Genomic DNA, 72,089 nt, shown 5'->3' on the forward strand with positions numbered 1-72,089 from the left:
GCCCTATAGACGAAGCTATCTGTATCCATATAAAGTAATTTATGGTCTGCAAAATGAGTTTTCGCAAACTCATAATGAAAGCGGTACATGTGGAGTTTGGATATGTCTACTATGCACATCCCCACATAAATAGGTTTCGTAAACTCTATTGCAATCTTTACCATCTCCACAGCAACAAAATTCTTATTGATTATGGTGACTCGCTTAGAATTTGGACTGGCAATGCATTTTCTTACGCCATTACGCCCATCCCATTCGGTTCTAATCAAATTCTCTATTGTTTGAACAAAAATTGAATTACTAATTTGTAAAACTCTTTCTCAAAGTAACATGTCATGGAAACTCTCTGTCTTGTATTCAAATCAATGTACTTCTTCAACCAGGAGGACTGCTTGAAGGAGATAGCCTGGGTGATTCTAACCAGCTGCTTGCCCAAGCTGAGACACTGCTGGAGATTACGATAATGAATAATGTATCTCCATTTATTCCCCAATGTTATTAGTTTTGTCATGGAGCCTCCTCGCAGAACTAGTTGCTCTGGACACAGCGGTAAATAGGTGTGTGCATCATGCAAAATAATAGTATATATGAGTTCTGCCTCCATCCCATACCCTACATCAGAATCAGCTGCCATACCCCTCATGATTTTTCCATGTATTCCCTTGCATTCGTCTTCAGGCACCCATCGAGACTCCCCAATCGCCAGCGATTGCTGCATGGCGTGCCCATATAAGTTATTTACGTCCAGGTACATTATGTAACTTGAACCAAGGGATGCGTTGAAGCTGCCACCCATCTGTGGGTTATATGCCTTTGCGTACCTATGGACACATTAGCAACGTCCCCCATGGATCCCTCGCTCAAAGGAAAGAAGCGTGTCAGCATCGGTCAATAATTCAATGCTGCACTTCGTTTTCTTGAGCACTGCGTCCCAAGACAACCCAGGCGCCGTGTAATAAAAGGCAGGCAGGATCCAGAGAATATGTGGCTATGCATAGACTCCAGAATTTCTCGAAAATGTCCGCAAGGAAGCGCACGTCTGTGTCCTTGTAAAGCCATGCGTACTCTCCTAAAGTGGAGATGATGAATTCCCGCCAGACATTCACAGCGTGCTCAATCTCTGCATCCATTATGGCGTCGCCTGTAAGGTAGCTGGAAAATGCAGTTATGTTGGGTAGCTTGGTTTCGTTGGGTTTCATCATACTATCCACATACTCGTATGGAAAAACCCCCTTCCTAGTGACGAGCTGAAATTTTCCTCGTGGGGAAATGCAGCTCGAGTGATATGCTTATCCTACCAAGGTAGAGTTTCAACGAGTTTCTGGAATGGTGTGTACATAAAACGTAGCGAATCAAGGAAGCGGAGCGTAATTCTTGGCGTCATTCGTTTGGAGAACGAAATGTATTTCTCGACGTTGTCAGGTAGGACACTGACCTGATATTTCTCCATGCCGAAATCAGCCAAGGGCTCAACTAGAGAGTGAGCGTCATTCCTGCTTAAATACGAATCTTCATACTTCACCTATCTGGTAATGGGAACATTCTCACTGTAAAGCTTATAAACCTCCCGTGAAAGTTTGTCGAGCTCAATGAGCAGCAAACTGCAGAATTATCCACAACATAATATTTGTAGTGGTTAAGAGTGGAATCATAGGACGATACAATTTGGTACACTGCCGCATATGGTACGCGTTTTTCTGTAAAGGTAGTGTGTGAGGCTGTAGGGACACATTCACAGCGGGTCACAGCAGCGAAGAGGCATTCACGTCGGCGTACACTACAAATGGACATCGCTCCTGGTGGTGAGCATTCATGAACTTGACGAATTTGTTTTCCTCAGTAGGCATAATTACATGTACCCGGTCATTGGAAGCGCAATCCACTAGATACACGGCTAGTAACTTGTCTGAGGAGAAGTAATTCAGGCACCTTAAGCAAATACGCTATTTTATGTTCTGTTCTGACAATTGACTGTAAAGGAGTTGGGACATGTTTTGATCCAAACATGGTGGTAATTATCACTTTCCGATAGGAGCAGCATGTTTACACGCAACTCACACTCACCATCAAATTTTGAGAAACGCAGGGTGCCGAAACAATGTGCTTGTTTGCTCATCTGACTTGCTTCTCTTCTCCAGGCCACTTACTATGTACCTACATGTTTGGTTTGACTTTGATGCTTCATCACAATATTTTATGATCTGAAGATGACAGTAGCCGAACCTGGTAATAGTGAAGTGTAAACCTTTGTGTGATCAAGACAGACCAGTAAAATAAAGATCCTGTTAGGACAAGAATTTCCATGCAGGCAAGCTGAGACATCACATAAGCTCCTACATCAACAGCAAAAGAGACTATTGACTATTTCTGAGACACTTTACGAATTTGGAGAAGGGACTCATAGGTATTGGACAGGTTGTCCTATTATAATCGCGATGAAGACTGCATCCTGTATTATTCTGGGAAGCACTGCAAAAGATTTCTATACTGCATCCAGAGGGCGACCTGGCTGTTATTTACATAGACATGAGACAACAGTGTAACAATGAGAACCTTTTAGCTGCACCTGCTTGGATGAGTCACAATGCAGACATCTCTCACTTGGCAATTAGGCCTGCACTGGACCAGCAGGTATGCGTGATGGCTCGGTAAACACATATGCGTCTGGAGGTGTTTCACTTGTGAGATGGCTATCCCGTTAGGATCGCTAGGGAGAATGCATCCTGTATTATTCTGGGAAGCATTGTAACAGATTTGTATGGCACAATTCCAGAGGGAGACTTGGCTGTTATTTACACAGACACATGACGTCAGTATCACATTGAGAACCTTTTATCTGCGGCTGCGAGGCTGAGCTGCTATGTAAACATCTCTCTCGGCACTGGACCCGCAGCTATGCATCAGCCATGGTGGCCAGGAAAACTCGTGTTTCGACCAGAATTTCTCAGGTGTCAAGTATGAAAGGGATACCGGCGCCTTAAGCTTGTGAGTCCCTAACAGACACCTGTGCATGGCCCCGTAGCTGACACTTGCTTTGCAGGGCTGACTGCACTAGTGTGTGTGTGCGTTGGACCTCTGTTGGGAACAGTTCCCCGATATGTCACGGTCGAATTTCTTAATGACAGTTCAAAAGCGATTTTACATGCAATTAGTGTTTGTGGACTGCATTATTTTCGGCAGTTAAGCGTTGTGAGTGTATTGGCAGAGCGTTATATATGCATTATTTTTTGACGATTTACGAGTTGTTACCATGTCTGTGCATCAGTGTATTGCATTATTTCGATAATTTAAGAGTAGTTTGCAGGTCTGTAGGTTCTGCAATGCATTCTTTCAACAGTTTACAATTAGTGAGCGTGTTTGCAGAGGATTTTGAATGCCTTTTTTTTGACAGTTTACGAGTTGTTTGCGTGTCTGTACATCAGTTTACTGCAATATTTCGGTGACTTAAGAGTAGCTTGCAAGTCTGTAGGCTGTGAATTGTGACGCCAAGCACGTCAGAGCTACGTGAAATCCGTCCCTAAATAAACTGTTCCAAAATAAATAAAGTACTCTCCTTCCTCTCTCCAGCAGCCCAGCACAGGCTGAGTCCTTTTCTGGCCATTTTTCCCAAGATCGCCATGGGATGATAGCGCCCTCTGGTGACAGTACTGTGTACTAGGTCAGTTGGACTCCGGACCTCATGGTGAACACACTGGATGGAGCTACTGCCTATGACAACTCAAATCATTTAAATAAATACTGACTGCAAAATAAAGACTTACGTCCATCCTATCCAGCAGCTCAGCACAGGCTGAGTCCTTTTCACGCCAATTCCAAGGGAGCTGTGATGGTTGGATGACTTAGGTTAGTGGAGGTAGCTCAAGTGACCTATTTCCCGCCATTTTCTTAGGTAAGTGGAGGTAACCCAAGTGGCCTTTTTTCCCTGCAAAAATTTGAACTTCCCACTATTTTCTAGCGGAGGGGAACGGGAGGGTGAGGGAAGGGGGTTAGGTTAGTGGAGGTAGCCCAGTTGACCTATTTTCCAGCCAAAATTTGAACTTCCCGCCATGACATCATTGCAACATTGCCACATCTAATGCCGCCATCTTCGATCCGCCACCTTGAATAAATTTGGCAACAATGCAAAATGGAGTGTTGCTCCCCTTGTCCTATTACTAAGGTAGAGATAAAGATGTGGGTGACAAAATGGAAAATTAAAGGTACAAACAAAACACCTTACATTTTCACTCACCAAATTTTACAACATTGTACAACAGAATGGCTTCAATTGGTATATTCCACAATCTGTCTAAGACATTTGACTGTGTCATGCTCAATATTCTCCTAGATAATCTGATGTTTTATGGGACTGATCTTATAAACTACAAATGGATAGTGTCCCATCTAACTGAAAGGTTGAAAAAAGTTGTGCTTAGTAATTCAACCAAAGGAAGGAGAGGAGATTCTTTTGACTTGCGAGGAATCATGTATGGAGTTATATGAGGCCCTCAGTTGTATGTTGTTTCTCATATATGTAATCTACATTCTGTCTAGCATTCAACAAACAGAATTCGTTCTTTTTGCACATGACATTAGTATTGTAATCGATCTAGACATACATAAAACAATAGAAGAAATAGTAAACATTATTCTGAAAGTATAATTGACTGGTTTTATGCGAATGGTCTCGCTTTCAATTTTAAAAACACACAAGATAGTCAGTTCTGACGCAATATATTCGGTTCCCGACATTTAGGGTTACTACACCAGTGATAAGTGTAACACATGCTGAGGAAATAATAAATAGGGTAGAAACTTCAAAATTCTTAGGTGTCCATAATGATGAGAATTTAAACTGGAAAAAACACATTTTGGGTCTCCTAAAACAACGTAGTTCAGCTACATTTGCACTTAGAATCATTGCAAATCTTGGAGAGAAACAAATCAGTAAGTTGACATGTTTTGCATATTTTCATTCATTAATATCATATGGAACAGTGTTCTGGGGTAACTCATCTTTAAGAAGGAAAGTCTCCAATACACAAAAATATGCTGCAAGAATAATATGTGGTGCTCACCCAAGAACATCTTGTAGACATCTATTTAAGGAGTGGGCATTCTGACTACTGCTTCACAATAGATTTATTCCTTCTTGATGTTTGTTGTAAATAACCCACTACAATTCAACAGAATGATGAACATAATTACAGTACCAGAAGGAATAATGGGATTCATTACTCCACATTAAGGCTGTCTTTAGAACAGAAAGGGGTGCACAATGCTGCAACAAAAATTTTTGATCACTTACCGAGTGATATAAAATGTCTGACAGACAGCAAAGTAAAATTTGAAAACGAATTAAGAAAGTTTCTCCTTGACAACTCCTTCTATTCTGCTTAAGAACTTGTATTACTGTAACGTGTAAAAAGTTGTATATCTTTTTTCGTTATGAAAAGAAACTTAGATAGCTTCAGCATATACCCAAATATACAAATTAATTTACGGTGTCAATGAAAAATGATTCACTCCACATCAGTGCGAAATAGGATGCGAAACGACCCATGTGACATGAAACTAACTAACTAACTGTAGAAGATTAGCCAATATCCAAGTAATAGCTCAAACAGTGCAAAATGTATTTAATCACTGTTGGCCAGCTTTGACTTTAATTTAAAGTACATAGAGCATAACAAGCTTTTGAAAACTTTGTTCCAAGGATTTTCATATAACAGTCCCATATTAAATTGTCTTGTAGAACTGAAATTTCAGTAACTGATTGCAATCGTCTACTGTCAAGACTTTGTATTATATCAAAGTCTTATTGAAATGGGGAAGAACAGAAATTCATGAAAATAGGTATTTCTTTACATATTTATGATTATCTTATTTTGTTGAAGTCATCTAGTATCCAGACATTAAAGCGTCTACTGGTGATCCAATAGTCAAATTATTTTCAGCCATAATTTCAACACTGTTCTCATCTGCAAATAAATAGCTTTTTAAATGCTTTTTTTCTGAAGCTCTTAAAATGAGTAGAATGATTTGAGTACTCATAGCACTTCAATTTGCCCCATAAATAAGAATCACAGAGAGAGAGATCAGGTGACTGAGTTGACCAAGAGATTGTGCTGCCTCTGCTGATTGTCGTCCCCTCACCTAATATCTATGCACTTCTGACAATGTTGTGCTGTCCTCCTTCTTGCTGAAACTATCTATTCATCTTGTGTGAGTATATCCATGTATGAGTTAGACAGGTCCTAGACAAACGAGTTAGCATTAACCAGTAAACTCCAGATTCTTGGAAAAATCGAACTGTATTGTATAAAACTCTATTTAACTTCTGAATACTTTACTAATGAGTTAATATGTTAAATATTTGACATTAAGCTTGTAAGATAGAAAAAGGTTAGAAAAGGTTTCAAATTACAGTTGAAGTTTGTAGGAAGTTGCTCTCATTATGAAGCTAAAGATGAACACAGTGTAGGTAATTTGCATTCCAAACTTTCAATGACATATGTAGATAATGTCTGCAAAGTGTTGTGAATAGACTTAGTAGTAAATAGGTAATAAATTAAAACGTTGTACCTAATGCTGAAGATTTACTGCAAGAACAGGAAAAATGCAGCCAGCGATAAACTATATTGCTTTCATTATTTTTTGAGGGGGGAGGAGGGTATGAGTGAGAAATTATTTTAAAGCTTGTTGGAAGTCGCTAATTGGTCTCATTCTCAGATGCTCGCGAATCTATTCAGAGTAGTTTGCAAATTGTGAGCTACACTGTCTCAGGATGTATATATATATATATATATATATATATATATATATATATATATATACATTTTCTAACTTTAAGACTTATGTTAAACTTTTAACTTAAGATTGTATCTCTAATGGGTACATTGTGGCAGCATTTAAAAATTTTAAATTCGATCAATAATCATACGAAATACTTAAAATAAAATATTTTGTCCCTGGAAGCCTTTAAATAAGCAACTTGCAACTGGGGCTGTGAACTATGTGCAACAAACTGAAAGCCAGGTTCTGTGGTTAGCCATATAGACAGCTCTTCAAAGAACTGATGGGGTTTTTCTGGTGTATAATGTCATATGTTCTGTGAATTCACATACCGCGACAGGCTGAACCAGGCATCATCTGAAGAAATGAAAAGCGAAAGATTCAAAAGTCCTCATTCCACTTCACTCAGTAATCACTGGCAGCACTCCATATGCCATAGTTTGTATGGACGCTTTAACTCATGTGCAAAAGTAAATTTGTACAGTTGCAGATACAGGTTTGACATGACAATCTCTTAATTCCGATCTGCATGGATAAATGGCGTTGAGATTTCGTCAAGAGATACAATCTTGAGATTTCGCCGGTTTTTTGTTCCAGGGTTTCCTTTGTTTGAGCATTGTTCGAACTCTTATAAGCTATAGAGCCCCTGTAGCTCCATTGACCACTACATTTTCCATAGCAGGCTTTACTAGGGGTTGTGTCGAAACATTTCCAGTCTTAAGCTCTCATACAAACAGTTCCAGACAGGTTTTCCACAACTTGTGCTTTACATAATACTGAATAATGATGATGAACTGCCGGCTGGGGTGGCGAAGTGGTTCTAGGTGCTACAGTCTGGAGATGCGCAACCGCTACGGTCGCAGGTTCGAATCCTGCCTTTGGCATGGATGTGAGTGATGTCCTTAGGTTAGTTAGGTTTAAGTAGTTCTAAGTTATAGGGGACTGATGACCTCAGAAATGAAGTCCCATAGTGCTCAGAGCCAATTTCTGATGATGAACTTTCTATCTTCAGATACATTTCGTGCTGTAGTCAACTGATCACTAAACTTGTCTGATCCTATCAGTCACTCAGCTGTAATGACACAGCGAATTACTCAGGACAGAGTAATATTTGGAGATGCACATATTATGGCAACAACTGATCGGTCCATTGAAATAACAGTTTCCAGTATTTTCTGTTATGGCCAGTTCTCCTGGTCACTATCAACGATCAATTTTTTCATCAGTCTTTTAAATATTTTACGATCTGGTTTTATTTTTGCCCAGCCCATAGAAAACTCTTTCAGTTATTATTGGAATAACTGTGAGTTGTGATACTGGATAATATGTTTATTTTATCAGTGTAGTCTTTTTTTAAATAGGGAAGCTACATCTGCTGTTTTTTAGGTTATGGGGAAAGTTCCAGTTCAGCAGAACGTATCTACAATGTACATTTTGAGTTTTATAACACAATCAAAGGACTTTTCAAGTAGATACCCTCGACCACCATAATACTTCCATTAATATTTGGTTTTAAGTGTATTGTTATTATTTCCTCTTTATATTTTCTGGCTTGTTAAGAGGCCATAGACTTCAGAGTAGTATTTACATAATTTGGGAGGCACATGGATAGGTCTGTATAATGATTCTGAATTGAGCAATTTGCTATGTTACAAAATACTCATTAAAATTATCAGTTACATCTCTTCTCTCTGGATGTGTGTTATTTTCTGTTAGCAGATAAATTTTTTGATGGTTGTTATTCTGTGCCAGTTTCTGATCTGATAACCTTCTAGATAGCTTCAATCTTATTTTCTGAGGCTGACATTATCAGTATTATGTGTGTTGGCTTCTTTCATCACCTTGTTATATTTTAGTTAGTTCATTATTGATGCTCAGGATTCTAGCAGACGAATTTATATGTTCTGCTGTTCCATTCACTGCAAATACAGAAACTGTTGCTACATTTTCTTTGTTTGAAAGTGAGAACCTGCCCATTACATCCGTTATTTACATTGCAGTATACAGCACAAAAAGTATTTAAGAAGCTCTCCCAACACTACATGAGTGTGTTATTTTTGTGAAGTATGTTCTAATATGCGCAAAAAATACAATTTACTGCCATGAAAGTAAACTTCTTCCTTTGATCTTGAAAGTAACTGAAACCCCAGCAGAAAAATGCTTGCACCATTATCTGAATACACATCGCCTGCATATGTGCTTAATGTGAAAACATTCTTGTTTGGAAAAGACATTTCCTAAAATAACTAGCTTGTAAATTTTCTATTATACTTAACAGGCAGCTGACAGTGAGACAAAGTCCCCTTTTAACTCTTTCCCACATGGTTCACTCTTCTTATGTATTTTGTTTTGACAATGAGTGATAGTTTGTTTTTACCAGATAATCAACAAGGTTTGAATATTCATTCGCATTCCCATCTTTCATGCTTAATTTGTAAATTATTGACAGTGACAAGTCCCAGAAGTTCTCAGAACTGTGAAAGTGAGCTATAAAATTTTTGTAGATGGTAGGACATGAAACAAAACTACCATATTAACTAGACCACCTCAAACACAATTAAGAACAATAAGCATTACACCACACTTACGTCATGCAATTGATAAATTTTTCCTGGGTCATATCCCTCCTGAAATCTCTAAACATAAATAACTCATTATCTGACATTTAATATTAACAAAATGCACCTTTTCGAAGGATCCCCAACGTGCTAGTGTTTTGTAACAGCTTTTCTTTATAGTATGTAAATTATAATGTGGTTAAAATTTAAAACACACCAAATACTAGCTTGACAAACCTCAATATAGTCTCACCCTTGTGCTGAAGCCAAAATATAGCTTTCAAAGTAGCACAGCCACAGTACCTCTCGTAACATTTATGGGAATAAATGCATGTGATCTCAACCAATGCCACCTAGTGGCATCTAGAAGGTGTCATTTCAACTACAATAACAATGGTATATGACATGTATATACAAAGGGAAATATAAAGCCTATATAATCGATGTTTCTTAACCAAAGAGATACAGCCATTTAATATTTCATAAAGAAAATAATTTTTCTACCAATTTTATGTTTTTAGATAAATCTGTAAGTATGATTATAATACTGAATTTTAGATTTTCTTAAATTTTAATTATAGTATATCAGTTACTTCAACATTCCACAAATTATGAGATGTGCTGAGCAGCTGCATTAATGTGTCCATAGCCGATGAGGACAGAAATACTGCAGTGTACCTCTTACCGCCACAGAAACAACAACTTTTTGCACCTCCAGAGAATGTATTTGCTTGGCATCTGAAAAATGTTGTTTGATTAATAATAACATAAATTTGTCACATTAATTATTACTAATAGGTTTATTTATTAATTATTTTTTGTCCTGTGGAGCAAATCAGTACAGTGTCTTTTACCCCTGATTTGGAATAAGTCAGTACAGAAATACATATTGCATGGGATAAGACAATACAAAATCACATGTTGCAACATATACAACATAAATATCACACAGCATTTTTATAAAATTTTACACACATTCCAATGCCTATACCTGTATAGTACAGGCTCTAATAGCTACAACTTCATGTATTTTATTATTTTATATTCTTATATGCTGCATGAATGTGCAAGATGCCATATACTGAAACAGTTACATTTTTTAATTCATTTACTTTCATTTCTACAGATAGCTTAAAATGTGCATGAAAATAGTTTAAGTGATGATTGTTTGAAATACTCTTGTTTATTAGGACAGCTCAGATTCAAAAATTTCTGAATGGTGTAAAAGCAGTATTTTATTAAGAGAGATTTTACATTCATTTTAAATTTATTTACTTCCCAAATTCCTTTTATTGATGCTGGAAGGTGATTATCTAACTTTATTCCTGTACATTTAACATCATTACTGTACAAGTTTCTTGAGTAAGGACTTAGTCTTAAACAGGTTTTTAATCTTGTGTTATAATGGTGTCAGTCCACATTTCTGTCAAGTTTGTTAATGCTTTTCTTTGTGGAATGTAATATTTCTAGTACGTATTCATACAGAAGGGGCAATACATTCGGCTTCTTAAATAGAGGTTTACATGTTTCTCTTTTTTTTTTTTAATAAAATCGTTCTGACTACTTTCTATTGAAGTTTAAATAGTTGACCTCAAAAATAATTCTGTAACTAAGTACCAAATGTACAAGAGCATAGCACACTGTTGCCATTGTACTATTGGTTATTGTCTTCCTTATTCATCAGGTCATAAAACATACTTGACTGAATTTTGAGCTAGTTAAATCTATATGTTTTTTTCAAGTAAGGGCATCAGCTAAGGAACCCCCCAAGAATTTAGTTTCATTGCCAAATTCAATAATATTATTGTCCAGTGATATAGTTGGTGCCAGTGAATTTCTATTTTGGCAGTCCAAATAGTTAATCTGACTGTCTTTTTTTACATTGAGAAGCAACCTGTTATCTTTAAGCCATGAATCTGACTGATCTGAGGTAATATCTACAGCAGACTGGAGAGTTTTATCTGTAGCAGATATGAGAACAGTGGTGTAATTAGCAAGCAGAAGGGTCTTGGTGTGTGACAGACTATGTGGAAGATCATTTATGTAAAGTAAAAACAATAAGGGACCTAAGACTGAGCCTTATGGAATGCCTTGATTTATGGTTTTTCTCGAAGAATGTACAGTGCTGTCTGTTCCCGAGGGCCCTATTTCATTTAGTTCACCATACTGGTGTCGATCTTTCAGAGCTTTTAAACCAGCCATGGGCGGTTCCTCTTATTCCATAGAAATACGTCTTTTGCAGCAGGATGCTGTGATCAGCCATGTATAAGGTCTTTGTCTAGTCTAGAAAATATCTATGGCTGGAATTTTTTTTGTCAACAAGCTCCAAAGTAAGATCAAATACTTCATGTATTGCACCAGCAGTACATTTCTTTCCTTGGAAGCCAAACTGAAGAGGTGACAAGATTTTTGCTTTGTTTAAAAATGATTAAGTCTGATGGATATTACATATTCAAGTACCTTTCTAAATATTGAGTGCACTGTAATAGGCCGTTTGTTGCTAGGATCTTCTTACTTCCTTTTCCATCCATGCAGTTTACTGTGTCTGCACATTCCTATGCCACTCTAATATTGTTTCCATACTAACAAATTAGTAAGGTAACTTACCTTTACAGACACATCAGGGTGTTTGGACATCTAGGAGATACAGACATTGTACCTCTTACAATGACTGAAGTCAAAACGATCAGAATTTGTATTTCCCTTAATATAGTACTGTGTCAGTAGTAGGCTTTCTTAACAGTGTTCCCACTTGTCTCTGTAGCTTTGAGATATGTTCCAATAATCTGATAAATCCTTATACCATTCATACTTAATAGAACTATAATGGATATCGGCAAGGGAATGTTCAGCTGGTTCAATTTTTATATAATTTCGTTCACTGTGGCAGGTATTTGGAACATACTAAAAGCAAGAAAAATGCGGTTTTGTTTACAAAACAAATATTTCTGTGCTTGCTGCAAATGAAAGCCACGCAAAAAATTTGTTAAAATTTCATGATTTAAGGCAGTTCCTTCTTCGCTGTCTTGGCTGCATGGGGAATCAACAACGTTAATGTTATAAAGGTGATATGGGAATTCTTATAATGGAGTTATGGCGCTGTTTTCTCATTCTGGCTCATTTAAAACAACAGACTTCTCGGCAGTTCGGAATGAATACGAGCATAGAATCTTCCTATGTTGTCGATGATGGAGGCTAAAGAGTAAAAATTTTCTTAGGGGCAAATAAGAGCTAGCATAAAAAAATCCCGTTTCAAGGTAACAAGAAGGTAATATCATTTCTAATATCTGACCGGACGCTGCTCAGTCACAATTGTGACCATGGAAATCTTGACAAAAATATTGTATAACAAAATATTTAATTGGGTTTCTGCTAGAAAAGTGAAAAATATCGGAAAAAATGAATAGCTGTTACGGGAACAATAAGATTTCTGTCTGACACATTTCTTCTTCAAAAACGCATCTATTTGTGCCTTGGTATTTAAACTTCCAGAATGAATGATTCGAAAGACAATAAATATCATAAAATTCTACGATCATATTCATAAGTTTTACTTATTTCTGTTACTGTATTTATTGTGGTTCAGAAAGTCAAAGTTTATCTTTATTAGATCTTTACCGTAACAAGTCAGGTTGTCAGTACTGTGTTGCCTTATTGCATGTGATTTTTATTACGTTGTGTTGAAGGATACAGTATAATCGTAAATTTAGGACCGAAATTAAATTGTTGGCAGTGAATTTCAGAGTATGACAAGTACTCTGAATATGATGGCAATAGTGTTTGATGAGTATCCTGTTGTCATTACGAAGAAACTTCAAAATAATGACACGAGTTCACTGTGACATATTAACTAAGGATATTATTAAACTCAAGGAAGACGACGGACACAATAGTTATGAACGTTGCACGGTGAAGACGGTATGATGTTACTTATTAATGTGATACACCGTAACTTCGTCGGATCAGTTTCAGTACCCCTGATATACATTTGTATTTATAGCGAGTAGGAACTTGTTTTCCCCGTGATGAAGGTTAAGTGTTATATATTTGTTTATTACCTGATTTCACAGATTACACCCGCTTGAGAATTACGAAGTACAAAATGATGGAAGATTTACAAGGAGCTGACATATGCCGTGTCTGCCGATCGGAGGGTTCCCCAGAACGGCCCTTGTTTCACCCGTGCATTTGTACTGGAAGCATAAAATGGATACACCAAGAGTGCCTAGTTCAGTGGATGCGTTATAGCCGAAAAGAATACTGTGAATTATGCGGTCATCGCTTTTCATTCACACCTATTTATTCTCCCGACATGCCCAGGCGTTTACCTTTACGGGATGTAGCCGGCGGTTTGCTAACAAGCATAGCTACAGCTGTCAAATATTGGTTGCATTATACGTTGGTAGCTGTTGCGTGGCTAGGTGTTGTGCCTCTTACAGCGTGCCGTATCTACAGATGTCTTTTCACCGGCTCTGTCGACTCGGTGAGTACAAATTTATTGTGAAAAACTAATTGTGTAAGAATGTACAATTGTGGAGTAAAGAAGTAGGTATTTTACTCCAGTAACATGACTTAATAGTTTGTCGACGAAATATTGCTTTGCTTATTTAAATTTATATCATGGTCAGTTGGTAAAGAGGACTTGTTTCATATTTGATGTGTGATAGATGCCCAGTATCGAGTCACTCAGCTTTTCAGCTGTTCTGTGCAGAAGTTACTATGGTTGGAATTACAAAAAGTTATTAACAATAATTTGATTTCAATGCTGCCTTTATTTGGTATTGTTTACAAATATTTATCAAGTCCCACAGAGTTGTGTGTACATCTCACAGTAACAAATCTGTCAGTAAAATCTAGTTGTCTGTGACACTCATTACAGCACAGCATCCTTCTAGCAGCTGTATGTTGTTGGTCCTGTGTTCAGTGTTGTGTTCTGCAAACATATGTATGTAAATATATTTTGAACAAATTGTGGGACTAGTGAACAATGTAGAATTGTGCTGAGAGCCCCATGGGATACACAAAAATATCATAAAAATAAAATATGGCAGGTGGGAATTATAGGGAAGCTGTTAATAAAACAAGAATGTTCTTGTTATTAATGTCATAAAACATATTACAAACTTTAAAATAAGAGTGCAGTGGAAAAATAGCTGTTTTGATTAGGTACTATGAAATGTGGAATGTATAGAGACGACTGATTATGTTGTGTTATATATTAGTTTGTATGCCACCTCACAACTAGCTTGTCACCTTCCAACCTAACCTAGACCTCAAGCCACGCTAAAGTTCAGTGTGCCATCACAATCTTGTAAAAAGCTTATCTAAGTCTAGTGTACATCACAACCCAAAACATAGTGTATCATTATCTCCACTAGACCTACATAGGTCTAGTAAACAACACGATCTAAGTTACTACCCACAAGAACTAAATTAAATGTTATATTTAGTATGAAATAGCCAATAAGATAAACAAAAATATTATGAGTGGCATCAAGGCAAAATGTCAAGTGAGGTAACTTACCGGAAAAGAGAGAGGTACAAAGATTAAGAATTCACTAAGTAATTTAAAGTAGTGATACATTCTAGTGGGAGGAAGTATAAAGAACTACATTGTTTTGCCTACTAAAAACCTGTTTACATTCAGTTGAAAACTGAAATGTGTGATTTTACTTATGTAACATACGTAGTCCTTCTTATAGGTCTTTTTTTTCAGATTTTCATTATACTGTAATTGCAAATGTTTTGCATTGAAGTGATAATAATAGTGTTTGATAAGATCCAGATTAATAGATGAAAGCATTGACACTCAGTTAAAAACATTGTATTGAAAGAGGTATTTCCTTTTTTTGCAGATCCTGACTTTACCCCTTGACATGCTCTCCACGGAAAATATTGCATCTGATGTTTTCCATGGTTGTTTTGTTGTGACCTGTACATTATTTGCATTCATTGGGCTTGTGTGGCTAAGAGAACAAATACTTCATGGTGGCGGCCCAGATTGGCTGGAGAGGGACAACCACCCTCAACCTTTGGCTGATGCACCAGCCCCACCAGCTAATCCTCCACACCATCCTGACAACAATAATGTTCTACATGGTGGTGGTCCAGATTGGCTGGAGAGAGACAACAACCCCCCAGCTGTGGCAGATGCACCAGCTGCACCTGCTAATCCCCCACAGCCCCCTGACAACAATGATGTCCTTGAGCAGGTAATGTGTGTTAAAAACACTGAATGTGATAAGAAGTGTTTTAATGCAGATGTACGTAGACTACAGGGTGATAGAAACATTATTAATATTTGCTTGCCTAAACTGACAGGCAGGCTGTCCAAAGCATGTGGAAGGAGAAGGTTGTTTGGTGTGACATTCATGAATGAAAATTTAGACTCATTTCATATCATAGTGAGAGGTTTCAGTTGTGATGCATGGAAAGTGCAATAGCTAAACATAACATACAGATTATTAAGATTTGTTAAAATAATGACAATGTTATGAAAAGATTAGATTGCTACTCACCATATAATGGAGATTCTGAGGTGCTGAAAGGTACAACAAAAAGACTGCTAACAAGTTTAGTTTTTAGCCAAAAGGCCTTCTTCTGCATTAGACAAAAAAACCACACACACACAGGATGGTCCATTGATAGTGACTGGGCCAAATATCTCATGAAATAAGCATCAAACGAAAAAATTACAAAGAATGAAACTCTTCTAGCTTGAAGGGGGAAACCAGATGGCGCTATAGTTGGCCCGATAGATGGTGCTGCTATAGGTCGAACGGATATCAACTGCTCTTTTTTTTAGGAACCCCTTTTTTATTACATATTCGTGTAGTGCACAAAGAAATAGGAATGTTTTAGTTGGACCACTTTTTTCGCTTTGTGATAGATGGCGCTGTAATAGTCACAAACGTATAAGTACATGGTATCACGTAACATTCCACTAGTGCGGATGGTATTTGCTTCGTGATACATTACCCATATTAAAATGGACCATTTACCAATTGCGGAAAAGGTCGATATTGTGTTGATGTATGGCTGTTGTTATCAAAATGCCCAACGGGCTTGTGTTATGTATGCTGCTCGGTATCCTGGACGACATCATCCAAGTGCCTGGACTGTTCGCCGAATAGTTACGTTATTTAAGGAAACAGGAAGTGTTCAACCACATGTGAAACGTAAACCACGACCTGCAATAAATGATGATGCCCAAGTAGGTGTTTTAGCAGCTGTCGCGGCTAATCCGCACATCAGTAGCAGACAAATTGCGCAAGAATCGGGAATGTCAAAGACGTCGGTGTTCAGAATGCTACATCAACATCGAATGCAGTCGTACCGTATTTCTATGCACCCGGAATTGCATGGCGACGACTTTGAACATCATGTACAGTTCTGCCACTGCGCACAAGAGAAATTACATGATGATGACAGATTTTTTGCACACATTCTATTTAGTGACGAAGCGTCATTCATCAACAACGGTAATGTAAACCGGCATAATATGCAATATTGGGCAATGGATAATCCACGATGGCTGCGACAAGTGGAACATCAGCAACCTTGGTGGGTTAATGTATGGTGCGGCATTATGGGAGGAAGGATAATTGGCCCCCATTTTATCAAAGGCAATCTAAATGGCGCAATGTATGCTGATTTCCTACATAATGTTCTACCGATGTTACTACAAGATGTTTCACTGCGTAACAGAATGTTGATGTACTTCCAACATGATGGATGTCTGGCACAAAGCTCGCATGTGGTTGAAGCAGTATTGAATAGCATATTTCATGACAGGTGGATTGGTCATCGAAGCACCATACCCTGGCCCGCACGTTCACCGGATCTGACGTCCCCAAATTTCTTTCTGTCGGGAAAGTTGAAGGATATTTGCAATTGTGATCCACCAACAGCGCCTGACAACATGCGTCAGCGCATTATAAATGCATGTGCGAACATTATGCGAGGCGAACTACTCGCTGTTGAGAGGAATGTCGTTACACGTATTGCCAAATGCACTGAGGTTGATGGACAGCATTTTGAGCATTTATTGCGTTAATGTGGTATTTATAGGTAATCACACTGTAACACAATGCGTTCTCAGAAATGATAAGTTCACAAAGGTACCTGTATCACATTGAAACAACCGAAATAAAATGTTCAAATGTACCTACATTCTGTATTTTAATTTAAAAAACCTACCTGTTACCAACTGTTCGTCTAAAATTGTGAGCCATATGTTTGTGACTATTACAGCGCCATCTAACTGAAAAACGTGGTTCAACTAAAACATTCATATTTCTTTACGTACTACACGAATATGTAATAAAAAATGATGGTTCCTATTTTAAAAAACACAGTTGATATCCGTTTGACCTTTGGCAGCGCCATCTGGCGGGCCATCTGGTTTCCCCCTTCAAGCTAGACAAGTTTCGTTCTTTGTAGTTTTTTTGTATGACGCTTATTTTGTGAGATATTTGGCCCGGTCACGATCAATGGACCGCCGTGTGTGTGTGTGTGTGTGTGTGTGTGTGTGTGTGTGTGTGTTGTAGTTTATGCAGACTAAGGCAGCTAAATGATAAGTAACAACTATTTAAGGGACAAAATAAACTTTTGCTTTATTCGCACAACACATATTAATACATTTGGCTACGCTAATATATTATATTGCCCATCAACAAATACGGAACATGTATATTCCACAGAGTCTAATGCACTCTGCACATCATATCTTGTGCGCTACTTTGCACGCTGGAAAATGTATGTTCACATGTCTCCAACACTCCCTCTTGAACAAATATTTTTCAGATACTCAGCACTGTACATGCCAGGTTAAACCATAATGTTTCACCAGCTTCTGAAATTTGTCCTTACTGAGAAGTTTGGTTAGGAGATCAGATGACATTTCTTCCGTGCACAGACAACTGAGGATTATTTTTCCCTGTTCCACATGATGTCTTATAAAGTGATGCCTTGTGTCAATATGTTTGGATCTTACACTGGTGATATTATTTTTTGCCGGTTTAATAGCTCCCATATTGTCAAAATGCCATAGTTGGCTTTAATGTTGGAGGAGATTCTATTTCACTCATCAGTGTACAGATCCAAAGAGCTTCTTGGATTGTGAAGGACAAGACCATATATTCAGCTTCTGCAGTACTCAAAGCAACAATTCTTTCCCTCTTACGTGACCATGATATCAATCCTCCCATTAGTCTAAAACAACTTCCATTGATGGAGAGTCTGCTTTCCATCTCATTTCCCCAGTCTGCATCACTGTATCCTTCCAAATTTACATTTCCAGTTTTAGAATATTTTAACTTATAATCAGCAGTTCCATTTAAATATCTGAATATTCTCTTGACTGCCATCCAGTGCTTTTCTCTTGGATCACTGCAAAACTTGCTTACTGCACTTGTGGCAAATGCAATGTCTGGTCTGGAAGTCTGTGCTAAGTACAGTAGACTTCCTACAGCTTCCACATAGGGTACACTTTCCTTACGTTTCTTGCCATCATCAGTTATTAGCAGTTTTGCATTATTTTCCATAAAGATAGAAATAGGTTTACAATTTTCCTTATTGAACTTTTCTAAGATTTTTCTTGTGTACAGAGATTGATCAATCCATAATTCTTCACTGTTGGCACTTCTTAGAATCTTCATGCCTAAGTATTGATTAATTTCCCCTAAATAATGCATATTAAATTCTGACCCTAACTGTTCTTGAAAAAAGTTCATCTGGCTTTCACAACTGGTTAAAATAAAAAATTTAAAAAAATCATCTACCTCTATGCCCATGATTGCAATTTCTTCTTTTATGATATGTACTTGATTCTGCCTTTGACTGTAACATGCCTAGTTTTATCAAAGTTTTACGCAAACATTTATTCCAGCAATGCCCACTTTGTTTTAATCCATATATGCCTTTCTTCAAATTGCAAATTCTCCTTTTCCCTCGATAAGGTCACTTAACTTCATCAGGTGGAATCACATATATTTTCTCTTCCTGCCTTACATTCAGGTAGGCTGTTTTCACATCCATTTGATGAATTAATAAGTCTTCCCTTACTGCAAGAGCTAAAAGGTATCTTAATGATGAATACTTCACCACTGGTGAGAAAGTTTCATTGTAATAAATTCCTTCTATCTGGGAATATCCTTTAACTACCAATCTGGCTTTGAATTTTGGTATTGTACTCTCAGGATTTTTAATGTTAAACACCCATCTTGTTCTTAGGGGCTTTTTATTTTCAGGCATGTCAACCCGTTCATATACAGTATAACCTCGTTAGAGCGAACTCGCACAAGGGCGAACTCATGGTTAACGCGTAAAAAATATTGGTCCCGCCAGGAATACATTAGTTCTTATGGTATGTTTTATTGGTTAACATGAATTTCGGTTAAGGTGATTTACGAACTCTGTTTCAGTTCCTAGCATAATTAAATTGCACTGTGACACAAATTTCCGACGTTAGAGTATTCTGAAGCATATATATATTTTTTTTTTCTCGAAATGAATGTGGGAAAGTAGCTACAAAGCTAATTATACTTGTTGTTGACTTGTTTTTAACATATTGTAGGTCGGTAGCCGTGATTATCTCCTCAACAATCAGCGTATGCTGTACATTGTAAGACATTCAATAATGTGTGCAGTAGCATTTAGGAATGTACTCAGTTCCAGATTTGACAGGTGTCCTGTTAGTTGTAGCCATATCGAGTTGGAATACTGAATAAAAACTACAGTTACATTCAGTACCGTAGCACGCGGAAAAGGCAAAGAGGAAACAGACATCTCTAAATGTACAGTTAAAGCTTAAGATTCTAGATGAAGTGGACCGTGGTACCAGAAAACAGCAATTGCAGACCAGTTTGGAATACTTAAATCTACTTTATCTACGATTATTAAGAATCGAGAAAAAATTATTAATGCTGCGGCATCAGGCTCTGGAAACAAATCTAAACGACTTCGTACCGCCAAGTATGAAGACATCGATGCGTTACTGCTAGAATGGTTCAATCAGATGCGTGCATCTAACATACCTTTAACTGGCCCTGTGATTCAGTCAAAAGCAAACGGTGTTACTAAAGATATGGGCATTGAAGACTTCCATTGTTCTGCTTGTTGGTTGTATCGGTTCCAAAACAGACATTCAATTTCATCTGTACAAATTTGTGGTGAAGCAAATAAAGTTGATGAAGAAAGTTTGAACAGCTCGTTGCATGAATTCAACCGAGTGAGGGAAAAGTATGCCTCGTATGATGTGTTTAACATGGATGAAACTGGATTTTTCCACAATCTTTTTCCAAATCACACCCTGGGGATAAAAAGTGATAAGTGTCACGGTGGAGCATGAAGCAAACAATGTGTGACTGTTTTTCTGTGCTGTAACGCTGACGGCAGTGAGAAGTTTCATCCCTGGATTATTGGTAAACCTGAGAAACCAAATTGTTTTAAAAACATAAATATGGACACTTTACTTTGCATCTACTCTCGCCACAAGAAAGCTTGGAGTGATGGCACATCATTTTGCAAGTGGCTTCTTCGTTCAGGCAGTCGAATGGTTGCTCAAAATAGACATGTTCTTCTTATATTGGACAGATGTACTGCCCATAACGTTCATGATCTGAACCTATCCAACATAAAGGTTCAGTTTTTTCCACCCAACGCCACAAGCCGCCTTCAGCCTTTGGACCAAGACATAATCGCTCTCATAAAGAGAGCTTATCGTAAGCGACTTGTAAGAGCTGCAATTTGTGCTGCTGAAAACAATAGTGCAACCCCAAATTGGAATCTGTTTGACACAATAGAAGCCATCGCAGCAGCCTGGAATTCGGTATCGCCACATCATATATCGAAGTGCTTTAACAGAGCTTGGAGACATAGCAACACTGAAGGTGTCCACGAGTTAGAAGATGCCACGTCACCTGCTGAATAGACAGTTCTGCAGGACGTTGCAAACCCTGGGATTAGTTTCGAAGAATTCATTTTCGTAGACGACGATGTTGCCGTATGTGCTTCTGTGGAATCGAATGTGCCAAAAGCTGTGAACGAGGTGCAAGAAGGGCAATCAGAAGAAAGTGAAGAGAAAGAGAGTACAGATACCATTCCACCTACCCGTCAGGAGATGTTTACAGCCTTGGATTGTTTAGAACGGTTCGCTTCAACATTCAACATCACTGCTAGGTTTACGGATGTTGTGAAATTACAAAATATTATCATTCCAATGAACGTGAGCGAACCATGACCGAATTTTTTCCAAGAAAGTAACTTACATAATTTGTGAGTGCTTGGATTTTACAATCACTTTATAGTGTTATAGGTCTACAGTAACGTGATTGATAGTGTAGTGTATTACACATTAATGTACTGTTGTACATGTATACTTACTAAAATCTGTGTTTTTCACTTAACGTGAACTCCTGATTTTTTTGGTCCCTTCCGATTCGTGTTAACGAAGTTTTACTGTATATTATCCACAAAAGATTGCAGCTCCTTTTCAATAGCCTTTTTTCCAATCTTGAGCATTTGAACTTGATGAAGCTTCATCAACTGTGATTGGCTCACTGTTGATTGTTTAGGCAGCATACATTTCATACTCTGGATATTCTTTTGGTTTTGCTATACGTGAAGACCGCCTTAAACAGACTTCCTCTATTGAATCTTCTTCCTCAGTTTGATTCTTGGGTAGCCCATCAGCTTCCTCTTCCTTTCTTGTCTTCCTCTGTTTCAGTTCCCATCTCTGTTCCAACACTATCACACATTATGCTTTGTTGCATTACTGTATCACTTTGACTACTTTCCTTTATTTTAGCTCTATAATCCTCTAAAAATACTACATCTGTACTACTTATTATCTTCTTATTCACAGGATTATAAAATCTGTAACCTTTTGAATCCTCAAGGTAGCCAACAAAAATATTTTTTTGAGATTTTGCATCCCATTTTCCTCTTAATTGTTTTGGAATCTGAACCATGGTTCACATCCAAAGACTTTTAAGTACTTTAGATCTGGTTTCTTCCCAGTCCATACTTTATAAGGTGTCATGTGTCTCACAGCTTTGGTTGGTGATCTGTTAATTAAATACACTGCTGTTGACACATCCTCTGCCCAAAAACACTTACATAGCTCAGCATCGCTTAACATACTTCTTTCCTTTTCTACAATCGTTCTGTTGGCTCGTTCTGCAACTCCATTCTGAGGAAGACTGTAGAGAATGGTAGTCTGATGCCTAATACCCATTTCATTCAACTGTTACTTAAACCATCTGTTTACATATTCTGATCCATTGTCTGATCTAATAATTTTAATTTTCTTCCAAGTCTGTCTTTTGACCATTTTGCAATAAACAAAAATATATCATTCACTTGATCCTTGCTACTTATAAAATAAACATACATGTATCTAGAAAAAGCATCTATGAATGCCAGGAAATAGAAGCTACCTCCTAAGGATTTATTCTCCATAGGTCCACAGATATCTGAGTGTATGAGTTGCAAGACTTCGGTAGATCTGCTCTGACTTGTTTAGATGGCAGTCAAGCCTGCTTCTCTTGCAAAACACACCTCACATTGGACATTATTCATTCCATAATTTTCCATTCCAGTTGCCGTATTCTTCAGTAAAGTCATACTTTTCCTATTCAAATGTCCAAGTCTCCTATGCCACAAGAAACCTTTTGCAGCATCAACAGAGTGATTTTCTGTTTCGGCAGTATTTTGAGCTGTATTCACTTTGTAAATACCCCTTACATTACTTGCAGTACCTACAATATCACCACAAGTCTATCACTTGGCTCCCTCTGTATCGAAGATAATTTTATTACCCTTCTTTACTCTTTCAGTTACTGACAACAAATTAGTTTCAATATTCTTTACATAATGTACATCATGAGCAGTAACAATTTCCTTTCCCCCATTCACAAGCAAATTAAGATCCCCTTTTCCTGCGAGTTCACACCTTAACTTAGATCCATCAATTGTGGAAATTCCAATGTCAGTCCTTGACTGAACATCATGCAAACCTGACAGGGCTTTGGTAATGTGCACAGATGCTCCTGAATCTAAGAAGCATTCTGCATGATCATCACTTGCTTCATTAAAAGAGTAAAAAACAGAAAATGCCTCACCTTTATGGGTAGTCTTTCTCTCAGGACTACTAGAATTGATACTTAACTTTTCGTTGCACTGTGAAGCAATATGTCCAATTATCTGTCATCTGAAACATCTTATTGGCTTCTTCTTCTTCTTCTTGTAATGGGTATTCCCGAATTTCCCAAATCCATAATCATTGGCGAATATTTCTCTGGTAGTCCAGCTAACAATAAACTTCCAGTCCATTTCATCTGCAATTTCAAAACCAATATTCCACAGACGATTGGGGATTGAAATTATTTTATTCACATATTCATCCATGCTTTTACACTTATTCAGTCTTGTGGTTATCAGCTCATGAAGTAATCCTACTTTTGTGGTTAAACCACCATCTTCAAATACGTTTTTTCAATTTGTCCCATACCTCCTTTGCTGATGTAGCCTTTTCTGTGTGAACATAATTCACTGGATCAATCAAAAGTATTAGTTTTGATTACACCTTCCGATCCTTAGTAGCAAAACTTGATTCCGTAGGTTCCAATTTACCGTTTACAACATCCCATTTCACTTTAATTCAGTAGCTAGGCCCTTAACCTGTTGTAGTTTATTCAGATTAACACAGCTAAATGACAAGTAACAACTATTTAAGGGACAATATAGATTTTTGCTTTATTTGCACAACACATATTAATACATTTGGCTATGCAAATATATTACGTTGCCCATCAACAAACATGGAACATGTATATTCTACAGAGTCTAATGCACTCTGCACATCATATCTTGTGCACCATTATGCATGCTAGGAAATGTTTGTTCACACATCCCCAATAATGCACTCCCTCACTCACTCACTCACTCACTATTGAACACTACCTTTCCCAGCACCCTATGGATTCCGGTGTCACCTCAAACAAATCTGGGGTATGGCAATGGGCACCCGCATGACACTATCCTATGCCAACCTATCCATTTGCCATCTAGAGGAATCCTTTCCTAACCACCCAGAATCCCAAACCCCTCACCTGGTTCAAATTCATTGGTGACATCTTCACAATCCAGACCGAGGGTTAGGACACCTTATCCACACTCCTGCAGAACCGCAACACCTTCCGCATGCACTTCACCTGGGCCTCCTCAACCCAACAAGCCTTTTTTTGTTGATGTTGACCTGTACCTCAAAGGTAGCTATATGAGTACCTCTGTCCATACCAAGCCCACTAGCCACCAGGAGTACCTCCACTTCAACAGCTGCTACCCATTCCATACCAAGGAGTCCCTTCCATATAGCCTAGCCACCTGTGGCTATCGCATCTGTACTGAAGAGGAGGAAATAAATCATGGGCCTCACTGAGGCCTTCACAGATTGTAATTACTCTTCCAACATTGTCTGGAAACAGATGTCTTGTGCCTTATCTTTCAAGCCTTCCACCACGTCCCAAGATCTCACTGTCCAGCCATAGAGGAGTGTTCCCCTCGTGGCTCATTATCACCCAGGACTGGAACAACTGAATCAGGTTCTCCACCATAGCTTCGAATACCTCACGTCATCCCCTGAAATGAGGAATGTCCTCTCCACTATCCTTCCCACCCTCCCACAGTGTACTCCATCGCCCACCGAACCTGCATGGTATCCTCGTCCATCCCTACACAACCCTGGCTCTCAACCCCTAGCCTTATGGCTCATATACTTGTAATAGACCTAATGCAAGACCTGTCCCATACATCTTCCTGCTGCCACCTACCCCAGTGTGATCACAAGCATTACGTAGTCCATCAATAGCAGGGGTACCTGTGAAACTAGTCATGTGGTCTACAACCGCTGTGGTGTGTTTTACTTGAACATGACAACCAACAAACTGTCTATTTGCATGAATGGTCACTGACAAACTGTGGCCAAGAAACAGGTGGACCACGCAGTTGCTGAGCCTGCTGCCCAACATAAAGTTCTTCATTTCGGTGACTGCTTCACAGCCTGGGCCATCTTGATCGTTCCTACCAACACCAGCTTTTCTGAACTTTGCAGGTGGGAACCCTCCCTGCAGTAAGTTGTACGTCCCCATAAGCCTACTGGCTTCAACCCTCGTTAGTCATTGTCCTTGTCCATCTAGTACATTCCCTGTTCCTATCAGTTTTTTTACTTCTCTTGTTTTCTGCCTCTTCCCGGGACACTCCCATGAGCAGCAGTTTGTAATCCCTCACCCCCACCCTGCTATCACTGTCCCTCTCAGTCCCAGCCTCCTCCTTTCCCCCACCACCCAGATTGCTTATCCAATCAGTCGCAGCTGCTTGCAGAGTTGCCTCGACTTCCAGGGACAGTGGTCATATGAGTGTGATTATATTTGCGCATGCGCATGTTAAAAAGGTCAGTTGAAGTGTCAGATTCCAGAGTTGTTGAGCTGTTTGTGGTTTTGTGATGACATGGATTTTGTTTGAGCTGTATAGGTAGACTGAAATTTCCAACATCAGGTTTTACTTGGTCATTTTGTTTTTCCCCTTAAGAATGCCACTATTATGAATATTTCAAGATGATGATGGTGTAGTCACGAAGAATGATATGGGTAACCAGTTTTGTATTTGTGTTCATTCTTTTTTAGACCATTTGTGAATAGGAACATTTGAAAATTAAAAATGAAAGTTTTGACATCTTTCTTAAAGCTTTAAGTTTTGCAGAAAAAATTTCTTCAAGCAAAATGTTTATTGATGAAATAGTGTCATGATGCTCTAAAAACAGAGTCCATTATTTTTGTTTGTTTCACAGGAAGCACTTCCCATGGTAATAGGAGCATTTCTTGGTGGTGGTGGAGGTGGTGGGGGTGTACCTCCACCACCAGTAGCTGGTGCAGAACTTGGAGCTTTCCTTGGTGGTGGTGTCCCTCCACCACCAGTGGCTGGTGCAGAACTTGAAGCTCCAGCAGATGTTTTAGAAAATGGGGGCGCTGAAGGGGATGAGCAGGGTGCTAATCAGGGAGCTGATGAAGGCAACTGGAATCCTATTGAATGGGATCGTGCAGCAGAAGAGCTCACATGGGAGAAGCTTTTGGGCTTTGACGGGTCACTTGCATTTCTGGAACACGTTTTCTGGGTTGTCTCTCTCAACACTCTCTTCATACTGGTATTTGCATTTTGCCCGTATCACATAGGACATTTTGCAGTTATGGGATTTGGTCTACAGCAACATGCTACGGCATCACGTTTTGAAGGACTTGTAACAACACTATGTGGGTATGTCATGATAGGCCTGGGACTTGTTGTGCTGCGCACTATAGCATCTCTTCTGGGATTGAGGCGTTCAAAGAGAATTCTTGGTCTTTGTTATGTTGTTGTTAAGGTAAGTGACTACTCTATATTTTATTAGAAATTAGGCTGTTAGCAGCAATAGATGAATGAGTTGCCATAGAAGCATCATTGTTTTCCGTGATACGTTATTATTATGCGATGATAGTGTGCATCCAGAATAAGTGATAAATGGTTTAATCAGTGCCTATAACTATTTATAACTAAGGAAGAGGATTGTAACGGTGGACAAGAACTAGCAACAAATGAGCACACTGATTAGGGAAAACAGCTATATGTAGACAAAAATCATGTAATTCCTTCATAAAAGAGACAGAACTGGTGAAATAGTGATGACAGATTGAGGTGTCTTAAAGTGTGCTGTTAGATATCATGGCCATTTATTATGGGCTATTTATATAATGTGGTTGGAAAATCCCTGTGCTTCCTCCCTATAATCCAGCTTTAACTCCTGATTACCACCTATTGGGACTTGTGAAGTATCGGGGGGGGGGGGGGGGGGGGATTCGTGACATGAATTTTGGCTCCTCTGTTGGCATCAGAAAACAAATTTTGAGGATCCCAGAACTATATGCAATTGAATGGAAAATGCATTGAAGAATAAAATAGTTTTAATATTCAGGCATATAAACTTTTATCATTGTTGTTTTTCGTAGCTTAGAAAATATGATCATGACTTTTGCTTTTTCTCACATTTCAAACTCGGGGAATTGAGCTCATGGCACACAGGAAGATCAGTTGGAAAGCCCAGGCATAACTTCTGGATTATTAACTTTTTCTCATACTTGGATACTAAGGAGTATACCTGTAAGAATCTACATTTTGTTAGAGTAAGAACTGAAGACCTCCTCTCTGGTTTGACAGGAAGCAGATGACTAAACTTCATTCAGTACAGTGGAAAGAGTGCATTGTCATATTTAAAGGAGATATGTGGGTGTAAAGGGTGCAAAATTTAATACACAGTCCTGCCGCCTCTGTCAACAATAATGGCTCTAATCTTGCTAGTTATCAAGTCGTGTGAATTCCTAAGGGATCAAACTGTAGGTATCAAGTCAAACTAAACTTGAATGGTAGACATAGGTTCATCTTTCCGTGCTACTACAACTCCATGCTGGAGTTCATCAATTGTATTGGCTGGTTAATGGTGGTATGCCAGTCCATCAGCAAGTCATGACCAGATCTTTTCAGTGAGTCAGATACCTGGACAACATGCTGGCCTGGGCAACATTCAAATACTCTCTTTATCAAAGAAGATCAGGACAGCAAAGGCAACATGTGGTCTTGTGTTATTTTGTTCAAAGATAAAGTCACAAATATCTCTAAGATACACCACTGCCTTTAGTTTTAAAACGTTTGAAACACAGTGCATGCTGCCCGAACTAACAGCCATATCAACCAGAGATCATCTTCTGTAACCATAGCACTGTTTCATCGTGCCAGATGTTGGACCCATGTGTCAGTGGGTGGCCTCTGGCAATGTTAGTCCTCCTTGGAGCCTTCATGTATGCAAATGTCCATCATGTTGCTGTATACAGAGAATAGGAATCATCTGAAGAAATGCTGCGGTGTCCGCAGCTCGTGGTCGTGAGGTAGCGTTCTCGCTTCCCACGCCCGGGTTCGATTCCCGGCGGGGTCAGGGATTTTCTCTGCCTCGTGATGACTGGGTGTTGTGTGATGTCCTTAGGTTAGTTAGGTTTAAATAGTTCTAAAGTTCTAGGGGACTGATGACCATAGATGTTAAGTCCCATAGTGCTCAGAGCCATTTGAACCAAGCCCAAATGGTGCGGTGCCACTCTTTTGCATACTATGTTGTCATTGGGGCCATGTCTGTTGGTGTGCCTCTCTCTGTTGCTGTGTCATCAAGGTACACGATATAGAGGCAGAGCCAAGCGAACAATATGTCGCATTAGGTGCTAATAGTGTGGGTGCTGAGATCTTGCTCTCCTGAACCCATTGATTCCATATTCGGATGACAGTTACAGGATCCCATCCAGTGGAAGCAACAAAATTGTAGAACAATAAACTGCATTCTCAATAGACCATGATCCTGGCATTGTTTGATTCCAACACCTGCAGGTGACCATTTCTCCGTGTTACACAAGGTGTAATATGATCTTGCCAACAAAATCTGAATGACAAATCCACTGCATAATCTGGCCTTATATGCTTAATGTGGAATTTGTTACTCCAACCTACATTGTGTGGATGGACTGAAACGCTAATTATTTGCATACCCTAATCTATAGTGTAGTTCATGCCAATTTTATGATTGTTAAATGGTGCAGTTTTAATGGCCAGGAGTTCAGCATTCAAACTTTAATTAAATGCTTATTGTGGCTTCCGTTACATATCAGAAAATTTGCATTGCCAACTTCAACAATGTCTTGTAGAATGGACACTGGAACAACCTAAATGGTAATTACATATTCATACTCTAATTTTGTGAACACATCTGCCCAAAACGAAATTGCGTAATTATGCAAGACTTGCTGGTGTCAGTATTTCAGCTAAAAAAAGTCTGATTGAAAAAAAACTGAGTGCAAGTTGAATTTCAGTTCTGTAGTGGCAGTCACAACAAATCATATTAAACCATACAAATTAGTGACTAGAACTGGTGGAAAATGAATCTGGGTAATTGTTTACATTTCACACAGTTTTGCTTCCAAACTATGTATTTAAGCATTTGTGCAATTTAACAGAGATGAATCAGTGTATACAAATAACTTTTGTGTGTTCTGCAGTAATATCACACCCATCTGCATGCACATACAGGACTGGCCCATTCTCAGTCTTAAGTCAGACTTGTCTTAGCCTGTCTCTTCTTTCTTGCATTCCTTCCTTTCTTCCTTCCTATCTACCTACCTTCTTTCATTCCTTCCTTCCTTCCTCTAAGCACTCAAGGAAACACATAACTTGCAATTATTGAGTGAGTGTATTGTAGGTTTCAGACTAACGACCATCACACTGGATTCACAACATTGATGGAACGATGGTAGATACATCAGACTGCGACTGTAGCCAACTACAGAGATGTTAATTTAGTTATTGCTCACCATGCATTTGAATTTTATCATTGCTATCACATTGCTTACTCAAAAAGAGAGAGACCCACACTAGAACACTGTTTAGTTACCATTCTGTGTGATAGGAGTAGAATTTAGAGACAAAGTTTTGAGCTTCTTTGTGCCATGAAGTGCTAGTAAAATAGAATACAGTGAAAATTAAATGTAAGACTCTTCTTCAAAATGAATTATTAGAAGGGAAAATTGGTGGTAGTACATGCCAAATAACTATTCTGATTACTGCACTGTAACTTGCTTCCGTGCCCTGCGCACATTGCTCATGTGTGTCCCACTCCCTGCTGAATGTTTCCACAAGTATTCCTAATCAGAAAGCAGATCTATACCCTTTGTTCTCTACTTTAATAAATATGTAATATTTGTGAGGCAGACACACAGAGATCACAGCTTTGCCGTTGGAGCCAAGACCATTATTATATCGTGCTACTCTTTGGTAACTTGTTTAAACAATAGTTTCTTAAATTGTTGAGACTGTCAGTTCCTTTTATTTTCTATATCTTCTGTTGTTTATTTTGAGCCCACAGTGGAGCTTAATTTGTGAACTTTCTTGAGTAGTGTAACTCATATTCTCTTGTAACATGTGATGATACTTTGCTAATTTTTGTGTAGGGCAGATGAATTGAACATTTCTTCTTTTCATCAGGTTCTACACAAGTGTGAGATGGGGCCACACTCTAGATTTATAACAGCTGATGAAAATGACCAGAGCTGAATCATCATCTTAGACTATCCATTTGTATAGACACTTCACAAATGTAAATGTGAATGTTGACACAGAAATAATGTATTTACTGGGCATAGCATCCTTAAGAGATGCATTTTCCAATTTTTGGGAGCAGCTAGGTTGTTTTCCATTAATGCACATGATGTTGCAGTGTCATTGTTACCTAGTCACATTTACAACAGTTTTCATGGTTTTAACCCTATGCTGAAGTATCGTAGTAATCCATGTATGCTTTAAGCTATATTGCCAGAGCAATTATTGATTGTAGATTTATTTTTAGTTGATATGAGCTGTTCCTTATATTTTTTATCCACTGCACGAATTCAATTAAAATTTACTTTTCTTTGCCTCTGTCCATTCCTTTCTGTTTTTTTTTTTCCCCTTTCTTAAATAAATTTTTTGCATTACGGTTTGATAGGAATAATCTATTGTGATTCATTTTGCTACAGGTCTCGTTGTTGTCCGTTGTAGAGATTGGGGTTCTCCCTCTAATATGTGGATGGTGGCTCGATATTTGTTCGTTATCAATGTTTGATGCCACTTTGCGAGACAGAGAAACCAGCTTCCAAATGGCACCTGGGACATCCATGTTTATACATTGGCTTGTAGGAATGGTGTATGTGTATTACTTCGCCTCCTTTATTCTTTTGCTGAGGGAGGTTCTGCGACCTGGAGTGTTATGGTTTTTAAGAAATCTGAATGATCCAGATTTCAGCCCAATACAGGTATGAACATATATATTTGTTTCTTTTTTTCACTTGTTAAAAAGGACTTTTCATTTGTTATAGATTTGTACATTGAGAAAAATATAAATACATTGTTTTTAGTGTGACTGTAATATTTGTTTATGAGAGAGAATTTTAGTGGCACATGCTAGCAATGCATTGACATTCAAATGACAATATTAAACAAGATAATTGTCTTCTTCTAGGTGGGAGCAAGTTTCAAATCTCAAATGGAATGGTTCCCATAAACAAATTCTTGATTATTTTCCTCCTCAACTTCTTGACTGATTATGTGACTGTTCTGAATTGCATGATCTTGATGTCAACAGTCCATTAAATCCAGACCTTTATTCCTTTTTGTTGGAGAGTAACCTGATTGCATGGATGTTGCACATGACATGCTGAGTAAGAATTATGTGCAGTGAAAAAACAAAAAACAGGCTTCCTCTGTAGCTGTAACTGTTTGTTGGAATGGTTGTGTATCAACAGGTAGCCCATGGATGTAATAGAACCTTTCTAAGTTGGCCTGTTGATTACAACCAAATCAGTCTTGCAAAAATGTGTGAAGAGACAGCAAGAGAGGTATTTGTATCGGATCATCAAAGAACAAGAAATGCAGAAAGCTGATAGTGCAATGTAATTAGTTCAATGACTTTGGAAGTTGGAAATTACTGGCTTGGACAGGAAGTGTAATATGTTTTTGGAGCATTCAGTGGTTTATTGGAAACAACAGATGTACGAAAAGTTGACTGGAATTTAGAGCTGGAGATGTAAAGTAAATGTTAATTTTAAGCACTCAAATGTCAGGTACTTCTAAGGTTTAAGGAACTGAGGAGTGCTCAGGATTACAAAACAGAGTTATAACAGAGACTGAGAATCTCATAAAGCATCCGGATGAATTGAGCAGTGCTGCACTTCTTTGAGCATACACATTAATCCCAGTATACTACTCTCGGGAATGGCAGTAAAGAAATGAAAAGACCATATGACATTATTGGTTAGGAGACATACCTGGGGTGGTTTGGCAGGCTGGTATAATTGTTTCTGTTTGATTACACTTTGCCAACTTACACATTGATGAAGTGATTGGCACAAAATTAGGTTTTACAATTTAAGTGAACCGGTCACTATAAGGTGCAGGGTAAAGGGTTCTTTATAGGTGTAGTGTGGGTAAAATAATTGCTTACATGTTTGATATGTTGGGACCATTCATTACGCAGTTGATGAATTGAGTGGTTCACTAGCAATAAAAATGATAGGAATCATCACTATTGTTTCAGACAATATCTTTCATTGTGCCTAACAGACCAACAAAATAATAAGATAAACACAATTGCTTCATTGCCCAGGCAATACTGCACGGCTTAAGTGTGTGCTTGTTTGGTGGAAAGACTGCGAAGCACAAGAAGAAAGGTGGGGGGGAGGGGGACGATGAAGAGTAGGGGTGGATAGCCTGTATGGGGATGTAGCAAAGCAACTGTGTAGGAGTATGGCACCACTGAGCTTACCCCGCCAAAGGCAGGAGAAGTTACAGGTGACACATGATGAAGTGGAGGAGAGGGTCCGGGAATTAGGCACGGAGTCACAGAGTCTGTGGAGAAAACATTGTGGGTGCAGATTAATGACTAGGAGGTTGAGTTAGAGTGGAGTATGAAAGGGAGTGGAAGACTTGGGGACAGGGATGAAGTTAGGCACGGGAAGGGCTTGCCAAGATCAAGTCCTGATGGTTTATAGGATTGAAGGCTGTTCAAAGGACATTTTACAGCTATGCAATTGAGAAACTGGTGTAGGGGTGGGGAAGGATCCAGATAGCAAGGGTTGTGAAGCAGGCATTGCAGTTGAGTGTGTTGTGCTCAGTGGCATGCTCTCACATTGGGTGGTGAAATTTGCTCTTGGCCATCGTTTGGCAGTGGCAATTTAGATGATGGTTGGTTGGTGGTCACATCCACGTGCAACATTGTGTAAAAGTTCCAGTATAGTTGATGGAAGACATAATTGCTTTCGAAAGATGCCCTGCCTCTGAAGGAGTAGGATATGTCTATGATAGGAGTGGAATGGCATGTGCTGGCTGATTGTGCAGGACAGGTCATCTGTCTTGATCCTGCACAGTGACATAACACATGTATGGAGGGGCCATGAGTGGAGTTCGTATTAGGACAAATCCCCCGTTGCTTCTCTCTTGCCAACCTGTGCACTTGGAGTGTTCTCATTGCTGCTACTTCTTCGCCGCACAGCATGGCACCACTGTCCTCGTGCACCATTGTTGCAAGAAGAGTCATTCATGATCAGACACATTTGATTATTTGTAAGAGGAAGCAAAAATCTTACTAAGACTGTGTTCAAGAAGGTTGCAGGAACTGCTGGCTATTCCAATTGCACAGTAAACAGAACGAAAGAGGGGGAGGAAAACATACCTGCAGGCTCCTCTACTCTCGAAAGAGGCAGAAGAAGAAGAAAATTTAATTTTTTGGCAATATTATGAAACAGTTTGTTATGAGACACAATTTCCATGCAACCCATGTTCATTATTTTACAATGTCAGTATTGTAATAAAAATGTTGTCTTCTCTGCCACATTTTTAGCACTTTTTCGTTTTGAGATTCTCTTCTGGCCATAGGTGATCAGATTTGTTTTGAATTGGTCGAGCATTTTTGTATCTGACAAATTTTTTTTAGTGTCAAATGAGAAAATGTTCTCTTTGAACATCTTTATTTGTTGAATTGTAACAATATTGTGAAAAGGAAAGTTGCTACTCACCATATAGCGAGGTGTTGAGTCGCAGATAGGCTCTACAAACAGACTGTCACAAATATAGCTTTCAGCCAGTAAGGCCTTCATCAAAATTAGACCCCCCCCCCCCCCCCCCCCCACACACACACACACACACACACACACACACACAGACAGTCATAAAAACAACACACACACACACACACACACACACACACACACACACACACACGACTGCAGTCTCAAGCAGCTGAGGCCACACCTCTTTGTGCATATACATTAATACCAGTATACAGCCCTCAGGAATGACAGTAAAGAAATGAAAAGACTATACTACTTTATTGGTTAGGAGACCTGCCTTGGATGGTTAGGCAGGCTGGTGCAAGTGTTTCTGTTCAATGCCACTTTGCCAACTTATACGTTGATGAACTGATTGGCACAAAATCAGGTTTTACAACTGTAACTGAACCAGTCACTATAATGTGCAAGGTAAAGAGTACTTCATAGGTGGAGTGTGGGAAAATAATTGCTTCAGCATCTCCGCCATATAGTTAGTAGAAATTTTCTTTTTCACAATATTGTTGCATTCCATCCTGGATTTTCCATTGTTGATATATTTGCTGAATTATTGGTCGTACAGACATAACCCATTAATTCAATCATTAGCCGACTTGCTAGATGTAGCTTATAAGTTTCTTGAGATGTGCATTTGAGTGAAAGCTTGAGCTGTCAAAATCCATCTCCTGTACTGTGTACTGCTCTTTCGGGCTAGAGACCCCACCACCCCTGGTGCCCCTTCCTCTACCACAGATACAGACCAAATTATTTTGTGCCAACTTTAATAACTGGGGTGTTCTTTTGCAGCTGGTTTGTGTGTGTGTGTGTGGGGGGGGGGGGGGGGGGGTTGGTAACTTTGTGTGCCCTGTCCACACGTTTCACCAAGAAGAAAAATGTAGGCACACTGCAGAGACTATTTTTGAATTAAATGAAAGGTACATTAAAGGTACATCTAAAGTGCTGCATGAGGAAGGAAGAATGATTTGGAGGAAATGAGAAATTGTAGGTGCCTGTAGGTTTGGAGTCTATTAGTGGAAATTTCAACTCTATGTATGCCTTGAAGATATCAGCAGCACTGTTTCTGAGAGTAGTAGGGGCAAAAGACTTAACATTAGAGAAGTTGTAAAACTGTTGTTTGCATAGTAAAATAGCCACAAAGGATTGAACTTGTGTGCTAAGTTGTCACTAAGAACACAATTAAGACAAAATTTTGCTAGCTTTCCAGTCATGTTTGAGTGAAGTGTTACCATGTTGGCATATATTGTGTTTAAATTATAATTGCTGTTACTTTTAAGTTTTTAATTGCTGCCTCCCAATATCTTCAGTAACCGCATAGTTAACTTTACTGGAAATCTTAAAACTGTTATATTTTCTTAAGTTTGTCAGTTAATTGAAAGTATTTTGGGTTAAATCCATTTATATTGCTCCTTCAAATAGAAAGAGATAACACTTCATTAGAATGTGAATTCGTACATCAGCAATAACATTACATGCACTCTTGTAACATTGTTTCATATACGATAGTTCACTACTGATCTGATGGATAGAATCAGAACTTTGTTTCTCGTGTAATGTCGCTCTCATTGTCATGGAAGGCACTGTTCTGCGGCACACATCACTTTTCTGAGCCGGGACGTGAATGCGTGGAATAAGTACCCCACCAGCAGGTACCGCAGTTCATAGCAAAAACTGCCATCATCACAGGGCCTTGGAGAGCACTGTTCATGTTTAGTAGAGTGCAAGCACAAATGATGATAATCTTCCCAACAGCTTGTGCATCTAAACTAGTTAACTAATAAAAATAGTTCCGCTATGTTGATCATCATTTGTTGCCCAGGAACACATTGGATAAGACATTGTTTTTCCAAAGTGATAAGTTACACCACAAAAGTTAGAGGGATGCCCCTAATCCACACCCACACATCCTACACGGCGTGCCACCATTGCACAAACACTCCATCTTGAATGGGGAGAGGGGTTGTAGCAGGCGAAGTGGGCAAGGGGGGGAGGAGGTAGGGAATGGGACGGATCTTTGGGGAGGGGTGCGTGAGGGTTAGGAGGGAGAGGCAGCAGGTACACAGCATAGGAATGTGGCACCAGTGAGCTCACTCTGGATGCAGGCAGGGTGGATTGCAAGCAATGCAAAGTGATGTGGAAGAGTGGACTGGGAGAGGATGTTGAACACAGTAAGAGGAGGAACTGTAGTAAAGAGTGTGTGGTGCAGGATGGGTAAATTTGGGGAAATGGGCAGGGGTATGAGTGGATGTGGATGTGGAGCAGGGACCAGCAGATTGAGACCTGGAGCATTACTTTTATTGATGAATAGGTTGTGGGGAAAGTTGTAAAGCAGTCATTGAAATCACACATGTTGTGCTCAGCAGTGTGTTCTGCCACTATGTGGTCTGCTCTGCTTTTGGCCACAGTGTGATGAGGCCACTCATTTGGGGGACAGCTGGTAGAAAGTCATGCCCACATAAAATGCAGTCCAGAAATTACAACAGAGCTGGTAAATGACGCTATTCCATTCGTAGGTGGGCTCTTCCTCTGACAGGATTGGAGTAGGATGAGCTGAGTGGTTGTCTCTTCTTGCACCTGGGACCTCCACAGGGGAATGGCTTATGTTGCAAGAAGTGTGTGCGTATAGTGTACAGATGGGCGTGGATGTTGTGTAGATTGGGTGGGTGCTGGAATACTTCTTTTGGCGGCGGGGGGGGGGGGGGGGGCGGATTTGCTTTGGGAAGGACTGTTGGTTGGACTACTCACCTCATTTTCAGACACAATAAGTAGTTGAAGCACTGGTGAAAGATATGGTACTGGGGAGATAAGGAGAGGGGGGGAGGGGGGGGGGGGAGAGATGAGCCGGCCACTGTGGTGAAGCGGTTCTAGGCGCTTCAGTCCAGAACCACGTGGCTGCTATGGTCGCAGGTTCGAATCCTGCCTCGGGCATGGATGTGTGTGATGTCCTCTAGGTTAGTTAGGTTTAAGTAGTTCCAAGTCTAGGAGACTGATGACCTCACTGTTAAGTCCCATAGTGCTTAGAGCCATTTGATTTTTGGAGGAGAGATGACAATCCTTTGCAGCAGATTTCTGGGAACGATTGGAGGATTAGGGGTGTATGTGGATAGGTCATGTCTGCAAAGGCCTTAGTAAGGTCGTCAGTATATAGGATATACGATATCTCATCACTGCAAATGCACTGTCCATGTGTTGTCAGACCATACGACATCTCTTTTTGGAAGGGGTGGCAGCTGTCAAATCGCACTTACTGTTGATGGTTTGTGGGCTCAGTATGGACAGAGATTTGGATAGACACTGTAGAGGGGTGAGGTAAATGTCCAGGAATGTGGATCTACAGACTGAGGAGAACTGGGTGAAATGGATAGGAGAAGAGGATGTGGCTTGGAGGGGGGGGGGGGGGTAGTCTCTCTTGGCACTGGGTCCAGATTATGATGATGATATCAGTTAACTGAACCAGACATGAGAACTGGGATTTGGGGTATGTAGGAAGGTATCAACTGGGAAGAAATAGTTATAATACTAACAAGATTTACATATCTTTTCTTCCTCATTTGCACTTCATTTGTGTGCATGTGATTTATGGGCACTCAGCAGTAAGTTTATCAGTACTCTTGCAGCTTGTTTACAACGCATTTGTGCATAAGAATGGATTTGTTATTGTAATGAGTGAAACACTTTTCTCCGCTTGATTTCTTGACAGTTCTTTTCATCGAAATTGTTTCTCACATCACAACACATTACAAAACTGAGTGCAAGGTGTTTCAATAACATAAGACTTGAACAAAAGAATAAAACACAACAATTTTATCACTGTGTGGTTACTTACCAAGAATAAGAGACCTGTTGAACCTCACATGACCTGCAGTTTGCACACTTTCTATTTATAACCTAGTTGTTTGTGGCAGAACCTTCTCCAAAATACTTTTTTTTAATTACTGCAATTTTATAATTAGAGCATATAAATTTTAACAAAAATATGTATTTTGGAAAACTACTATTTTTGTGTTCCAATAATATACTAGCAATTTAAATTATTTTCGAATTCATAATCGAAGACTCTAGAATTTGAAACTTTATTTGTTTAACAAAATTTCAAACAAAAGATTTTTAAACAAAACTTATTATTTCTTTAGGTGGAAACAGAATTACACAATTGAAAAGTAAAAATTAATCTAAAAAGCTTCGTCTATGTAGAAAATTGGATGACCCTTACTTTGTTTCTCTTGTAATTTTGTGATTTCTCTTTAAATAACATGCTTCTTATGAAACTAACATCATTTAAAATACCTAAATACTGAACAATAAATTTCAATCCAATACATTTTAAAGAAAATTCTTAAAATTTCAGAAATTCACATGTCACTTACATATTAATAGATTGTATAACAAAGAATTATTCTGTTGAATAAATAACTAGTTCCTAGTTTATGTTTCTAATTACCTCATCTATGTCTAAAATAACCAATGATGTGACAGACATTTGTTGGTAGATATGTATTGCACAGGGAGCCAAAGGCTATTTACAATTTGTACAGAAGCCAGATGGCAGTTATGAGTTGAGGGGCACGAAGGGGAAGCAGTGGTTGAGAAGGGAGTGAGACAGGGTTGTAACCTATCCCTGATGTTACTCAGTCTTTGTTACTCATTTATATTAAGCAGTCAGTAAAGGAAACAAAAGAAAAATTTGGAGTAGGAATTAAAATCCAAGGAGAAGAATAAAAACTTTGAGGTTCGCCGATGACATTGGAATTCTGTCAGAGACAGCAAAGGACTTCGAAGAGCAGTTGAACGGAATGGACAGTGTCTTGAAAGGAGGATATAAGATGAACATCAGCAAAAGCAAAATGAGGATAATGGAATGTAATCAAATTAAATCAGGTGATGCTGAGGGAATTAGATTAGGAAATGAGACACTTAAAGTAGTAGATGAGTTTTGCGATGTGGGGAGCAAAATAACTGATGATGGTCGAAGTAGAGAAGATATTAAATCTAGACTGGCTGTGACAATGAAAGCATTTATGAAGAAGAGAAATTTGTTAACATCGAGTATAGGTTTAAATGTCAGCAAGTCTTTCCTGGAAGTATTTGTATGGAGTGTAGTCATGTACAGAAGTGAAACATGGGGACAAATAGCTTAGACAAGAAGAGAATAGAAGCTTTCAAAATGTAGTGCTACAGAAGAATGCTTAAGATTATATGGCAGATCACGTAACAAATGAGGAGTTATTGAATAGAAATGGGGAGAAGAAGAATTTGTGGCACAACTTAACAAGAAGAAGGGGTCGGTTGGTAGGGCACGTTTTGAAGCATCAAGGGATCACCAATTTAGTATTGGAGGGAAGTGTGGAGGGTAGAAATCATGGAGGGAGACCAAGAGATGAATACACTAAGCAGATTCAGAAGGATGAAGGCCCCCAAAACAAATGTTCGTATTAGTTAAAACGCACTTCGAATGAAACTGTTACTTTTGTGTGATCATCTGTAGCATGTCATACACATTTAAGTAGGATGTGTAGTAAAGCTAACAAAGTTTTCAATCATGTGTGCCTATATCCTTGGCACCTCAACTATTCAGTACGTTGTCGTCGTTACTCCTGTAATAATTTATACCCTATCAAGAACTTCCCATTACCAGATGTAATTGATGTGCCACTCAGCAGGAAATATAGTAACTACTTTTTTTTAAGAAATTTGAAAATAGATAATGATTTGTAGCACATGTTCTTAGGTATCAACAGCTACTTTTGATTTTTAAGTTTTAGTAATGTGCTCATCATAAGATTTATGTTGTCATCACATGTACAAAATTGCACTCAGTGGCTTTGTTTACTGTTCCTGTGGCCAAGAAGTATGGTCTGCCTAACTGCCGTACCCTTGTCAGAATTAGGTGTGAACAGTTAAGCTGCCACTAGATGTGTGTAATGCTGTTTCATGCAGTGTATCATGCTACTGGTGTGTATCAACATTTATGCAGCTCATCAATTCAGAAGATCTTTTAGCCTGTCCTCCACACATTGTAGGCCATAGTATTGCATTTTGAAGTGTCCTGAGAGTGTGGCCCTGATTTGGTATTGATCAAAGGCACAGTGATTTCACGTGTCATACAAGTTGTGTGTAACTAGCACTCTCATACGCAAACGTAAAAGTGGCTTAACACTCCTACATAACTGTCTCATATGAAATTGTTTACCAGTCTGTTTGAAAAGCCTTTTTGCTATCTATGCTGCTAATAAATTATGTGAGTGTAATGATCTACAATTTTCAAAATACTCTGTGAAAATGGCAAAGTGCAACAAAAAGCAAGGTTGCAGTGAAATGAAAAGTGCACAAAGAAAAGTAAGAGTAAGAAATAAAGAGCATACTTGGAAGGTGAGGCGGAAGCTGTCATTCTTGCAGGCTTCCCTGTGGCCAGTCTCATTAAGTTGAAATGGATCCGTTTACTTTCTGGTGTAGTTACAGTATTGTTTCATATTCTCATAAAATGACATTGTCAGTACAACAAGTGGATTTTACTTATGGCTCAACTCATAAGCCCGGAAATACACTCTCAAGCAAGAAAAAAATGTGATTTTTCAGCTGTAATAACATTTTGGTTTAACAGTGAGAAATAGTTCTCATCTTTTAAGATTTAATTTTTATTGTATGTTTAGAATGGTTCAGAAGATTGATGACCTTACATGTCTCATAATAAATACTTTCTTGCTTCCAGGAGATGATCCATCTACCAATATTAAGGCATGTGCGCAGGCTGCTTGCATCAGCAGTTATTTTTGGAACAGCTGTATTGTTAATGCTGTGGTTACCAGTAAGAATACTAAGAGCTGTATGGCCAAGCTTCCTGCCATACACTGTTGCTCTGCAGACGGAGACTCAAGTGAATGAACTGTCGCTGGAGCTGTTGCTACTCCAGGTAGCAGTTTGTCTCCAGACAGTAAATATTTGATATGCTGCAATCATTGATATTTTAGATAGTATTATGCAAAAATTGTGTAGCATCTTGAACACATGCTTCAAACTGATTTTAGTGATATTTCATTGCTAATTGTGCATCTGTCTTTTAGTTCTGCACAATAGCAGTTTGTATTTTCAAAGGCTTCTTTGTGACCTCTCTCCTGCTGTGTATCCTAATACTGTCTTACAGAGACAGTAGTTTATCACTAGAAATAATATATTCATTCAGTCCTTCTCCTATACAAAAATTTGAAATATGATGGTGTTTATTGCGTCTTTTTAACATTTTTACAGCATAAAAGGCATAAAAATTATTGCTTACTGAGTACACATGCATATTGTAAATGTTTGCAAGTTATTGTAGACATAATTAGAATTATGAACACTTGTTATTTTAATGATTGTTTTGGGTTAGGACTGTCTGAATGAAATTGAATAAAGTATTTGGTTTGACGAGTTTTTTTTCACCTCAGTATATTAAGGCATGATACACAGTTGTGTGTGTTGATATTGTTCTCCATGTGCTTCTGCTGTACTGCTGGTGAAACTGTTGTCTGCCTGTTGCGCTAAAAATGATTTTCAGCATGGGACACAAACTGCAAATACGTTCTTCCATAGGTGGTAAAGCGAGTGTGCTTGCATGCACATGCACATAATTTATATCGTGTGTTCTTACTGCTGCAGGCAGAACAACGGCTTCATCAGCAGTACAGCAAGGGCAAATATAGCACAATATAAAAACACATGCACATGAAAAGGCCATGGATGCTTTCTTAACAAAATGAGGCAAAGCAAATATTGCCTTTATTCAGTTGCATACAGACACTCATAGCCCGAAACTCACTAAAACAATATTAATGGCAATGGTATGACAACATTAAAGAAGTATCTACTCTATGTTCATGTCAGTACGCAGTTATGGTATTGAAATATGGTAAGGAAAAGTGTTGGGATTGTTCGTTTTCTAACTGTTTTACTGTAAGACAGTTTTACTTCATTGTTGTGTATACGTAGCCAAACACTATTGAAATTCAACTGTTAGTTGCTTCCAATTCAGATGGCATTAATAGCAAAAATATTAGTAGGATATCCATGATATCACTGATATTATGAAGAAATTGCCTTGCTGTACAAAAAACATCTCATCAAATCATTCCTGTTGTGTTTACAGGTGATACTACCAGCTCTGCTAGAACAGTCACAGACACGAACATGGTTGAAAGCTCTTGTACGAGCTTGGTGTTGTGCAGTAGCATGGCTGCTTGATCTGCGACCTTATCTACTGGGTGATGAACGTGACCGTACACCTGCTGGAGGACAACAGCAGCAGCAGCCGCAGCCTGCAGGAGAGCAGGTACCTCTGCCTGCTGCCCTCGCAGGTGGTGGGCTGGGAGCTGCACATCAAGCACTCCTTCAGAGGGATGCACCATCCGGCTTCCAACCATACGAGCGTCCGCGCTGGTTTGCGGCACGACTTGTTGGTCTGCTTGCTTGTGTGTGTGTTACATTAGTCGCAGCCAGTTTGGTTGCCTTGACAGTACCAGTTTGGTTGGGACGTGAAGTTACAGCAATGTGCCTCCCACAACAGCCACCAGGAGTCAGTGCATCACCAATAACAGCAACGCGTCCTGGTACAAATGGTACAGCGAGAGTGCATGAACTGTACACTGCAGCTGCAGGCACATACTTGTGCTGGCTAGTTGCACGTGCTATCGCACTGGCACTCAGTTGGCTGCCACAAGGTCGGGCAGCAATCCTAAGTTGTTTACGACAATGGTGTATCTATGGTGCCCGTGCTGTGGCAGCCTGCTCTATCCTACTTGGTTTAGTCCCACTGTTGTTTGGCCTTCTGCTGGAGCTGGTAAGTTTTCACTCCTTTGCAACTCTAATTTTCTTCCCCCTCTTTGTGCTGAACATTTTTTCTTGTGAAAGAATAATTTTCAGTAATATTACTGACATATTTAAGTATGATTTTTTTAAATTTCTGTATGATTTTTTTAATGGTGTTACTTCTCACTTGTTTCGGTATAGCTTTTCTGTCTCCAATGGTCTTTATTAAAAGTGGACTTAACATTATTACCTTTTTTGGGGTGTTAAATTTTAGAAGTGCTGTCTAAAAGTGTTAACATTAAGCAAAACTGCTTCCAGATTGTCTTCTTGCAATATGAAGGGGATGAAAATGACCTTTTATTAAAGTCTTATATCAGAGGAGAGACAAATTTGTTTCTTTGGTACCCCTCGTTAGTCTGGGGAAAATGAGCAGTTGAGTTACACTAGTGCTCAGCAACAAGATTATTGTAACTTAAGTGAGGCATGTCCTGGTACTAGGAAGTTTGTTAGTTGGGAATTAAATCAGTCTTGCAGAAATCACTTGTTCTTATGAGAAATTATGTAGACACGGTAGGTATGAAAGAGCAACTTACCATGTGTCTGGTGTTCTATCACTCCTTCTCTTCCTCTCAAAGTTACTTTTGTGACATCCCAGTGAGAGTGGTAATAATTTTACTTTAAGTGATTATTCTTTATCCTTTCTGCTGCATTAGTGGCTGAATTCATAATTTGACAAAATTATTAGTTGAGTGGCACTTATTTCCTTTAAGTAAAAATCATTATGTAACACCGATCTTTCTTTACAGGTTGTAGTGGTTCCTCTAAGAGTACCACTGGATCAGACACCAGTCCTTTTTGTGTGGCAGGACTGGGCACTAGGTGTTCTGTATACAAAAATTGCATGTGCAATTATAATGATGGGTCCAGAGTGGCACGTGCGTCGTGCTATTGAGCGCACATATAGGGATGGTATACGTGATATGAACTTGGGATTTGTTATGCGTGAGTTGGCAGCACCTATTATCTCTTGTTTAGGGCTGGCATTAGCAGTGCCCTATGTTGTAGCTCATGGCCTAGTGCCATTATTTGTAGCCAATCCACAGCTGCGCAATCTGATTGCAAGGCGACTATATCCATTCCTGCTGCTCGTTTCACTCACAGCAGGAATTATAGTTTTCCAGGTAAGAAAAACTTTTATCTCTATTTTAATTTAAAATTAATTTTTGTTATATGTGCTCTATTGTAAAAGGGTAAATGGTATTGGGGAGGACGTACAAGAGCTCACCACCACCCCCACCACCACCAACACCAACAACTTAAATCTAGCTTGTGAGAGATAGTCATAAAGTTTAATTATCACTTCAAAAAATAGTTACATATAGGCACTTGCCTTTAGTACTGGTACTCAGTAAAATGCCTACTCCACAATACCGTAGCACACCAGTAGAAGAGGCAGAACGAAATTGTGCAGCCCATTGGTGAACTGAAGAATTTTGTGTGAATTAAATTTCTGAATAGGAAGGAGAACAATGCTGCAGCAGTGCATGTGGAGTTGGTGGCAGTGTATGTTAATGGTGCACAATGATATGACACAGTGGTAAGATAGTACAGACACTTCTGTTGTGGTTACACAAGTACAAATGATAAACAGTGAAGTGTTAGAGCTATGTCTGTGAAAAAAAGGAACTGCTAGAGAAGTGAAGACCTCGGTTCTCAATGACCTGCTTAACACAATTGAGACTATTAGTGGAAGAAGTGAAAGTCATTCGCGGATCAGTTTTCGATGTTTTGCATGACATTTTGAACATGAGGTCCTGGGATCTGCAACCACTCACATACATTCCAAATGTTAGCAGAAATATTGCAACTATGTCAGGCTAATTCAGATAACTACTTTGGCCAGCTAATCTCCATGCACAATTTCTGGATATATTCTGTTACACTGAGTCAAAGAAACAACACAGTTGGTGGTAATGTGTGAATTCAGTATCACTGAAATAGGCAGAGACTCAGCTGTTGTTGGGCAAGGTGTTGCTAAGTGTTTTGTGGGAATGCCGTGGTGTGTGGTACTAAACAGATGACGCTTGTAAGGGGCAGACCATCACAGAAGCTACTACCGAATATGACAAAGTTATGACAGTCCATCAAGACAAAGCATTGTGGGAAAGGGCTGCTTTGCTCCACAACAATGCCCCAGCTTATTCTGCACAGGAGCAAAGTTTTGTCTTCCTCTGTCTGCTCTCACTGTACCTCATATGGCATTCAGTGACTTCTTTTCTCAGTTGAAGGAACTGTTGTGTGGCGGGCATTCTCAGAGTGACAAGAAGGTGCTTTCCAAGTGGAAATTTTCCTGAACCGCCGAAATACACTTCTACAACCAAGGTCTCCATCTGTTATTTGGGGGAACTGCAACTGCTGTGTTCAGATGCAGGCTGAGTTGGCATCCCTTCGCTCCCAGCTTCAGGCAGTGTTGGCTTCGGTCACACAGCTTGAGGCTGTTGCCAATGGGCATCACTGTGGGGGTCCGGATGGGGGTTTGTCGGGGACGGCCAGCTCGTCCCACGCATCCCCTGATCGGACTACGACTGTGGTTGCCCGGGATACTGCCCGCATTGAGGCTGATCCCTCACCTGTGGTAGAGTGGGAGGTCGTTTCAAGGTGTGGCAGGGGGCGAAAGGCATTCCGGAGGGCTGAACGGAAAGCCTCTCCAGTTTGTCTGACGAACCAGTTTCAGGCTCTGTCTCAGGCTGATACTGATCTTCGGCCTGACATGGCTGCTTGTCCTGTTCCAGAGGTTGCCCCTCAGTCTGCAAGATCCGGGCAGTCGCAGAGGGTGGGCTTACTGGTAGTTGGGAGCTCCAACGTCAGGCGCGTAATGGGGCCCCTTAGGGAAATGGCAGCAAGAGAGGGGAAGAAAACCAATGAGCACTCCATGTGCATACCGGGGGGAGTCATTCCAGATGTGGAAAGGGTCCTTCCAGATGCCATGAAGGGTACAGGGTGCACCCATCTGCAGGTGGTCGCTCATGTCGGCACCAATGATGTGTGTCGCTATGGATCGGAGGAAATCCTCTCTGGCTTCCGGCGGCTATCTGATTTGGTGAAGACTGCCAGTCTCGCTAGCGGGATGAAAGCAGAGCTCACCATCTGCAGCATCGTCGACAGGACTGACTGCGGACCTTTGGTACAGAGCCGAGTGGAGGGTCTGAATCAGAGGCTGAGACGGTTCTGCGACCGTGTGGGCTGCAGATTCCTCGACTTGCGCCATAGGGTGGTGGGGTTTCGGGTTCCGCTGGATAGGTCAGGAGTCCACTACACGCAACAAGCGGCTACACGGGTAGCAGGGGTTGTGTGGCGTGGGCTGGGCGGTTTTTTAGGTTAGATGGCCTTGGGCAAGTACAGAAAGGGCAACAGCCTCAACGGGTGCGGGGCAAAGTCAGGACATGCGGGGACCAAGCAGCAATCGGTATTGTAATTGTCAACTGTCGAAGCTGCGTTGGTAAAGTACCGGAACTTCAAGCACTGATAGAAAGCACCGAAGCTGAAATCGTTATAGGTACAGAAAGCTGGCTTAAGCCAGAGATAAATTCTGCCGAAATTTTTACAAAGGTACAGACGGTGTTTAGAAAGGATAGATTGCATGCAACCGGTGGTGGAGTGTTCATCGCTGTTAGTAGTAGTTTATCCTGTAGTGAAGTAGAAGTGGATAGTTCCTGTGAATTATTATGGGTGGAGGTTACACTAAACAACCGAACTAGGTTAATAATTGGCTCCTTTTACCGACCTCCCGACTCAGCAGCATTAGTGGCAGAACAACTGAGAGAAAATTTGGAATACATTTCACATAAATTTTCTCAGCATGTTATAGTCTTAGGTGGAGATTTCAATTTACCAGATATAGACTGGGACACTCAGATGTTTAGGACGGGTGGTAGGGACAGAGCATCGAGTGACATTATACTGAGAGCACTATCCAAAAATTACCTCGAGCAATTAAACAGAGAACCGACTCGTGGAGATAACATATTGGACCTACTGATAACAGACCCGAACTTTTCGACTCTGTATGTACAGAACAGGGAATCAGTGATCATAAGGCCGTTGCAGCATCCCTGAATATGGAAGTTAATAGGAATATAAAAAAAGGGAGGAAGGTTTATCTGTTTAGCAAGAGTAATAGAAGGCAGATTTCAGACTACCTAACAGATCAAAATGAAAATTTCTGTTCCGACACTGACAATGTTGAGTGTTTATGGAAAAAGTTCAAGGCAATCGTAAAATGCGTTTTAGACAGGTATGTGCCGAGTAAAACTGTGAGGGACGGGAAAAACCCACCGTGGTACAACAACAAAGTTAGGAAACTACTGCGAAAGCAAAGAGAGCTCCACTCCAAGTTTAAACGCAGCCAAAACCTCTCAGACAAACAGAAGCTAAACGATGTCAAAGTTAGCGTAAGGAGGGCTATGCGTGAAGCGTTCATTGAATTCGAAAGTAAAATTCTATGTACCGACTTGACAGAAAATCCTAGGAAGTTCTGGTCTTACGTTAAATCAGTAAGTGGCTCGAAACAGCATATCCAGACACTACGGGATGATGATGGCATTGAAACAGAGGATGACACGCGTAAAGCTGAAATACTAAACACCTTTTTCCAAAGCTGTTTCACAGAGGAAGACCGCACTGCAGTTCCTTCTCTAAATCCTCGCACAAACAAAAAAATGGCTGACATCGAAATAAGTGTCCAAGGAATAGAAAAGCAACTGGAATCACTCAATAGAGGAAAGTCCACTGGACCTGACGGGATACCAATTCGATTCTACACAGAGTACGCGAAAGAACTTGCCCCCCTTCTAACAGCCGTGTACCGCAAGTCTCTAGAGGAACGGAGGGTTCCAAATGATTGGAAAAGAGCACAGATAGTCCCAGTCTTAAAGAAGGGTCGTCGAGCAGATGCGCAAAACTATAGACCTATATCTCTTACGTCGATCTCTTGTAGAATTTTAGAACATGTTTTTTGCTCGCGTATCATGTCATTTCTGGAAACCCAGAATCTACTATGTAGGAATCAACATGGATTCCGGAAACAGCGATCGTGTGAGACCCAACTCGCCTTATTTGTTCATGAGACCCAGAAAATATTAGATACAGGCTTCCAGGTAGATGCTATTTTTCTTGACTTCCGGAAGGCGTTCGATACAGTTCCACACTGTCGCCTGATAAACAAAGTAAGAGCCTACGGAATATCAGACCAGCTGTGTGGCTGGATTGAAGAGTTTTTAGCAAACAGAACACAGCATGTTGTTATCAATGGAGAGACCTCTACAGACGTTAAAGTAACCTCTGGCGTGCCACAGGGGAGTGTTATGGGACCATTGCTTTTCACAATATATATAAATGACTTAGTAGATAGTGTCGGAAGTTCCATGCGGCTTTTCGCGGATGATGCTGTAGTATACAGAGAAGTTGCTGCATTAGAAAATTGTAGCGAAATACAGGAAGATCTGCAGTGGATAGGCACTTGGTGCAGGGAGTGGCAACTGATCCTTAACATAGACAAATGTAATGTATTGCGAATACATAGAAAGAAGGATCCTTTATTGTATGATTATATGATAGCGGAACAAACACTGGTAGCAGTTACTTCTGTAAAATATCTGGGAGTATGCGTACGGAACGATTTGAAGTGGAATGATCATATAAAATTAATTGTTGGTAAGGCGGGTACCAGGTTGAGATTCATTGGGAGAGTGCTTAGAAAATGTAGTCCATCAACAAAGGAGGTGGCTTACAAAACACTCGTTCGACCTATACTTGAGTATTGCTCATCAGTGTGGGATCCGTACCAGGTCGGGTTGACGGAGGAGATAGAGTAGATCCAAAGAAGAGCGGCGCGTTTCGTCACCGGGTTATTTGGTAACCGTGATAGCGTTACGGAGATGTTTAATAAACTCAAGTGGCAGACTCTGCAAGAGAGGCGCTCTGCATCGCGGTGTAGCTTGCTCGCCAGGTTTCGAGAGGGTGCATTTCTGGATGAGGTATCGAATATATTGCTTCCCCCTACTTATACTTCCCGAGGAGATCACGAATGTAAAATTAGAGAGATTAGAGCGCGCACGGAGGCTTTCAGACAGTCGTTCTTCCCGCGAACCATACGCGACTGGAACAGGAAAGGGAGGTAATGACAGTGGCACGTAAAGTGCCCTCCGCCACACACCGTTGGGTGGCTTGCAGAGTATCAATGTAGATGTAGATGTAGAAAAAGAGTCACACAGAATATGTAAAGGAGAACTAACATAACCACTAGGTTTCATGGTTGGCACTTCAACTTCTTAATGTGATAATTAAAATGTTGATTACCCATTGTACTTTTCCAAACTGAACATATGTATGATCATACAATGCAGACTTTCATGGCTAGTATTTTAGCTGCGGTCAAAAGCATATTTCTGTGCAAATGTTGCAGGCTTCATCAGAGGCTATAAAGATTTAAATCAGCTCAGCAAGGCCTATTGTTTGTTTGTTTGTTTGTATCTCTGCATTTGGAACTGTACATATTTTATCCTTATGTTGTTATTATCATCTTCATCATTATTATTTAAAATGAACATTAGCAATCTGAAATGCTCACTCTGCAGTGTAGTGTGTGCTGATATGAAACTTCCTGGCAGACTAAAACTGTGTGCCGGACCAAGCCTCGAACTCAGGATCCTTGCCTTTCGTGGGCAAGTGCTTGACTGACCAAGCTACCCATGCATGACTCACAACTTTTCCTCACAGGTTCACTTCCGCCAGTACCTCATTTCCTAACAAAGTTCTCTTGTGAAACTTGCAAGGCTTGAAAGGTAGGAGGCAAGTTACTGATGGAAGTGAAGCTGTGAGGACAGGTCATGAGTCTTGATGGGTAGCTCAGTCGGTAGAGCACTTGCCCGGCGAAGGTCCCAAGCTTGTCTCGGTCTGACACACAGTTGTAATCTGCCAGAAAGTTTCAACATTAGCAATATCTGTCTTTATGATACAGCTTAGACCACGAACATTGCAGCACCTTGAAGATGGTAGGCAGCAAACAACAAATTGTCGTGAAGTGTATTACATGCTTGTAAATGCAAATGGTGAGCATTTCAGTTCAACTGCACAATATAGGTAGGAGTGACACCATCTAAATTCTCCATATAATGAAAGATTATGCAGTGGATTTCTCCTTCTGAAATAATGTTTGAATGTTTGTTTCTGAGAAGATCTTGTTATGCCTCATGTAAGAACAACAAATGTCTACCAGCATTTGTTAGACTTCACAGTGGTAGTACTTTAGGCTCTCGAGACTGTGTTTTATAATTCCTTGGTAGTGCTAGTTGTCTTGGTTGTATCACATTATTGGTACATGAGTATGGCACTGATGGATTTAGGAGAGCCATTCTCAACACCATGCAGGATTTCTGCAAATATCCACATTGACAGTATACCAGTTTCTGGAGCACGATTGACTGGCAGCAAGGTGACCATTGTTGTGGCAGAGAGAGGCTTTGACAGTGGTGCGCCCAGCAAGAACGCAACACACAGAGTTTCCGTCAACTGCTCCATTATCTTTCCTTCCGCTTTCCTAAAACCTTCTTGACAACTTGGGGTACAGCACCGCCTTGGCTCCGTCCCCGGATCTGCCTGCTCCGTGACCTTTGTCGATTTTCCAAGGATGGTACCCCTTCACTTGTTTATCGTCGGGCATTTGCTGCTCTATGTGCACAAATGACGGACGCCACATTTATTTACACCGACGGCTCGAAAACATCGTTAGGTGTAGAGAGTGCCTATATTGTTGGCGACACCCCAAATCACTTTCGGCTTCCTGACCAGTGTTTGGTTTATACTGCGGAGCTTTACGCTGTTCTCCAGGCTGTCCACTACATCCGCCGCCATCAGCGGATACAGTACGTTATCTGCTCAGATTCTCTCAGCTCTCTCCTCAGTCTCCAAGCTCTTTATCCTGTGCACCCTCTGGTCCACTGGATTCAGGACTGTCTGCACTTGCTCCACCTGGGGAGCGTCTCCGTGGCGTTCCTCTGGCTCCCGGGACACGTTGGTATCTGTGGAAATGAGGCGGCCGATATTGCAGCCAAGGCTGCAGTCTCTCTTCCTCGGCCAACTATTCAATCGATTCCCTTCGCCAATCTACGGAGCGTTTTATGTCGACGTGTTGTTCATTTATGGCACACGCATTGGTCGACACTTACCCATAATAAATTACGGGACGTGAAAGCTGTTCCTTGTGCTTGGACCGCTTCCTCCTGAACGTGTCGTCGGGAGGAGGTAATTTTAACTAGACTCCGGATAGGGCACTGTCTTTTTAGCCATCGACATCTTTTAAGCGGCGATCCTCCCCCACTCTGTCCCCGCTGCTCTCAGCTGTGGACGGTAAGACACCTTTTAATTGAGTGCCCCTATTTTAATCCGTTACGCTCCCGTCTACAGCTATCGCCTGATATATCGTCGATTTTAGCAGATGACACGCGCTCAGCCGACCGCGTTCTCAAGTTTATTAGTGCCAGTGAAATGACGTCAGTCATTTGAAGCTTTTTTTGGGGACAACCAACCCCTTTCTGTAGTGGATTTTTAAGCCTTCCTTCTGCTTTTAGTTTCTCCAATTTTATGGCTTTCGTTCCCATTGCTGCTGGTTTTCAATTTCGATTTTTTACTGTTTCCTAAGTCACGGACCGGGCGCTAATGACCATAGCAGTTTTGCGCCCTAAAACAAAAAAAACACACACACACACACACACACACACACACACACACACACACAGAGTGGCGCCATGTCTTTCCAGGTGGTGTGGTGTCTTGCTCCAAACAAGCCTATATCTTGTCAAAAGGCTTATGACATAGCTGTGTGATCCTGCAAGGCCCAGTGAACTGTGTCTGCCCTCTCAAGCACTGGACACATGGAGCTGTTTAGATTTTCTGTAGCATTATGTGTGGTCGCGTGGAACAAAAACTAGCAGCAATCTCATGGAATGATAATCTGCAATGTTGATAGGGAGCAATTCCACTGCTGCCAAATTAAGATACATGCTTAAACAATACCAGAGAAGGAAAGCCGCTACTCACCATATAGCGGAGATGCTGAGTTGCAATAGGCACAACAAAAAGAATCACACAATTATAGCTTTCAGCCATTAAGGCCTTTGTCAGCAGCACACACACACACACACACACACACACACACACACACACACACATCTGCAGTATGAGACCGCAGCCGTGTGTGCAAGTTGCATTTGATTGTGTGTGTGTGTGTGTGTGTGTGTGTGTGTGTGTGTGTGCGTGTGTGCGTGCGCGTGTGTGCGTGCGCGTGTGTGCGTGCGCGTGTGTGCGTGCGCGTGTGTGCGTGGGTGTACGTGTGTCTACTGCTGACAAAAGCCTTAATGGCCGAAAGCTATAATTGTGTGAATATTTTTGTTGTGCCTATTGCGACTCAGCATCTCCACTATATGGTGAGTAGCAACTTTCCTTCTCTGGTATTGTTACATTCCATCCTGGAATTTCCATTGTTTGATACATGCTTAAAGATGCTTCTCCTTCTTACATGAGAGATACATGATATCCTCATAAACGACTAACAGTCAAGTGCAATTTCTGAGTGAGAGACCCAATTCATAATTTTTTTCCAAAATAAAGATTGCAGATAGTGTTACTCCTACCTGCTTTGTGTGATTGCGGTGAACTGCCAGTAATTTGCATAAAGTAGCATGTTGTTCAATTAATGCCAATGTGACGCTTCTTGCATGCCATCTTCATGATTTTGCAATTTCAGTGGCCAGCAACGTATTTACTAAAGTGGAGAAACAAAGGTTTCAAACAACACTGATGATAGAGCAGTCGCTATTTTTTTATACTAGCACTTCTCAATAGATATGACTCGTGGAATGATTGCTTATTTATGTAATTTGAACTGTTCTTTATAACAGAGTACTCTAAAAGGTGATACTGGGAAGCAGTTGCGGATAAAAAGGCCTAAGTTAATTTGTTCTTTGAGGTTTTCATCAATATACACATAGGTGTGGCAGTCATTTTTATCATGTCATAGGTGTCGTCTCATGATTTCATCAACAATATCAACATCATGAGTTTGTCTTAGAACTTCCACCTGAAAGGCTCTCAAAATTAGTCTTTCCCTCTATTCTCAGGAACTCTTTTACTAAATTTTCCTATGACTTTGTAATGGTTTATTATTGTTGGATATCTTTTATTATCAGCTATTTTTGTATTGTGATCCAAACATTTTATCTGATGTGCTTAGAGTTCTTCCTGTATACTCTGTAGTCCTTATTGAGTTTTATATCTTGATGATTTTGTTGGTGAAATCAAAAAAGAACCAAGACTTAATTTCAATCTAACACTCAGTTGACATTACTGAGAAAGACAGTGTAGTGATTAAGACACTGATCTGAGTTGGGGGAGGGGAGGGGGGGGGGGAGAATAGGATCGAACTGTTTCCAGTCATTCAAATTTTCTTTGCTTTCCTTAAACAGGGTGAATACGCCCCAGGACAATTGGGAAATCTAGGAATTTTTTCATCTGGGGGAAATGCGGGAATTTTTCATTGCTTTAATTTTCAGTTAAATCTTTGTAAATTCAACTAGTAAGAACTAATACTCCTACAAAACATTTTACTTTCGTCCATTGCTGCAAACACTTCAGCAATAAATCATAAACGAGAGAACATCACCAAAATGAAATGCAAATAAAATTTGGTATCTACAATAACAAAACACAGTGCACATGCAAGCACTGTCTGTTTTGCAATTAAAATTCCAAGAGCATACATCTAAGTTGCCATCTGGTGGTAAACATGAGCATGTGTAATTGGTGCAATGTAGTTAAGTTTACATTTGTAAACAGCAAAATATTTTTGGTGACTAACTTTATATGTGAAAATAACAATATTACGAAAAGGAAAGTTGCTGCTCACCGTATAGTGGAGATACTGAGTCGCAGATAGGCACACCAAAAAGACTGTCACAATATAAACCCTCGGCCAACAAGGCCTTTGTCGAAAACCCGTGTGCGCGCACCCCCACCCCCCACACAAACACACGGTTATCAGACTGATAATGCTATTGTTGTTTGCACAAATGATTGTCAGAAAACACAGGAAGACTTGTTTATGTGGAAAAAATGTTTAAGCAGTGTTACATATGGTACTAAATATTTAAATTTAAGTAAATGCTGATGATTCCACATAACTGGAAACAAAACAAGGGTCTTCAAGAATATGTGATATGTTTGTGAGTTTCCATTGTCATAGAAAACTGGAAATCTGTGTGATGCACCATGAACACGTGAAATATATTGATAAGTGAGTGCTGGGTCTTTGATGCACATTAGGAAGTCTAGTAGGGTACAGTTTATTTTTGAATTAAATGATTTTTACCTATTGTAAGATACTTCCCAAGTAATCTTCCAATGAATGATTTCCCCGTGCAGCCTGATTGACATGCTGTTGGATTTGTAAATTATCATTACACAGTATTATGCAGCTTTCAGAAATATCTTTTGAAACACAGTTATTTGCCCCGAGAAGAACTCTTGATATTGTCTCAAGAGTTGGTAATTCACATTCAAATATTGTTATTATTATTATTATTATGTATGTATGTATGTATGTATGTATGTATGTATGTAACAGAACCGATAGCCAATGTAAAGGAATGTGTGACATATCGGGATATGTGCATTGTCATTTTTCCAAAGGAAAATTTAGTTTGTGTGGCTTAGAGGCAAGGTTGCATGGGAAGCATTCCAGTGGGACCTACATTGCAGATCGAAAGAATACACTTGCAGTATAGCAGGGTTTGGGTAAATGTTGGTTTCATAGGTGGCCAGGCTGGGATCTTCAGGGTATGTGTTCGGTGAGACAGCTACCAAACACTGCACCCAACCATGTAGGTAAACAAAGTCGGGAGCAAGCATTGATCCATTGTGACTTGTCTGACATAGCAGACAATTTATCATATTGAAAATCACTGTAGTTCATATGAGTAGTATAGAGTAATATTGTGCATGAAACTTCTCACCAAAGATAAACTCAAGTGTAGTGAATGAGATGCCCTGTCATCAGGTATACTTTTTCTTTAGAATAAATTTATTTGAGAATAATGCAGCTGCAATTCAATTTTTGTCAGCTATTTCCATATTTTACAGTTCGTGCTGCACAGTTGCAAATTAGACTGTTCAGTCTTGCAAAGAATTGTGCATTTTTATTGACCACCTGCTGACATATTTTTGTGTTCATTCAAACAATATTGTGAGAAGGAATGTTGCTACTCACCATATAGCAGAGATGCTATATGGTGAGTAGCAACTTTACTTTTCATAATATTGTTACATTCCATCCTGGATTTTCCATTGTTTGATTTTGTCTTTATTCAAAGCATTTTGTGACTTCACTTTAGTGACATTCAAATATAGTGCATTATGTATAAATTTGTTTCAGATTCGACAGTTTCGGAAACTATATGAACATATTAAGAATGATAAATACCTTGTTGGACGAAGGTTAGTGAACTATGATCATCGTCGTCACAAATCACCCTCCATTCGGCATTAGAAGCTATAGCTGTTGATAATACTATTGCCTTAAATTTGATAGCTTCCGCCATCATCTGCGTGGAGATAACTGAAACCTGAAGAAATTTTCTTAATGATTGTAGAATTAATATATTGAGTGTACATGTTTTGAATAAATGCTTACGTGTATAGTGTGTTTCATGAACTTGTCCAGTTTAGTATTGAAATTACTGACGACAGTTTAAACAACTTTTTCTCACAAATACAATGTGCACATCAGCAATAATACCAACTACTTTAGTATTGTGTTCCCTCATATGAGAATTTTCTTCTTGAAATAGATTTCATACTTCTTGCAGAAACAGTTGTATTTTTTCTGTCACTTTTATCTTTGTTAAAAAATTATAAATTATAGAAATAATTAATTTCTAGTTATGTGAAAAAAATTGTAGTCTCTCTCAAAAACAACCACAACAGATAGTTGTCATCTCAAATATTATTTATTAAGAACTCTCCTGCTTCAAGGCTAGGCTTTTTGACTATAAGACCATTGCCTGGGAATAAAGTACCTATTATTTTTACTATTAATTTTTTAAATACTGAGGCAGATATCAGATAATCTAGTATCAGATGCTATCTGATGTAAATGGTTGAAGACAGTTTTTAAGTTATTTGTTCTTAATTCAAAATGTGAAATGAAATTTCTTCGCTTGCTCATAACTGTACTTTGCCATACTTGTGTATCTGGTTGAAGATGCTTGTATATTATTGTTAATAACTAAAATTTCCCAGTTAATATAAAGACTGTTACAGATCTGGTGTATCTTATCTTTCCATTGTAAATAGCACTAGGTATTTATTACAATATTGTGTTGAGGTTGTGGACACTTGATGTATGAATCATTGAAGTGTTGACTATTGGGCTTCAGAATTTAAGTTTTTGAAGACCATTTTGTAGAAACTCATTCCTAATACGCTAAAGGACTGATTTCAATTACCACTGCAAAAAAACAGAGTACTTGACTGTGCACACAAAAATATTGTCACTTTGTGTATCCAGTCTTCATTCTTCAAATAAACATAATTTTAATTATTATTTGAAAATGTTTGATGCCACTGGAGTACTATTGTTGTTTCACAAATTTTTATTAAAAGTGCTGTGCAGTTGGTGGTGGAGCATTTTTCCTGTGTTTGGGAACAATAACATAAACAGTACAGATAATTACTAAGTGTATTGATCATGTGTAATAGTGCTTAAAGAATATAGACAATAAAGGAAAAAATGGATTGTGAGAAACTATGACACACACACACACACACACACACACACACACACAAAATCGCCAAATCCGGCGAGGGAGTTTCCAGTACTTAAAGAATGTAAGACTAGAAAAGCAAGTGGAGTGTACCTGGGGATGTTGTAAGTTGAAGAAGGCTTAGGAATGTGGTAAAAATGAGATTTTTTATAGGAATAATGTGTAACAAGTCATTGCAATACATTCCTGAAGACAAATAAGACTTATATTGTCCATTTCACAATAAAGATTGTTATTCACCTCCATTTTTGTATGTCAAACTAAAAAACGAATTGTCTTCGATTTCCTTGTGGTAACTGGCATTCATTTTATTTAGTCAGTTGTTAATTTATCAACTTCTTCACTTGGCAAATATTAAGACAATTTTAACTTTTTTTCCCTCCAGGTCAGTATTTTGGTAATGTTGCTGCATTATTCTTTTGTTAGCAATGCATTAAATTCTCGTTAGATTTGCGCACTTCAGCCCTCAGTCTGTTAATGGTCCTCCATGCAATCTTCTTCTTCTTCTTCTTCGCGGATGGATCACTTAGGACCACGCGTAATCAACATTTGTTGGCCTTCCTTTTCGCCCAGTATTCCTTCATAAACAACGAATGGGCTAGCTTTCTTTGCGTACACCATCTGTGTCGGTTAGTTTTTCTCTCTTCTTTCTCAAAACCCCGTGTGTTTGTGATTTTTCTGATTTCATTTCTATCATGTAGATTTGGAGACCCTAATTCTCTCAGGTCTTTTTCTGTCTGTTTGTACCAGTTCGGTCTTGTAGTTTTGTTCTTTAAAAATGTATGGATTTTGTACGTTAACCTGTTTGAGTCCATTCTTTCTAAGTGCCCCATGTATTGGATTCTTCTCATCCGCATTGTGTCTGTTATTTTGGAGATATTTTTATATATTTCTGCATTGGATTTTGGATAATGTACCCCATCTTTAGTTCTTGGTCCTAGGATTTTCCTCATTATCTTACGTTCTTTCACTTCTAATTCCTCTTTTAGTGTTCTGTGTTGAAGGTTTAGTGTCTCAGATGCGTAGAGAGCTTCGGGTCTAATTACTGTTGTATAGTGTCGTATTTTGCAGTTCCACGAGAGACTCTTTTTGTTGTAAATGTTTTTTGTTAACTGAAACGCCATCTCCATTTTCTGGACTCTTGATCTGACAGATTTCTTTTCATTACAATTTTCTGCAGTCCATTCACCTAAATATTTAAATTCTTTTACTCGCGAGATGTAGTTATTACCAATTTTGAGATCAGAAGGTGCATCTTTGATGTCAGTCATAAATTTTGTTTTTTCAAATGAAATTTGTAATCCTATTTTAGCTGCCTGTTCTTGTAATAATTCTAGCTGTTTCTGTGCATCGGTAATGTCTTGTGCAATCAGTGCCATGTCATCAGCAAATGCTAAACAGTCTAATTCTATGCCCTTATGTCTTGGTCCCAGTCTGTGTGTTGGTGCACCTGCTTTTCTCCATTCTCTAACAACTTTTTCAAGAGCACAATTGAAGAGCACTGGGGACAGTACATCCTCTTGTCGTACTCCTGTGTCTATTTCAAATTCTGTGCTCAATTCTCCCATAAATTTTACTTTGGATTTGGTCTCCGTGAGTGTTTCTTTTATGATGTTTGTTGTCTTTTGATCTAGTCCAAATTCTGCTAATACTTCAAAAAGGGATTCTCGGTCTATACTGTCATATGCTTTTTTAAAGTCGACAAACGTGATGACATAACTTTTGTTTGAAGTACTATGTAAATATTTCATTGAGTTTTTCAAGTTAAGGATTTGTTCTACGCATGATCGACCTTTTCTGAACCCACCTTGGTATTCGCCTAGTTTTGAATCCAGCTGAGGTTCTGCGCGGTTTAGTAGGGCCTTAGACAGAATTTTGTATGTTATTGACAATAAAGAGATTCCGCGATAGTTGTTGGGGTCTGTTTTACTTCCTTTTTTGTACAGAGGATGTATGATTGCAGTCTTCCAATCTGTGGGGATTTTTTCAGTTTTCCAGATTTCATGTGTAATTTCTTTGAGTTTTGCAATAAGATTTTCTCCTGCATTTTTCCATAATTCTGCGATGATTTGGTCTTCTCCTGATGCTTTGTTATTTTTCAGTGACTGAATTATCTCCTTAATCTCTTGTAAACTTGGTGGCTTTGAGTCTGGGTTTCGTTGTGTACGATGGAACTCAAATTTTTCTGCAGGCTTTTCACAATTCAGTAATTTAGAAAAGTATTTTGCAAGAATTTCACAGTTTTCGGTGTTGGTATGAGCAATGTCCCCATGGTCATTTTTGAACTGGGGTGATGGAGGAGAGTACTTTGTTAATTTTTGTTTGAATTCTCTGTAGAAATTTCGGGAATTGTTTTTCTTGAAATCATTCTCTATGTCTTGCAATTTTTTGTCTTCGAGTTGTTTACGGACTGTTCGTATTGCTTTTGTGACTGTTTTCCTAGTATCTTTGAGATCTTCCAGGGTCTTTTGATTTTTGTTGCACAACCAATTTTGCCACGCCTGTTGTCTGAGATTTATCAGTTGGTCACACTCATCTGTCCACCATGGGTGTTTACGTGTTCTTGTTTGCGGTGCTACAGTCTCAGCTGCATTTAAAAGTCCTGCTTGCGGTTGTAGCCAATTTTGTGGTTATAGATTTTGCGTTTCTTTTGTAAATTATTGATTGCCATTTATCTTTTGTACATCATATTTACGGTGTGGAGATTTCGTAGTGAATTTTCTTTTTTCTGGAATGACATCTAGGGAGAATTTTGTTGGGTAATGGTCGGAATCTAGGTCTAGTCCATTAAGGACTTTAAGTTTCATGATTTCTACTGTATTTACGCGGGCGATCATTACATGATCCAACTGATATTCACCTAGTAATGGATTAGGTGAGATCCAAGTTTTCGTTTTCGAGGCTCTTTTCTTTAAAAATGTTGATTAGAAAAATAGGTCACGGTTTTTGCAGATTTCAATGAGTTGCATGCCATTCCGGTTGGTCTGTGTATGCCCTGACCAATATCGATATTTCTTTTCTTTACCGATTTGTGCATTGAAATCGCCCATAAGGATTTTGACATGGTTATTTGGGATTTTTTGGAGAATATTATCTAATTGGTTCCAGAATTCTTCTTCTATTTTGTTTTTGTTAGTGATGTTAGTTGGTGCATGTCCGTTGATTAGGGTGTATATCTTATTAGCTGATTTTATTGTCATCGTGGAGAGCCGACCCGAGTAAGATTTGAAAGTTGCGACTGAATCAAGTATTGATGTATCTACTATAAATCCAGTTCCAAATTGTGAACAATTTGCCATGGCTCATTTTCCAGGTTTTCCTTTGTATATCCTGTATCCTTCCGAATCAGAAGGATTTTCATCTGTATATCGTGATTCCTGAAATGCAATAATTTTGATTTTACGTTCTCTGGATTTGTCCAGGATGTTTTTTAGTTTTCCCATTTTTAAGAGAGAATTTACATTCAATGTCATTAGCCAAATTCTCGATTTTGGTTTGATTTTATTATTACGGGGTTTTGAGGTACTCAGATTTACCTCCATGCACACTTCTGTGGTCTCCCCAGAATCCGAATAGACCACTTGCGGGTTTTCAACCGTGGGATTTGACCCACTGGGGTAATTTGTCTTTGAAGGTGCTGTATCCATGTTGATTTAATTGGACTGGGTTTGTGACTGAAATTGAGATTTCAGTCTGGTTAAGCTCAGAGTTCCACTTCTGAGTTTTATAGATCAGCCACCACTAACATGTGGAACAGACGCTGTAGGGTTACCGCCACTAACTTGTGGAACCGTCGTGCCCTTTGTCCAAATAACCTTGAACGATAGCTTTTATAGTATCCCAAAAAGCAAGGTTGCCTCTTCCGCCAGTTCAACCGTACTGATGATCTTCATCTCCGCCTTCACTGCCGTTGAGGTCTTCACCGTGTCCCTGGCAAGAGGCCCTCACGAGGTACTATCACCCGGGCCAGGTGAACCAAGGTTTTTTTTATGAGGTGTTACTCCTCCCCCTCCTCCTTTTTCAACCGGGCTTAGGACCGGCTATGGCGGAGTTCCATGCAATCTGATGTTTTCTCAGCCTATTTCTGACTCATAAAATTCTCCAGTGTCTGCTCAGGTGACATAACGCCTTCCAATATTTTTGCAGACAGCACCCAAGTACTCATCTTCTTCCCTGCAATTTCTTCTGACCTGAATTTCATAGTCTCACCTCAATAACACTAGTCTCAATCACCGCAAAGCTGAAAATATAATTGCATGAGGGATGGTGTTTGTTCATTGATGTACACGACACCAACATGTTGGTTGACTAATACACATGCAAAGTTCCATTATTAATTATAGTGATTAATTTTTCATACTACAAACAATAATAATTAACACAAGTTTTCAGGCCAGTACACATAATCATGGCGGGAAGTAAGTTGTTCTATTGCGGCACAAGATTAACAGTTCACATTTACACTCATGGGAAAAAGAATCACAACACCAAACACAATTAATGTAGAGTAATGATTTGTCTAGCTGACATATTTAAGTGATTAACATTGCAAGATAGGTAAGTGTGATATAATCTATTGCAAATGTGAAATGCTGGTCCATTGATAACTAGTGTAACCACCAAAATGCTGCATGCAAAAGTGCATACATTGTGCTGTACGGTTGCCAGATGCTGGTTTGTGGAGTGGAGTTCTATGCCTGTTACACTTGGTCTGTCAATACACAGACGGTTAGTGGTGTCTGGAGTTGTCGACCGATGATGTCCCACATGTGCTCGATGGGTGACTACAGACTTCGCTTATCGAGCCTGCCAAAGCAACATCTCGACAATCTGTAGAGCATGTCACGTTACAACAGCAGTAAGTGTGCAAGTTTTATCCGTTGGAAAACACCCCATGGAATGCTGTTTATGAATGGCATCACAACAGGGCAAATCATCAGATTGATGTGCAGGTTTGCAGTCAGACTGTGTGGGATAACCAGGAGAGTGCTCCTGCTGTAATACGGAATTGCAACCCAGACCATAGGTCCAGTGTGTCTAGCACAAATTGGTTGCGGGCTCTCAACTGGTTTTCTCCTAAACAACACACATCACTGGCACCAAGGCAGAACCAGCTTCCACAGGGTGTATACGACCTGGGAGATCCGGGAAAAACCCGGGATTTTTTTATAATTCTGGGAATTTTTTGTTGTTCTAGTTTTCAGTTTAATTTTTGTAATTTTGACTTGTAAGAATCGATACTCTAACAAAGGATATTACTATATACTGCTACTGCAGATAATACTGCAACAATAAAATGTGAATGAAAAAAAAAAAAAGAAACGAAAATAAAACATAAATTGCAAAGGGAATGTGCCATATACAACAACTAAACACAGTACTTGTACAAGTGTTTGCCAACAGCAAAATGTGTCAAAGACTGTAGGAAGACTATGCAATGCTTCATTACAACAAATGGCCTCCGATGAGCGTGGCGTCACAATTGTTTACATTAGATTCAATTTAGCAGTTAGGAGCGGGCTCATGCTCATGCGCATGCGCGGTTGAGTGGCGTGTGAGTAGTACCCGCTCCCGTTTCTGGCTACAGAAATGTGGCTGTTGGCTGTGTAAGCAGTCACAGCAAGCAGCTAGATGCAACCGGGAAAAATTTTACTGCCGTGCCCAAGCTACCAGATTCATGCATGCGTAGTGGGTCTGGATCTATGAGGGAGGGAGGAGGGGGGGGGGGGGGGAGGGTGCCAAATTCATATTGTTGAGAAGAAAAAACCTTGTTTCACGAAGTGCCTAGCATCCAGCGCACGTTGGTCTATCGATTACTCATATGATTTTGATGTGCCTCCCTGTTGGTTTTTGAACACACTCTGTAAATTGACTCCTGAATGACTCATAAGCCGCACGGGGAATCCTCATCGTATGTAGAAATAAACTTCCCTGCAGGCAAAAGGGGACCGGGCTATAGAAGCTGAGTGGAGTAAAGCCAAACTAGTGAACGCCAGTCGCTGTCTGATTATGTTGCTGTTTGGGTTTGCGAATGATCAGCGTTGTTATAATTACTAGGGAAATCCACTGATTCAGACTACCAGAGTGGAAATAAATGACTAACAGGAATAACAGGTAAGAAGGATTATGCGGGTGCCACTGTCTTAATATTGCCCCAGTTCAGAAATATCATAGATCCGAGGCTGATGCGCAGATCAGTCTGAGTTATAGTGGGTAAATGTGTAGTCTCCACGTGACCCGTGTTTACATTTAGTGATTTTGCTGTTTCCTCTTCGTTTACTGCTCTCACGTCAAATGAAAACAAAATGGATTTCTGTGGCTGGGAGCTATCAAGTGAATTAAAATACATTCACATAATTACGGAAGGCTAATATACATTATTAGTTTCAGATTTTATTTTATTTCCACTTTTCTGACAGCCATGCATTAATTGCCTTTTAGAACAATGAAGTTATTTTTGTCGGTTTGTTAGAGAAATTTGATTTCTATTAATCTTTTACACTGAGGTAGTCAATGTGTTTGAAACAAAGTGTTTAGTTCCACACTATTGGCTAATTTCAACAGCTCACTTCATTTCAAGTGCATGTTTTCATCCTCTAGCACGTATGGCATTGTGCCATAATAAAGAATAAAAAATGAGTTACTATTGTACCGCTACTCCAAGAAAATTTACATCCCGAAACCCACACTGAAAAAGCTTAATATCAGGTTGAGGCCTACTTCATTGGGAATCTGGACATACGAATGTGCTCTTTAAGTATGCTCTTTAAATGTGCCATTTTAGTATGGTTCACGAAATTTCAATGCTCTTGGAATAGCTCCTGATGTCTTTTCTTTTATGACATATGTAAGATCTTTTAATGTTTTACACGTACGAACATACGGGCTTCCTGCAGCATAGCAGCTGTCAAAGCGTGGTGGCGCCTGTTATCTGGCACTCTCTGGCAACTACTGAAACGAACCCATTTCTAACAGGTCGCGGGAAAATATTGCGAATGGCAGTTTGAAAAGTGTTACTTTCAAAGTAAATTTCCTTTCACGCAAGTTGAACTATGTGCGAGATTGTACGACAAATTTCGTAAATCAGAGTGTTTGATGAAGAGCCATTTAGAAGTATTTCGAGCCCAGAAGATCAGACATTCATGTCGTTATTATGAGCAAATTGATGTAATGCTATGGGAAGCTCTCTCTCCTCTGCGTTAGCTAATTTATTTGTGGAAAACTTTGAATACAAGTCACTGGACTCAGCTAAAAATTTTACTGGCACATTTATGTAATACATCTTAAAGTGTATCACACGCAAAATACATCAAAATTATATGTGAAAGCTTAACTTCTCTTGTAGCTTATTAACTTTAGAGACCAATATTATATGTGAAAGCTCTGCTTTTCTTGTAGCAACGCTATGTATATTAATTTAAAACATTAACTTTTCTTGTTTGTCTATCCGCGTTACTTAACAGTGATGTTGCTATTAGCTGACTACATCACGTGTCCTGTGGTCTGAATATCTGCTGTCATCGGCTGGCGGGATCATGTGACATGGGCTATGACTGGCTTACAAAAGTGCATCACAGTCTCGACTACAATGTGTCGGAAAGTAACATGCGGTGTTTGGTGCTATTCGAATTTATACTTTCTTAATATGAAAATATGCGGCGTACATTTTGCTGCACATCAAAAATCTTTCCAAAAGGAGTTTTCTTCCCTGAGTTTCGTTTTCTAAAGTCCCCGGAAATTCTACGCTCTTGTATAAAAACATAACCATTCAAAGGATTGATAAGTTTTACAGTTGCAAGTGAAAATATACTGTCACTTAATAACAAGGAAAAAGTGCGATTTCATCTGGGAGAAAGTGTATTTTTAACCGGAAAATCTGGGATTTTTTTTTCCTTGTCCGCGTATACACCCTGTTCCATCAGAAAACACAACAGATCTCGACCCTACCTTCCATTGAGCTCTCACTTGACACCACTGAAGTTGCAAATGGCAGTGGTTAGTGGTCAGTGGAATGCACGGTACAGGGTACCTGGCTGGGAGCTGTCCTTGAAGTAACTGATTTGTAACAGTTCGTTGTGTCCCTGTACTGCCAACTGCTCCTCAAACTGCTGCTGCAGATGCAGTATGATGCACCTGAGCCATATGCTGAACACAAGGTCTTCCCTCTCAGTAGTGCCACGTGGCCACCTGAAGCCCAGGCTTCTTGTGACCTTACATTCTTGTGACCACTACTGCCAGCAGTCATGTACAGTGACTACATTGTTGTCAGTTCTCTCTGCAGTATCACAGGAGGAACTTCCAGCTCCTTGCAGTCCTATTACAGGACCTCATTTAAACTTCTTGAGGTGCTGACAATGGAGTCTTTGTCGCCTGAAAGGCATCATCAACTCACCACGTCCACTCTCAAATTTAACTAACGCTCACAGCCTCCACATGGGGTATTTAATGCAAACCTGATTTGCTTCCTCATACTGGTGCTATTAGCGCCAGTCTCATGCAACTGATGTGAAGTTTGAATAGACGTCATCTTTCAGATGTGGAAACATGCCTAGCAACTTTCGTGTATGTCGCACAACTCCTCCTTGGTGTTGCAATTTTTTTCTGTCAATGTATTTAAAAATTACCCTGTTCAAATTTAGCACAGTTCCTGATCAAGACAATTACACTCCAGTGGTTCTTTTAAGTCAGTCCACCATACGAATCACTCAGTCTAACAATAGCTTAATCCAGTGACAATAATAGTTCACAGTAGTTGTTGATTGCATCACAGTTATGGCAGAATACTCATTTTTTTACATACTAGTCACTCAAAAAGTAATTAAAGTTCATGAGTTTAACAGTGACATAGTGCATATTGTTGCATGCAGAATATACAGGGCTATTACAAATGATCGAAGCGATTTCATAAATTCACTGTAGCTCCATTCATTGACATATGGTCACGACACACTACAGATACGTAGAAAAACTCATAGAGTTTTGTTCGGCTGAAGCCGCACTTCAGGTTTCTGCCGCCAGAGCGCTTGAGAGCGCAGTGAGACAAAATGGCGACAGGAGACGAGAAAGTGTATGTCGTGCTTGAAATGCACTCACATCAGTCAGTCATAACAGTGCAACGACACTTCAGGACGAAGTTCAACAAAGATCCACCAACTGCTAACTCCATTCGGCGATGGTATGCGCAGTTTAAAGCTTTTGGATGCCTCTGTAAGGGGAAATCAACGGGTCGGCCTGCAGTGAGCGAAGAAACGGTTGAACGCGTGCGGGCAAGTTTCACGCGTAGCCCGCGGAAGTCGACGAATAAAGCAAGCAGGGAGCTAGACGTACCACAGCTGACGGTTTGGAAAATCTTACGGAAAAGGCTAAAGCAGATGCCTTACCGTTTCGAACTCATTGATGGGGACATGCTGCGCCGAGTGTGGGAGGAACTTGATTATCGGCTTGATGTTTGCCGAATCACTAAAGAGGCACATATCGAACATTTGTGAATGCCTAAAAAAACTTTTTGAGTTTTTGTATGTGTGTGCAAAGCATTTTGAAAAGAGCTGTGAAATCGCTTCAATCATTTGTAATAACCCTGTATATAATAGAAACATGAGAGCATGTTTGGTATTACTTGATAGCCATCAAACTGTGAACTACTTCGTTTTCAGATGGCCTTATAAGGAATGGTGTAGGAACAAACTGTTATTTTGAACTCTACCTAACACTTTAAAAAGTGGCTAGGGTGGAATTTACCGTTTCTGATGAACTACTAGATAAACAGAATTTTGGGCTACAAAAAAAAATTACCTTTTAGTTTAGAAAAATACATGGACAGTATTTTTCTTTCACAATGTGGATTTCCTTGTTTACCTGAGCAGGTGCCATGTTGCAAATAATGGTAACTTACATGAAATTATTAGTGAGAGGTAATTAATGCTGTAATATGGTACATAAAAATTTAAGGTAACAAAAGTAAGTAATCATAGTCCAGAATCTAACATTGGTTTTGACGAAATCTGTGATGTAAATTTTTACTGGTTGAGGACTTCAAATTTAGTTATTGTGGATAGGAAGGTTGGAATGCTTACTTCCAAATGGTCTGGGTCACTGTATGGAATTATGCTGATTAGCTCATTGGTTTTATGCATGTAGTGAACTATTGTGCTAACTTTTATTATCTGTAACTTTTAAGTAAGTGCCCTAATGAAAACTAATTACACAGATGGGATCAGAACAATTGAAATTAGAACCCGAATAATAATTCTAAGTAAAATTTGGCCTAAACAACAACTTGAGATTTCCAAATGAGTGCCACATGCCAACAGGTAAATGTATTTAAAATAAGATGAAATGTAGTGAAAAATTTTGTTTATTTATGAGAGTAGAAAAACCTAATAGGTGAGAAGAGTCTGCCTGGAAGGGGGTAACTGCAAGTGTACCGGTATACAGGGTGATACATTGATAGTGACCAGGCCAAATATCTCAAGGAATAAGCATCAAATGAAAAAACTACAAAGAACGAAACTTGTCTAGCTTGAAGGGGGAAACCAGATGGCGCTATGGTTGGCCCACTAGATGGCGCTGCCATAGGTCAAACCGATATCAACTGCGCTTTTTAAAATAGGAACCCCCATTTTTTATTACATATTCGTGTATTACATAAAGAAATATGAATGTTTTAGTTGGACCACTTTTTTCACTTTGTGATAGATGGCGCTGTAATAGTCACAAATGTATAAGTACGTGGTATCACGTAACATTCCGCCAGTGCGGACGGTATTTGCTTCGTGATACATTACCCGTGTTAAAATGAACCGTTTACCAATTGTGGAATAGGTTGATATCGTGTTAATGTATGGCTATTGTGATCAAAATGCCCAATGGGCGTGTGCTATGTATGCTGCTCGGTATCCTGGATGACATCATCCAAGTGTCCAGACCGTTCGCCGGATAGTTACGTTATTTAAGGAAACAAGAAGTGTTCAACCACATGTGAAACGTCACCCACGACCTGCAACAAATGATGATGCCCAAGTGGGTGTTTTAGCTGCTGTCGTGGCTAATCCGCACATCAGTAACAGACAAATTGCGCGAGAATCGGGAATCTCAAAAACGTTGGTGTTGAGAATGCTACATCAACATCAATTGCGCCCGTACCATATTTCTATGCAGCAGGAATTGCATGGCGACGACTTTGAACATCGTGTACAGTTCTGCTACTGGGCAGGAGAAATTACTTGATGATGACAGATTGTTTGCATGTGTTCTATTTAGTGACGAAGCATCGTTCAGCAACAGCAGTAACGTAAACTGGCATAATATGCACTATTGGGCAACGGAAAATCCACGATGGCTGCAACAAGTGGAACATCAGCGACCTTGGTGGGTTAATGCATGGTGTGGCATTGTGGAAGGAAGGATTATTGGCCCACATTTTATCAATGGCAATCTAAATTGTGCAATGTATGCTGATTTCCTACGCAATGATCTACCAATGTTATTACAAGATGTTTCATTGCATGACAGAATGGTGATTTACTTCCAACATGATGGATGTCCGGCACATAGCTCATGTGTGGTTGAAGCAGTATTGAATAGCATATTTCATGACAGGTGGATTGGTCATCGAAGAACCATACCATGGCCCGCACATTCACCGGATCTGACGTCCCCGGATTTCTTTCTGTGGGGAAAGTTGAAGGAATTGCATTAATGTGGTATTTACAGGTAATCACGCTGTAACAGCATGCGTTATCGGAAATGATAAGTTCACAAAGTTACATGTATCACATTGGAACAACCAAAATAAAATGTTCAAACGTACCTACGTTCCGTATTTTAATTTAAAAATCCTACCTGTTACCAACTGTTCATCTAAAATCGTGATCCATATGTTTGTGACTATTACAGCGGCATCTATCACAAAGCAAAAAAAAATGGTCCAACTAAAACATCCATATTTCTTTACATCCTACATGAATATGTAATAAAAAATGGGGGTTCCTATTTTTAAAAAATGCAGTTGATATCCGTTTGACCTATGGCAGCGCCATCTGGCGGGCCAACCATAGCGCCATCTGGTTTCCCCCTTCAAGCTAGACAAGTTTCGTTCTTTGTAGTTTTTTTGTTTGACGTTTATTTCGTGAGATATTTGGCCCAGTCACGATCAATGGACCAGCCTTTATATGATTCCGACAAGAGTGGAGCAGCAGTCATTGAGGGCCATGTGTGGGCAATGAGTCTGTCTGCCGAACTATCTTGGAGAAATTACAACGGAACCCGGGTGGTCACCCAAGAATTCTACAACAGTTCTCTGCATTGCTCTGCTTTACTGATGTGCTAGAAGAAATGCCCCAGTGGATATCATCTGCTTATTCATGTTGCCCAGAGTTGACTTTTGTTAGTCCGTACAAACTTTCTCTGGTCACTGTGCAACTTCTTTGGTATTCTTCATAAAGCTCCTCCTTAACTAAAGTGATCTGCAAAAAATGTCTTCTGCCTTTTGGGCCTCTAGTAGTTTCGACATCAGTACAGAGTTTTCATCTTGTTATTTGTGGAGCAGTTCCCATTGTAAGAATGTTTTTTAAGGGTGTGCCTTTAAGAATACCATTACACTCCTACAAGTATTGTTTAATATAGTGTCAATCTCATTCCCATGGACAACAGAAGGTCAAATGTGGCAAGCATATTCACTAATGGAAGAGCACAGTGCAAGAGCTGAAGAATTTCATGATTGTGGGACTTGCCCCCCCCCAAGAGGAATTGACAAGTTTACAAAGTTGTTGTCATTTTACTTTTCTGTTTCATGGCCTCACAGTGATTCTTGAAATTGAATGATCTAAGAATGGTACCTACGTATGTTAGTAGAGCTTGTGCAAAATAACTAGCCTGTGCACAGGAAAATATTCAGTCCTGAGTGTTGGGTAAGTCTACTCCTTTATGCTGAACAGGTGGCCACCTCAGTTGTACAAGCAATGAGTTTCGTGTTCTAGTCAGGTGCTGTTGTTTCTGAACATCTGTATTTGGCAAATTTTTAGTCTAACAAACATAACTTGTTAAGACTCACTAACTGTAGGTTAAATGTTCTGCAAGGCAAGTGTTTGTGCAAAGACTTCAGCTGTCAAACTGCTCTTGTACCACAAGACCTCTATCACCACCATTTTCCCCTTCCCCTGCCATGTCATGATGGTGGCGAAATTACTTTATGTGAAGTCTCTGCATGGTAGTGTGGGTCAGTTTAACATGATGTGTAGTTTCAGTTCAGCTTAAGTGGAATGAGATTGTGGTGGTGGTATCCTTGAGACTTCAGTGGCACCCTCACCATTATCAAATTCGTTGAACTATACTACCAGAGCATGATATCAGTGTACAGAAAAGATGTTATGTTCTGAGGGTGAGGGTGGTCATTGGTGTGTACATTAAATAATGTCAGTGAGGGAGTACATTTCTCTGGGTTATATGTGCTGTGGCTGTTGTGAAAATCAACTTAAAAACCTCATATTACCCAGTAAGACTGATGTAGTTTTGGTAATACAAGTGTTTTTTGTTGCACTGAAAAGTTTAGTGAGTAGGCTTACACATACTGTATATCACTGAATTCAACTCAGCCATGTGTGAGCTCCAACAGTTTGCCCTCTGGGCTGGTAGTACAGGCTACTTGCTAGGAGGCCGTACTGCCCCACATTCACCCAATGTTCTGTGGCTTGCATAAGGCAATAGTCCACCCTGTGCCTGCAGGTACTTGGCTTATGCATTTGTTGCCTATGTTATGGAACAGCTCTCTAACTGGCTGCACAAGAGCTGTTTGCCCACATCTATTTGGAAACAGATGAAGTTTGTCATTTTCGTCACAGCTTTGATAGGTAGTTTTTAGTGAAAGGTACAAGTAATGCTACTTAATGAGAAAAGAGTAAACTAAGAGTGCACAGATTCCCTTATGGAAGATACATCAGTTGCATTTTAAGTAAGTACTTAAAAAAAATTCTATCACCCTCATGATTAACTTTTTTAAATTGGATATTTCTTGTTCCATAAAAACATGGGAGAACTGCCGGATATCAGTAACTTCCTGCCACGATATTTTGGCACAGAGACTTCTGGCCATATTCAGGCGAATGCCACTGTAGTTAGTATTGGCGAGTACGCGCTGAGCTCCGCTATTTAAAGTCTTCTGAGGTGACATTGCGCATGCGCTGCTCAGCGTGCACGTTCATAACGGCTCCGTGCGCTGCGCCTCGCGCCCTCCACTGTGAAAGCCTGGTGTATGGGTGTCAGGTCGATTTCCATCTTTATGCAGATAACTACGTCGACTACGAAGTTTCTCTATAACAGGATTCCAAGCAGAGTTCAGCTGATAACCGCTATCTCGATTGATGAGAGTCTCATTGTCAGACAATCTTATTTCCACAGATTCATTGATAATCGAGCTCCAAAAGTTTGATGTATGGGCCAAAATTTTTGTGTCGTTGTAATTCATGGAATGGTCTGTGGAAATACAATGTTTGGCGATTGCGGACTTGGTGGGTTGGAAGTGGTGGCAGGAAGTTACTGATATCCGGCAGTTCTCCCGTGTTTTTATGGAACAATCAGTACGCCGGGAAAACTTTAAACATGGATATTTCTTTTTCAATACTCTTTTGACTAAAGGAAACTACTATGAACAGCAAGCTTTGTAAGGTAAAGATGAACCTGCAGTCTCAGTGCTGCTTAGCAGAGTATGCTGTCTCTCTAATCGTCAACAGCTCAGAGAAGCTAAAGTGCACTGTTCAGTCATGAAGGGTCATTTTAAACTTAAGTCCTATATGCATTGTCACATCACAACAGGAAGGACTTTCATCACAGGAGGTTACCCATCTAACTGGTGCACACCACAGCAATGACATTAGGACATTCAAGGTATTACAGATTATGACTCATGGGTACCACAAAGAGAATGCAACAGAACCGCACACTGCCTTTCTACAGGCAGCTGAGAGACTTGGGTCAACGCAACAGTGCACAACTGTCTTCACAATATCTGGAGATCTTGGCACTGAATACAAACAACAGTATATCACCCAGCAACATAGTGTGTGTGGAAGTTGGGCAAGGAACTACCTGGAATGAAACCTGAATCATTGCCACAGGGTTCTATTTGCTGCCAAGTGTAGGATTCGTCTGAGAGCTGATGATCGTTGTAGAGAAATGTGAAGGTCCCCAGGTACCAACCCACGATTCAGGCATGTGGTCCCAAGGGTTCAGCAGAATGTCAGTCATTTTTGGGTAGTATCATGTACAGATGCTGAAGGCTTCACCTCTTTTGAGATCTGTGCAATATCACAAGAGGATCCTCCAACCTATTGCCCAGCCCTACTGTCAACTTTTCAATGATGGCTTTGTCTTTCAAGAAAATAATGCTC

General features: G+C 39.7%; 1 protein-coding gene across 2 annotated transcripts; it reads left to right on the plus strand.

Moving 5' to 3' along the window:
* The first annotated feature begins 12,973 nt into the window (after nucleotides 1-12,973).
* Nucleotides 12,974-56,494, plus strand: LOC126475156 (E3 ubiquitin-protein ligase MARCHF6). Of its 2 annotated transcripts, none has more exons than XM_050102775.1 (9): nucleotides 12,974-13,250; nucleotides 13,403-13,815; nucleotides 15,188-15,544; nucleotides 26,182-26,751; nucleotides 30,971-31,246; nucleotides 40,761-40,982; nucleotides 42,174-42,863; nucleotides 43,639-44,013; nucleotides 55,317-56,494. In XM_050102775.1, the coding sequence occupies exons 2-9, from the start codon at nucleotides 13,435-13,437 to the stop codon at nucleotides 55,428-55,430; spliced, it is 2,985 nt and encodes a 994-aa protein (XP_049958732.1). In that variant the 5' UTR covers nucleotides 12,974-13,250; nucleotides 13,403-13,434; the 3' UTR covers nucleotides 55,431-56,494. The 2 variants fall into 2 exon arrangements, with proteins under 2 accessions (XP_049958732.1, XP_049958733.1); XM_050102776.1 differs by having other exon boundaries at nucleotides 12,975-13,250; nucleotides 40,761-40,961.
* Nucleotides 56,495-72,089: the final 15,595 nt, after the last annotated feature.

Source organism: Schistocerca serialis, chromosome 4 (assembly GCF_023864345.2).
Source record: "Schistocerca serialis cubense isolate TAMUIC-IGC-003099 chromosome 4, iqSchSeri2.2, whole genome shotgun sequence".
Lineage (NCBI taxonomy): Eukaryota > Metazoa > Arthropoda > Insecta > Orthoptera > Acrididae > Schistocerca > Schistocerca serialis.

What these genes read in the sequence shown, in the direction of transcription:
- LOC126475156 (XM_050102775.1), top strand. Translation starts at nt 13,435, where the DNA reads ATGATGGAAGATTTACAAGGAGCTGACATATGCCGTGTCTGCCGATCG. An exon ending in TCACCGGCTCTGTCGACTCG is followed by an intron (nt 13,816 to 15,187) that starts GTGAGTACAAAT and finishes CTTTTTTTGCAG; the next exon opens with ATCCTGACTTTACCCCTTGA. An exon ending in TAGCAGTTTGTCTCCAGACA is followed by an intron (nt 40,983 to 42,173) that starts GTAAATATTTGA and finishes TTGTGTTTACAG; the next exon opens with GTGATACTACCAGCTCTGCT.